This window comes from Lynx canadensis, chromosome B2 (genome assembly GCF_007474595.2).
Source record: "Lynx canadensis isolate LIC74 chromosome B2, mLynCan4.pri.v2, whole genome shotgun sequence".
NCBI lineage: Eukaryota > Metazoa > Chordata > Mammalia > Carnivora > Felidae > Lynx > Lynx canadensis.
Genome location: NC_044307.1, coordinates 110,288,703 through 110,360,791, shown reverse-complemented (window position 1 = coordinate 110,360,791; position 72,089 = coordinate 110,288,703). Strand labels below are relative to the sequence as shown.

Genomic DNA, 72,089 nt, shown 5'->3' with positions numbered 1-72,089 from the left:
GTGTGAGTTTCCAAACCCACATGCACCTGCTTGAACATGTTGAAACTGAACTTCAGATGTGATGCCTATACGCTTTGGACAGGCATTTATTAGCTAATAAACCAACAATACGTAGCCACTGTCCTTTTCTAATTGCTTGCATTAGAAAAAAATAACTAAACTAAACTAAACTAAATCACCTTGTGAAAACATTTGTCACGTATTCACACAATATACGGTACACTGTACAGATGCTGTGTCTGCTTTCCAGATGATTAAGATCAAAACATTAAAAAAAATCCCAAATCAGTCGACATGGTTAAAATTGAAAGAAATACTGGGGCGCCTGGGCAGCTCACTCAGTTAAACGTCTTGCTCTTGATTTCAGTTCAGGTCATGATCTTACAGTTCATGAGATTAAGCTCTGCATCAGGCTCTGTGCTGACAGCCTGCTTGAGATTCTCTCTCTCCCTCTCTTTCTGCCCCTTCCCTGCTCTCGCTCTCTCAAAATAAATGATTTTTTTTAAGTGGAAAGAAGTATAGAAAGAAAAAAAAGTAATATTAGGACCAACCTCCTCAGTTATAAAGCAGGTGTGAGTGAGACACCAGGAGTTAAATTTTTTTTCTTGACCTTAGAAAAGTCAGAATTTTCCAGAAAAGGGAAAAGACTAGAAATGGGAGAAGAAAGGCTTGCCTTTAGGCATTTCTTACTGCACAGGATGATGTTCTCTGCAGCTTCTCTCTGTGGTCTTGTTCATACTAAGCTCAGAATTTTGTTCTGCTAAACATTGTTCTCTGTGATGATTCATCATTTACCAAAAATGAAAGGTTTACTAGAAAAAAGTTCTGTACTGAGAAAGAAAGGACCTGAATTCTAATCTTAATTTCTCCATTAGTTGGGAATTCATTTTGGCTAAGTCCACAAAACTGCTCCATGACTCATTTTAACTCATTGATAAACTGAGTATAATAATGTCTGTGTTGTCCTACAAAAATGTTGAAAATGGAGAGAATTTTGAACATTCCATGTGTTCTGGATTATTATTGTTAGTAAATCTGCCAAAAATTATTTCTAAATTTAAAACCAAAAGTCACAAATTAATTTTTCATTTACTCAGTCATGTGGAACCTTGAAACACAATTAAAAGATCTCTAAGTGGCTCTAGGAAGTAAGTCATAAAACAACCCAGATTTGCTAAATACCGGGAATTATAAAAACTTTACTCTGCCCCCAGCCACACTAGTCTTCCTCCAGTTCCAACTTACAACTTTTAATCTAATCAATGAACTTGGTGATTTAAATATAGGTCTAGGACAACATAATGAGTAGTTATTTCATGGTTCTGTCCAACTGTATCTCTCAACATTTCCCCTCCCTCACTGTTCCAGCCATAATGGGCTCCTGTTTATACCAAGCCTTTGTCATGATGTCAGGACTTTTCCCTTTGGACTATTCACCCTTGCCCCATAACTTCACCTGGCCAACCCGTTCTCATGCCTCAGATCTCTGCTTAAACATTACCTTCACATTCCTTCACATGGAAGCACATGACCGTGCTATTCCCATAGAATGAAGTCTCTCCCGTTACTCCCTATCACATCATTCTCACAGCACTTACCACTTTTATTTATCTCATTCATTTTTTTGCCCAGTATTTGACTGGATGAAAATGGAATCATCCTTTAATTCTCTCTTTTCCTCACTCCAATGCCCAGCCTATCAGCCAGTCACCTCTATCCCCAAAATGTATTCAGTAAATGTCTATTGATCTCCATCTCTACTGTTATTTTGCTATCAAGTTACCAACATCACTACTTTAGATTACTGCAATATCTCTCTAATTGGAGAACCTGCTTATGCATCTATCCCACATATACAATTTTTTCATGATAGTCATAATGATCTTTTTTCAAAAACTTAAGTCACATTCCTCATGCACCTACTTAAAATCCTCCAGCAGTTTCCCAAATGTAGGAGATTCAAACTTTTTACCATGACCTGTAAGGCCTAACCACTTCTCTAATCTCACCATCTACCTTCTCTCCTCACTCTGATCAGCCATACTTCAGTTGGCCTTCTTCTTGTTCCCTCAGGGCATTCACTTATTACCTGTGCTTGAACACCTGTCATCCTGGCCTTCACACGATGGTTTCCTCTCACCATTCAACTCTTATCTCAAATGCCACCTGCTTAGACAGGTATCTGTCTTGACCTTTCTTCATTCTTTGTCAATTTCTGTCACTTCACTATGTGTTCTTTACTCCACAGCACCAAACACTATGTGAAATAATCTTATTCTTTTATTTTCTCACTTAAAAATTTTCCATCTCTCCCATTAATATGTTAGATCTATGAAAGCAGGGACATATTTTTTGTCTTATTCATTGTGTTTTCCTCAGTACTTACAGTAGGATCTATCAAAATAGTAGATGCTTAATTCAAATATTAGCTAAATTAATTAATAAGTGCCTTATTGCCTGTCTTCCTCACAAAAAACGTAACTTCCATGAGGGCAGGAACTTGCCTGTCATGTACACTGCTCTATTCCCATCATGCAGCCTACTGCTTGATGAGTACTCATTAGTTATCTTTTAGGTATTTGCTGAATGCGAGATAAATTAATGAATGAGTCTGGAAGAAGGTAATAGATGTAAGAATTTCTAGGCTACAAATCAAAATTTATTTGTAATGGATATTGTGGTAACAGAAGTTAGAAACTCTAATATCTTTTGGCAGTCTATGCAAAAGGCCTGTAGCCAAGAATTTTCTTTGTAAGATGTGATTCAGTCAGTAAGTATAGACTCTCATTCCAGGCCGAAGTACTCAATCCCTTAGCTTCCAGGATCATTGCATGCTGATGGCTCTCAGCTGAGTCCTCTCAGGGATCACTCTCTGCTGAATGGAACCACCTCTTCAATGTTATGCCTCTTCCAAGGAGAGCCTACATCCAGTGACAAATGGTGAAGAGGTAGAAAGTCTTAACCCTCCACCTCAATTTGGAACGTTTCCAAAGTGCAGTCCCACTTCTCAGAGCTCTCTGTGGGGTTGGCTGAGGCCTCTTTTGCAATTGTACTGCAGTTTTCCAGAGCTTCTCTCTGAACCCAATCCAACCTCTCTTACTTTCAAAGTGCTGCTACAATGAAGACTCACCAATAGACCACCTGCAGGCCAATTTGCATCCAAGAATCTGTTTCCAAGAGAACCTGGCCTGTGCAATTATTAAACTAAAGTTAACTTAGGACATATAGTTTAACTTTGAGTTACTAATGATTTTGACTCCAATTCCCACATGTAGTTTTGTCTCCACACCACTAAAAAGTTCTCTGACATCAGCTGAGTGTCCTATAATTCAACTCAATTCTGAAACTGTCTACCTGGAGATGGCATCAGATTCCACAGGTTAAGGACTCAGTCCCACAAGACTGTCCACTCCATCACCTGTGCTTCTGAGGAACCAGCTGTAGACTGAAGGTCCCAACAAGCTCTCCTTGGATTCAATTAACTAGATAGAGGGCTCATAGAATTTAGAGAAACATTTTACTTAGTAGACCACAAGTTTATTATAACTCAGTAACAGCTGGATGGAAGAGATGCCTAAGGCAATGTATGGGGAAAGAGCATGCTCTTCCCAGCTTTCCTTGCATCTACATATGTTCACCAACCTGGAAGCTCACTGAACCCAGTCCTTATGGGGTTTTTTGGAGGCTTCATTATACAGACATAATTGGTAAAATCATTAGCCATCAAAGATGAATTCAACCTCCAGCCCCTCTCTCCCCTCCGGAGGTCAGGGAGGTGGAACTCAAAGTTCCAACCGTCCAATCACATAGTTGGTTCCCCTGACAACCAGCCCCCATCCTTAGGCAGGTCCGAAAGAAAGAAAGAAAGAAAGAAAGAAAGAAAGAAAGAAAGAAAGAAAGATGTTGGCAGCCCCTTGTCAACTTCTTTTGTTTTCAATTTTACTGACCCATGAATCCCACAAGGATAGGAACTGCTGCTGTAGTACCGTTTCTCCATACTGCAGGGGAAGACATGGGGGCCCAGAGAGGTAAAGACACTCTTCGCAAGATATCCTAACCAGTTGGTGGCAGCGTCAAGCCTGGAACCCAGTCATTTTTAGTCTCATATCAATGGCTGTTAATATAATTTTTTGAAGAATAAAAATAGCCTCAATTTTATTCAAGATTTTGATTTTTTTTTCTAAACTAGAAAGAAGTTCCAGTGTTTGTTGGCTTATCCAAACTTAATTATGCATATCTAAATTTATTTATATCTCTGCAGAGTCTAATATAAAAATATTGCCTTTCCATTGGTGTTTGCTTTAGTGTTGATTCACATTTTTGGAAATACCTTAATCCATAGGGCACTTCTGTCCCAATAAATGGTAGAAGCTAAGTGACAGTGTAACAGCCCAGCAGGTGACAAACATTCACATCCCAGGAGGGCAAGTGCTTAGAGTTCTCAGCTGGATTTTAAGTGGTTTGGAAATGTTAGCAACAGTTAGAATCTCTAGTATCTTTTGGAAGGACAGGTAACCAAGAATTTTACTTCGAAAAATCTAATTGAGTCAGTAACTATGGGTGATTTTTATTACTAATGTTGCTAATGGTAAACATAAGCAGCTTTGTTTGGAGGTAAGGTAAACATCTCTGCCCTGAGATAACTTCCATATCTGGAGAGATGACAAAAGGGAGCCTCCCCAAGTGCATGACACTGGCTTTTCCAGGCCTTGAGAAGTGACAGACTTGTTTCCTTAGCTGCTAGTAAGCATTATGTTAGGTACATTCTTAAATAAAACACAAGGGCATAACTTGAATCATGCTACACTTAGATTGGTTTATTCCTGTTGTCTGAAAATGAAAGTTTTTATAATTGTGTGCATAATGTCTTTGAACTCTGAGCATCTGTCTGAAACAGCTGTTTCTGATTAAAATTAAACCAAAGCTTTTTGCCAGTGGAGAATCTGCAGCAGATATAAAGCAAAAATCGTGGGTGTTATTGGGACTGTGCAAGCCTCAACTTTCTTCTTTTCACTCCAGATTATATGCTGGATACCCTTGATCATTTTATTTTGGTAAATAGGAGTTTCATGTTAAAAGTTGAAAACCTTTGAAGACACATTACATTTTTTTCAGATACACTGCTAATATTTAAACTAATTTACTAATTAAAAATATTTCAATTCTTCAACAACAAAAAAGTATCAATGTCTAGTTGACTTCTTTCATTATTTGTAGGATCATTTACTATGATAATCCTATTTGGGAAATTTATAATTCCTACTCTATGGGAACTGTATGTCTAATTCTATTTTATCTTATTTTATTTTATTTTATTTTACTTTATTTTATTTTTTGTTTCATTTCATTTCATTTCATTTCATTTCATTTCATTTCATTTCATTTCATTTCATTTCATTTATTTTAAATAGGATTCATGCCCAGCACCAAACCCAACACAGGGCTTGAACTGAGATCAAGACCTGAGCTGAGATCACGAGTCAGAAGCTTAACTGACTGCGCTACCCAGGTGCCCCATGTAAGTCTAATTTCTATGATGGCTGGTTTTATGTGTCACCTTGGCTAGGCTGTAGTAACCAATTATTCAATGAAACACTAATTTAGGTATTGCTGTGAAGGTATTTTGTACACATGGTTAGCATTTACAGTCAGCTAACTTTAAGTAAAGATTATTCCCCATAAAGAAGGTGGCCAGCCCAATCAGTTGAAAGGCTTTAAAAGCAAGCACTGAGGCTTCTCTGAGAAGAAATTCTACCTAAAGACTGCACCATCATCTCTTGATGTTTCCAGATTATAGACCTGTCTTACAGAGGTTAAACTTGCTAACCCCCACCACAGCATGAACCAATTCCTTGAAATAAATCTCTTTATATATACATATATATGTGTTCTTCTTGTTTTTCCTTTGGAAAACACTGACTGATATACCTTCTAAACACAGTAGTATTTATCTATGAGGGATGTGTTCCAAGATCCCCCCGGTGGATATCTGAAGCCACAAATAGTACCAAACTCTCTATATACTATTTTTGTATATATGTATATCTAAGATAAAGCTTAATTTATAAATTAGACACAGTAAGAGATTAACAATAACTAATAAGTTAGAACAATTGTAACAATCTACTATAATAAAAGATACATGAATGTGATGTCTCTCTCTGACTCTCAAAATATCTTATAGTATTATACTAATCTTTTTTTTATGAAGTTTATTGTCAAATTGGTTTCCATACAACACCCAGTGCTCATCCCAAAAGGTGCCCTCCTCAATACCCATCACCCACCCTCCCCGCCCTCCCCCCCCCCATCAACCCTCTGTTTGTTCTCAGTTTTTAAGACTCTCTTATGCTTTGGCTCTCTCCCACTCTAACCTCCTTTTTGTTTTCCTTCCCCTCCCCCATGGGTTTCTGTTAAGTTTCTCAGGATCCACATAAGAGTGAAAACATATGGTATCTGTCTTTCTCTGGATGGCTTATTTCACTTAGCATCACACTCTCCAGTTCCATCCACGTTGCTACAAAGGGCCATATTTCATTCTTTCTCATTGCCACGTAGTACTCCATTGTGTATATAAACCACAATTTCTTTATCCATTCATCAGTTGATGGACATTTAGGCTCTTTCCATAATTTGGCTATTGTTGAGAGTGCTGCTATCAACATTGGGGTACAAGTGCTCCTATGCATCAGTACTCCTGTATCCCTTGGGTAAATTCCTAGTAGTGCTATTGCTGGGTCATAGGGTAGGTCTGTTTTTAATTTTCTGAGGAATCTTCACACTGTTTTCCAAAGTGGCTGCACCAATTTGCATTCGCACCAACAGTGCAAGAGGCTTCCCGTTTCTCCACATCCTCGCCAGCATCTATAGTCTCCTGATTTGTTCATTTTGACCACTCTGACTGGCGTGAGGTGATATCTGAGTGTGGTTTTGATTTGTATTTCCCTGATAAGGAGCGACGTTGAACATCTTTTCATGTGCCTGTTGGCCATCCGGATGTCTTCTTTAGAGAAGTGTCTATTCATGTTTTCTGCCCATTTCTTCACTGGGTTATTTGTTTTTTGGGTGTGGACTTTGGTGAGCTCTTTATAGATTTTGGATACTAGCCCTTTGTCCGATATGTCATTTGCAAATATCTTTTCCCATTCGGTTGGTTGCCTTTTAGTTTTGTTGGTTGTTTCCTTTGCTGTGCAGAAGCTTTTTATCTTCATAAGGTCCCAGTAGTTCATTTTTGCTTTTAATTCCCTTGCCTTTGGGGATGTGTCAAGTAAGAAATTGCTATGGCTGAGGTCAGAGAGGTTTTTTCCTGCTTTCTCCTCTAGGGTTTTGATGGTTTCCTGTCTCCCATTCAGGTCCTTTATCCATTTTGAGTTTATTTTTGTGAATGGTGTGAGAAAGTGGTCTAGTTTCAATCTTCTGCATGTTGCTGTCCAGTTCTCCCAGCACCATTTGTTAAAGAGACTGTCTTTTTTCCATTGGATGTTCTTTCCTGCTTTGTCAAAGATTAGTTGGCCATAGGTTTGTGGGTCTAGTTCTGGGGTTTCTATTCTATTCCATTGGTCTATGTGTCTGTTTTTGTGCCAATACCATGCTGTCTTGATGAGTACAGCTTTGTAGTAGAGGCTAAAGTCTGGGATTGTGATGCCTCCTGCTTTGGTCTTCTTCTTCAAAATTACTTTGGCTATTCGGGGCCTTTTGTGGTTCCATATGAATTTTAGGATTGCTTGTTCTAGTTTCGAGAAGAATGCTGGTGCAATGTTGATTGGGATTGCATTGAATGTGTAGCTAGCTTCGGGTAGTATTGACATTTTGACAATATTTATTCTTCCAATCCATGAGCACGGAATGTTTTTCCATTTCTTTATATCTTCTTCGATTTCCTTCATAAGCTTTCTATAGTTTTCAGCATACAGATCTTTTACATCTTTGTTTAGATTTATCCCTAGGTGTTTTATGCTTCTTGGTGCAATTGTGAATGGGATCAGTTTCTTTATTTGTCTTTCTGTTGCTTCATTGTTAGTGTATAAGAATGCAACTGATTTCTGTACATTGATTTTGTATCCTGCAACTTTGCTAAATTCATGTATCAGTTCTAGCAGACTTTTGGCGGAGTCTATCGGATTTTCCATGTATAATATCAAGTCATCTGCAAAAAGTGAAAGCTTGACTTCATCTTTGCCAATTTTGATGCCTTTGATTTCCTTTTGTTGTCTGATTGCTGATGCTAGAACTTCCAACACTATGTTAAACAACAGCGGTGAGAGTGGGCATCCCTGTCGTGTTCCTGATCTCAGGGAAAAAGCTCTCAGTTTTTCCCCATTGAGGATGATCTTAGCTGTGGGCTTTTCATAAATGGCTTTAATGATCTTTAAGTATGTTCCTTCTATCCCGACATTCTCGAGGGTTTTTATTAAGAAAGGTTGCTGAATTTTGTCAAAGGCTTTTTCTGCATCGATTGACTGGATCATATGGTTCTTATCTTTTCTTTTATTAATGTGATGTATCACGTTGATTGATTTGCGAATGTTGAACCAGCCCTGCATCCCAGGAATGAATCCCACTTGATCATGGTGAAGAATTCTTTTTATATGCTGTTGAATTCGATTTGCTAGTATCTTATTGAGAATTTTTGCATCCATATTCATCAGGGATATTGGCCTGTAGTGCTCTTTTTTTTTACTGGGTCTCTGTCTGGTTTAGGAATCAAAGTAATACTGGCTCCATAGAATGAGTCTGGAAGTTTTCCTTCCCTTTCTCTTTTTTGGAACAGCTTGAGAAGGATAGGTATTATCTCTGCTTTAAATGTCTGGTAGAACTCCCCTGGGGAAGCCATCTGGTCCTGGACTCTTATTTGTTGGGAGATTTTTGATGACTGATTCAATTTCTTCGCTGGTTATGGGTCTGTTCAAGCTTTCTATTTCCTCCTGATTGAGTTTTGGAAGGGTGTGGGTGTTCAGGAATTTGTCCATTTCTTCCAGGTTGTCCAATTTGTTGGCATATAATTTTTCATAGTATTCCCTGATAATTGCTTGTATCTCTGAGGGATTGGTTGCAATAATTCCATTTTCATTCATGATTTTATCTATTTGGGTCATCTCCCTTTTCTTTTTGAGAAGCCTGGCTAGAGGTTTGTCAATTTTGTTTATTTTTTCAAAAAACCAACTCTTGGTTTCGTTGATCTGCTCTACAGTGTTTTTAGATTCTATATTGTTTATTTCTGCTCTGATCTTTATTATTTCTCTTCTTCTGCTGGGTTTAGGCTGCCTTTGCTGTTCTGCTTCTATTTCCTTTAGGTGTGCTGTTAGATTTTGTATTTGGGATTTTTCTTGTTTCTTGAGATAGGCCTGGATTGCAATGTGTTTTCCTCTCAGGACTGCCTTCGCTGCGTCCCAAAGCGTTTGGATTGTTGTATTTTCATTTTCGTTTGTTTCCATATATTTTTTGATTTCTTCTCTAATTGCCTGGTTGACCCACTCATTCGTTAGTAGGGTGTTCTTTAACCTCCATGCTTTTGGAGGTTTTCCAGACTTTTTCCTGTGGTTGATTTCAAGCTTCATAGTATTGTGGTCTGAAAGTATGCATGGTATGATTTCAATTCTAGTATACTTATGAAGGGCTGTTTTGTGACCCAGTATGTGTTCTATCTTGGAGAATGTTCCATGTGCACTCGAGAAGAAAGTATATTCTGTTGCTTTGGGATGCAGAGTTCTAAATATATCTGTCAAGTCCATCTGATCCAATGTGTCATTCAGGACCCTTGTTTCTTTACTGACCGTGTGTCTAGATGATCTATCCATGCTGTTAGTGGGGTGTTAAAATCCCCTGCAATTACCACATTTTTATCAATAAGGTTGCTTATGTTTATGAGTAATTGTTTTATATATTTGGGAGCTCCGGTATTCGGCGCATAGACATTTATAATTGTTAGCTCTTCCTGATGGATAGACCCTGTGATTATTATATAATGCCCTTCTTCATCTCTTGTTACAGCCTTTAATTTAAAGTCTAGTTTGTCTGATATAAGTATGGCTACTCCAGCTTTCTTTTGACTTCTGGTGGCATGATAAATAGTTCTCCATCCCCTCACTTTCAATCTGAAGGTGTCCTCAGGTCTAAAATGGGTCTCTTGTAGACAGCAAATAGATGGGTCTTGTTTTTTTTATCCATTCTGATACCCTATGTCTTTTGGTTGGCGCTTTTAGTCCATTTACATTCAGTGTTATTATAGAAAGATATGGGTTTAGAGTCATTGTGATGTCCGTAGGTTTCATGCTTGTAGCGATGTCTCTGGTACTTTGTTTCACAGGATCCCCCTTAAGATCTCTTGTAGGGCTGGTTTAGTGGTGACGAATGCCTTCCGTTTTTGTTTGTTTGAGAAGACCTTTATCTCTCCTTCTCTTCTAAATGACAGACTTTCTGGATAAAGGATTCTCAGCTGCATATTTTTTTCTGTTCATCACATTGAAGATCTCCTGCCATTCCTCTCTGGCCTGCCAAGTTTCAGTAGAGAGATTGGTCACGAGTCTTATAGGTCTCCCTTTATATGTTAAAGCACGTTTACCTCTAGCTGCTTTCAGAATTTTCTCTTTATCTTTGTAATTTGCCAGTTTCACTATGTTATGTCGTGCAGAATATCGATTCAAGTTTCGTCTGAAGGGAGTTCTCTGTGCCTCTTGGATTTCAATGCCTTTTTCCTTCCCCAGATCCGGGTAGTTCTCAGCTATTATTTCTTCAAGTACACCTTCAGCACCTTTCCCTCTCCCTCTTCTGGAATACCAATTATGCATAGATTATTTCTCTTTAGTGCATCACTTAGTTCTCTAATTTTCCCCTCATACTCCTGGATTTTTTTATCTCTCTTTTTCTCAGCTTCTTCTTTTTCCATAATTTTATCTTCTAGTTCACCTATTCTCTCCTCTGCCTCTTCAATCCAAGCCGTGGGTGTCTCCATTTTATTTTGCAGCTCATTGATAAAATGTTTTAGCTCCTCCTGACTGTTCCTTAGTCCCTTGATCTCTGTAGCAATAGATTCTCTGCTGTCCTTTATACTGTTTTCAAGCCCAGCGATTAATTTTATGACTATTATTCTAAATTCCCTTTCTGTTATATTGTTTAAATAGTTTTTGATCAGTTCGTTAGCTGTTGTTATTTCCTGGACATTTTTTTGAGGGGAATTCTTCTGTTTCGTCATTTTGGATAGCCCCTGGAGTGGTGCAGGACTGCGGGGCACTTCCCCTGTGCTGTCTTGAATAACTTGCATTGGTGGGCGGGGCCACAGTTGGACCTGATGTCTGCCCCCAGCCCACCACTGGGGCCACAGTCAGACTGGTGTGTGCCTTCTCTTCCCCTCTCCTAGGGGCGGGATTCACTGTGGGGTGGCTTGGCCCGTCTGGGCTACTTGCACACTGCCAGGCTTGTGGTGCTGGGGATCTGGCATATTAGCTGGGGTGGATCGGCAAGGTGCACAGGGGTGGGAGGGGCAGGCTCAGCTCGCTTTTCCTTCGGAGATCCACTTCGGGAGGGGCCCTGCGGCACCTGGAGGGAGTCAGACCCGCTGGAGGGATGGATCCGCAGAAGCACAGCTTTGGGTGTTTGCTCGGTGCAAGCAAGTTCCCTGGCAGGAGCTGGTTCCCTTTGGGATTTTGGCTGGGGGATGGTCGGGGGAGATGGCACTGGCGAGAGCCTTTGTTCCCCACCAACCTGAGCTCTGTGGTCCAGGGCTCAACAACTCTCCCTCCCGTTGTCCTCCAGCTCTCCTGTTCTCCAAGCAGAGCTGTTAGCTTATAACCTTCCAGATGTTAAGTCCCTCTTGCTGTCGGAACACACTCCGTGGGGCCCCTCCACTTTTGCAAGCCAAACTCGGGGGCTCTGCTTGGCCAGCAGGCCCCCCCTCCGCCCAGGCTCCCTCCCGCCAGTCCGTGGAGCACGCACCGCCTCGCCGCCCTTCCTACCCTCTTCCGTGGGCCTCTCATCTGCGCTTGGCTCCGGAGACTCCGTTCTGCTAATCCTCTGGCGGTTTTCTGGGTTATTTAGGCAGGTGTAGGTGGAATCTAAGTGATCAGCAGGACGCACGGTGAGCCCAGCGTCCACCTACACCGCCATCTTCCCAGGATCCCCTCAGTATTATACTAATCTTTATTGGATGATAAAATGCCTACGTGATGAGATAAAATGAGGTGAATTGGAAAGAGAATCATCTACTTCCAGCCAGCAGTTGACCACTGGTAACCAGACCTCAGAAAGCAAAACTGCAGATAAGGTGGGATTGTTTTAATAAACCTTTTTTACATGCATGAAAACAACCATAATATTTGCAACATGGGTATCACTGTTTATCATAAACCAGCAATCACTGTAAATTAAAACCTTCTAATTCATCTATCATTCAGGCCACATGATATTTCTATACCTCAATTCTTCATTGATTACCTTCAGACAGATTTTTGACTGATTAATTATAATCTGAAGTCAAATATTAAAAATCAAGGCAATTCTCTTAAATTTTCTTTCAAAAGAAAAAATTATTCCTACTTTAAATATGGGAGGAAATGCATATAGTTATTAAACTCCTAAAGCTATTACTCATCAATAATAAAAATATTCATAAAACTCTCCTCCACTCCATCCTCAGCTAGTTATTTGAAAAAAGAAGGGGGGCAAGAGAGGAAAAGACAGAAACAGAGAGATTGAAAATAATTTTACAGAGTTTACTAAAACTGTAATAGACCATTACTTAATGTGGGAACTTGAGTCTTAGAAAAAGTGGGTATTACGCTAGCTATCAGGGAATTATTCCACCATTGAGAATTTATCATAGGAATGGAAAAAAAATTAGATTATAGCTTGCTCATCTGGTTCAGATTACCAAATACAAAGATAAGTAAACTCTGGTCCCTACCTTCAATGTGTACAGAGAAAAACACTATGACACCAGTTGAAGTGGCAAAGTCCTAATTTCTCTACATGTTTGTCTTTAACCTTGTATATCTATTCTGTTGCTTCTCCTATGCCTGAAGGATTTGTGCAAAAAAAAAAAAAAAAAAAAGGAAACAAATGGCAAATTTTATGACCACAAGTAGCTTAAATGTTAGAACATAATTAATTATTACAGTAGCTATTTATTGGGCAAACTCAATACCATAAAACTTAGTAGTTTAAAACAAAGTACATTTATTATCAGTTGCTGCAGGAAATTGAGAGCAGCTTAACTGGGTGGTTCTAGCTCTGGATGTCTCATGAGTTGTAGTCAAGATGTCATCCTGGGTTACAGTCATCTGAAGGCTTGCCTGGGACTGGAAGATCTTCTTCCAAGATGGCATTCTCACACAGATGCTGGCAGGAAGCCTTATTTCCTTACCACATAAGCCTCTTCATAAGGACTTCTTGAATGTCCTCACATATCAGAGTGTATGATTCACAAGAGCAAGGGTTAAGCTTCAATGTCTTCCATGACCTAGCCTCAGCAGTCACTGCCTGCCATTTCCACAATATCCAATTGGTTATCCAAGTTAGCCCTATTCACTATGGAAGGGTAGTAACAGTGTCATGAATATCAGGAGGGGGGATATTTGGGTCTACCATGGAGGCTGACTACCACAGTCATTAAATAACAAGGACAAAAAGCACATTTTAAATCAACAAATTCATATTAACAGCGTTAAAAATGAACATAGCCGTTCTCAATTGATAATCAAAGACAACTCATCATACAGGGTTTTCTGAAGGAGGTAAGGAAGTTTTAAGTGGATTTTTAAAGAGGTGAGGGACTGATTTTTAAGGTACAGAGAACATTTGAAGTGAGTGGGCATTCCAGGTAAATGTACATGACTATCTCAGTAGGCTGCTGCAGGGTAAGGATCATCCCGTAAGAGAGTCTGATCACCTAGCATTAAATCAGAGTTTGCAACATTTCAACAGTGGGTAGAATAGATCCCAAAGCAACCTTCTCCTATTAAGGTAGGAATCTGAAGCATTACCATCACAAATATCCAAATGTTTCTTTAAAGTAGATGTTTTCTGGGGCGCCTGGGAGACTCATTTGATTAAGCATCTGACTCTTGATTTTGGCTCAGGTTATAATGTCCACACTGAGTGTGGAGCTTGCTTCAAATTCTCTCTCTCCTTCTCTCTCTGCCCTTCCCCCACTCATCCTCCCTCTCTCTCTCTCTCTCTCTCCCTCTCTCTGTCTCAAAATAAATAAATGAACATTTTTAAAAGTAGATGTTTTCTTTACACAGATATAAAAAATCAAAATTACCAAAATAAACAACAGATTTAAGGAGTACGTTTGGTTAAATGTAGTCATTTTTCTTTTGTAGTTGTAAAAGTGTGGGTTGACTATTAATATCACACACATGCACAATACATCTTTTTCAAGTTTCTGTGTGCCTTTGCTTCTCATTATTTCATGTAAACTCAAATTTGCAAGTTTGAGTCAAAAAACAGGTTATCAGCAGACTGCTAATGCTAACAATTTAAGTTGTCTAATTTGTCTGATGCCGATTAAATCATTTGGAGCTACTTCTTGATTATAATTTGGCATCTCTTTTATTTACCTCTCAGTAAACATAAATACTCTTTCTGCATGGCAGTTTTAGTTTTTATTACAAGTTAGTCACTGGACTTTCTTTATAAATCAGTGTCTAGTAAGTCTACTGTGTATCAGTTCACAAGATTTAATTCATCATCTCAAAGAATACTGGCAAAAAATTCTAAGGATCTAGAAAACTGGAGAACCAATCTCTTGAATGCGATGCCCACTTTAAATCTTCTTCCTTCACCAAAGCTCTGTTTGATCAACTGGCCTCTCAGGACAAAATGTGACCTGAGTCCACACAAGTATTTTTTCTTTACACTTCGAATAAATCAATACGATTGGACCAAAACTAAGGATCAAAATTTCAGAAGAGAAATAATAAGAACATCTATTAGAAAGGTAAGAGAATTAAAACATCTTCTACTCTTCCACTGAAAAGACTTGATGTTATATTTTCTTTTAGCGATCACTAACATACCCGGATATTTACATTTTGTGTGGCATATCAGAAAGAGGAAGATGAAGAATTACCAGACATGGATTGCATTCAAGTCCTTGCTCTGACACTATTTATCATGCGGCCTTAGATAGAACATCACCTCAACTTTTTTCAGCCCAGTTTCTGTGACTCTAAGAAATGGTGTTTTGGTTAGATGATCTCTAAAATTCTATTCTTTGATAAACTCCTTTCATTTCTTTACAGGCTACTAACAGCAAATCCTTCAGGAAAATAGGATAGTGTAAATAAGTCTAGTAAAAGAAAAAGAGCCAAAACCAGATATTATTTGCAAGAACAAAAACAAAGCAAAACTTCAGCTATTATGGCAATTTAATCAGTATGCTTTAAAACATTCCATGGTTATCATTAACCCTTCTAATTTATGCCATCCACATGAGGATTACAAAAAAGAACAGAACAAAATTGAGGCCAAAATTCCGGTAGCTGAGATATGATAGGCTAAGGGTCTAAAATATTGTTAAACTGTGAGAACACATACACAGGGAAATCAGACAGCGATCCTTAGTTTTTAAAGTACACCTTGCCCATTTCTGTTTAACAGACTCAAATTCCGGAATGGGTCCTGGGCATTTGTACAGAAAAAAATCGTTTCTGTAAAATCAGGGTCACCCTAACCCTTCAAAAAAAAGGCACTATGTGCTTCTGATTTATCTGGAAAATCTTAGCTATGCTTCTGAGATCACTTTCTGTTAGGTTTTATATGAAAATGCCTCCCTTTATCCCACTGCCTACTGCATGAGCCTATGTATGCGATAAGCATCAAGCATTTTGAAATGCTCTGACGTCTTTATAAACAAACTTGTCTAGCCTCAAACTCAGCTAACAGTATGTGTTTTTCATTTGTGAATGATTACTAAATGACTTTTAGAAATTGGGAAATTCTCAGGGAAATCTGCAGGAGAAATGTCCTTATTTTAAAAATATTCCTCTTTTAGGAATAATCATCTTCCTACCGTGTAATTCCTTTAATTTTAGTAATTAAAATTACATTTTTCTTTCACAAATATTTCTATCCTCTTGGAATAGAGCTTAAATTGCTGTGTTTTATGGAAAACACATGATGGCTGATTTTCCCTTGAATCAGAAGTATTTCTCAAGTTATCCCAAATATATTCTATTTCCTTAAAAGGCAGCTTGGGGCACAGATGGGAAGGATAAAGCCCTTTATAATCACTGAAAGTATTAGCCTCCTGTACAAATTTTTCCTGTAAAGTTCCTATCAGCATTTCTATCAAAGAACAGAGCTTCCAGGCCTTTTATTTATTTATTTATTTATTTATTTATTTATTTGATGGAGACTTTTCCAAATCAATGTTTTGCATAGTATGGTAACAGAGATATGTACAATAATGTATAGAGTGAAAACCAAAATGAAAAATTTTCTACTAGAGATAATATAATGACATAATGCAAAGTTACTATTTCAATGGTAGCCAATAAAAGAAACAGGAAAAAAAATATTCTGTAAATTTAAGTGGAAAGAACATTGGGCTTAGGTTTGGGCCCTCATGGTCTCACTGCTATCTTGCCTTGGAGAAACTTTTGTTTTCTCATTTATAAAATGTAATCCTATTTCCCTTCAGGCTTAGAAAGCTAAAACTATATTTTTAATTCATCATGTATATTATGAGCTGAATTGTGTCCCTTCCAAATTAATATGTTAAAGCCCTTAACCCTTTGTACCTCAGAATGTGACTGTATTTGGTGATAGGGCCTTTAAAGACATGATTGGTTAAAATGAGGCCATTAGGATAAGCCTTAATCCAATCTGACTGGTATTCTTAATAAGCAAACGAAATGAGAACACATAGAGTCAGGGATATGTTTACACAGAGCAAAGACCATGTGAGGAGATAGAGAGAAGGCAGCCATCTGCAAGCCAAGGAGAAAGGCCTTGGAAGAAACCAAACCTGCTGAAATTTTTATCTGAGACTTCCAGCCTTCAGAACAGTAAGAAAGTTAGTTTCTGTTGTTTAAGCCATTATCTGTGATATTTTATGGCAGCCCTAGCACACTAATACAGTATACAATAGTAATAATCATTAATTTTATTCCTTCTTTATTTTTAAAACAAGTAAAAAAGAACTTTCAATTTTAAATATATTATTCAATGTCAAAAAATATCTCATGCATAAGCTGAAATTTAGACTTGCCAAATAAAAATATTATACCTTACAGTTCATATGTTGTTTTGGTATTTTAACTTTTAAACACAGTTAAAAATTCCCTGTCACATAGAAAAAGGGTTGGCTAATGTTTCTGTAAAGTGCCAGGCAGTAAATATTTTAGGCTTGGTGCTGGCCACATGATTTTTATTGCAACTACTCAATTTTGCTGTTGTAACAATATATAAACAAAAATGTGTGGCTATGTTCTAATAAAACATTATTTATAGGCACTGAAATTTGAATTTCATATAATTTTCACATATTATAAAACATTATTCTTTGTTTGAAATTTTTCACATATTAAAAAAAGTAAAAATCATTCTTAGCTTGCTGGCTACAGTCATAGTTTGCCAACCCTGAAATGATATAATAAAATTAAAGTGACCAACTTCTGTTTATTCCTCTTTACATCACTGTGGCCATTATTTATTTTGAATCTATGTGTAATTACAAGAACATGCAGGACCATGGTGGTTTGAGACCAGAACTAGGCAGATGCAAGCTCAAATGATTCCTTACCATTAAGAATTCACTCTAGAAATTAAACTATGCAGTTTAGTCTGCACGTGTCAGTGCATCTGTAAAACTAAGGGTCCTCTGAATTAACTTACATATAGAAAAAAAATGTTTACTATAAGATAAATAATAAAAATATGCTAATTTTAAGCTTACATTTATTGTTTAAACTCATCAGTAAGTATAATATTACTTAGAATTTAGAGCACATACTAGCCTGCAGGCCAAATTCTGCCTGCTGCTTATTTATCTAAATAAAATTTTATTGGAACACAGCCACTCCCATTCATTTATATACTGTCTATGGCTGCTTTGTCTCTACATTGGCAAGGCTGAGTAATTGTGACAGAGACCTTACATTCCCCCAAAGCCCACTTACTATCTGACCCTTTATAGAAAAAGTTTGCTGACTCTAAGACCAACAAAACATTTTTTTTCTGGTAAAAATATTTTAACACTGATATTGTTTAGAATGTCTGGTGTTTGGTGATAATAGAGAGCAAGACAACCATAGAAAACATATATACTGATTGCCTGCATTTAGGGTAGACCATTCCCACTGCCCTGTCATTGGTATACCACTAATGTATAAAAGACTTTAGACCGAATAGGGATCTAGGGCTCAGACTCTGCAGATATTTGGGGTTGTACAACTCCTTACACAACATATTAATTGGGCCTTAGTTTCTACCCGGCTGATCCTACAGAGATATTTGAATACATAAATATAGATGAGGTAGAAAAACCTTCTTGGAGAAAGGTGTTTGGAAGTTATCACCCATTCTTTTTGAAGTTCAAAATGATTAAACAAATGGTAGATTATTTCTTTTTTATCTACCATTGCTTGAACTGTGCCTTGGACATAGAAAGCACTCAGTACACACTTACAGTCAGACAAGGGACACTCCAACCAAGGAGAGGTGTCAGCAAAGAATGATGGAGATGAGAAAGTCGAATGGAATTATCCATTGTTAGTACTGACCAACTTAAGAATGGGTATTGATTCCCCACCCAACCCAGCCAGCCTGGAACCTTGGGGGCACTTGGGGGAAAATGGGTGTGTGAGTGAATCTAAGAGCTCATCTTACACCATTAAATCAGTAAACGTTGGGACCCAGGTTGTGCGTGCGTGCGTGTGTGTGTGTGTGTGTGTTGGACACACTTCACTGAAGGAAATAGCATCCTTCCTTTTGTCTGAGAACCACCCCTATTAGTGGAAGCTGGTGATTCCATTGTGGCCAAACCTTTGCTTTAGCAGACTCAAAACCCAAGATTTAATGGTAGTGAGCCTAAAGATGGACATGAAGCCAACAGAACTAAGTCTATGAGATTGTCAAGACTTGACCCTTAAGCTGTTACCCCAGGGAAGCAGTAGACATGGAAGTCTCAGAAGCCCTCAGTGGCTCCAGAAGAGAGTGGAGTAGGGACCTCCAGAATATAGCACTAAGCAGTCAGCTCTTTGGGGGAAAGTGGTAGATTCGGTTGGATGAATTCCTATTCAGTTGGGGAGAGAGAGAGAGAGAAATCAATTTCCTGAGCACTGAGAAATACCACAATAGTTAGAAAAATGAGCCCTGAGAAAGACTGGCAATCTTACAGAAAAAGTGGATAAAACACCAAAGAATAACAATTTGGATTCTAATGTAATGTGACATAATTTTTTAGTCAGTGACTTTTGAGATCAAAATATTTAGGTTACAGAGTTAAAGATATAATCAGCCAGAAATACCTAAATAATTATTAACTATTACTTAATAACCTCTATCTCTATCATGCCTCTCTTCAATACATTAAATATTCCTTCCTTCCTTCATTCCTTTCTTCCTTCCTTCCTTCCTTCCTTCCTTCCTTCCTTGATTTATTTATTAAACTTCCTTTAAAAGAGAAATCATAGTTTGGCATATTTTGCTCTTGAAGGTTAATCTAAATTTTTACTAGTGGTAGATGGTAAAGATGAGTGATGTAAGCTCAAGGCCATCACCATCAGTAAAGGGAATTTTTCTTACTGGCATGTTACCTATGTGTGTTCTTTTTTGACACTGTTAATAGGAAATATATATTACCCATCTCTTATTTCTTCACTTTTGGTTATATTCTTATCTGGTAATAGGTTTGTTTTACAAATTTGCTACAATGGGGCTAAAGAGTCAAAACTTTTAATTTTTGTTTTGCTTTGTTTACTTTGTAGTTTTTATTTCTGACTTTGTTTTAGCCTGATTGAAATGCCAAAGTCACTGAACTGTGTCCACATCCTTTGGTGGAGATGGTTATTTTTTTATTTCACATTCAGAATATTAGTTTCATTTATTTTCTTTTTGGATAGAATTTTCTGGTGATTACTGCACTCTACCAGGTAGTAGAGAGTGATTGGCTAATCATTCTTTTGCCTTTTTAGAAGTACAGGGTTAAAATGCGAATTCCCACATAGAAAAAATCTCAATTTTTAAAATACTACTGCTACTATGGACAATAGTTAATAACAAACAGGCAATGTGTTCATTGATTTTGTGTTTATTACTTAATTAAATTCTCACAACACAAGGAAGCATGTATAATTATAGCCATTTTACAAGTCAAGACCTTAAAGCTTAGAAAGCTTCAGTGACTTTGTATATACAAAGTGGCAAGAATGTATGGTCACATATAACTGACACAGGATTCCTTTAAATTTCAGTTTCCTCTAGTATCAATAAACTACTATTCTAACTCCATGAGTCAGAAGTGCATCTTGAAAAAAAAAAGTACACTTTAAAAATATATACAAAAATAAGTAAAGACAAAACTGGGAAAAAATTTCAGCTCTGGTGCAAATAAGATAGGTCCCAATATAATATTAAAATGTCATATGTATAATACGTCATATGTATGTAATATATCATATGTATATAATATAATTTGGATCATAATATGTTATATGTGTGTAACATGTCATATGTATGTAATACGATTTGGATCAAATTGAATTGAACACTGAGAGCCATGCATCATTCCTTTGTGAGCACAGGACAGTGATGCAGAGTGGATGGAAGAAATGTCCAGTGGTTCATACCAGGAAAGGCACAGCCTGGAAGTGTGGGTGGATTGCAAGAAGGACAAGAAAGAGCAGACATAAGGCCCATTTTCCCTCACAAACTGGAAAGGACAGTGGGGCTGCAGAACCACATTCAATAAAAATATAAATCTCTCCCCACCTAGTTTCTGATCAGAAAGAGTAAGATATAGAGCTTGATAACCTCATAACAGCACACTAGAATTAAGCACATGGGGAAAAATACATGTTGATTAATAATGCACATGAAATGAAAAACTATAAATTTAATTCTTAGAAAAAATTGCTAGCTTGCCCTAAAGGTGGGAAGTTTAATGATGTTGAAAATCCTCAACCCCATGGAATCAGTTGCAGATTTATGAAACATTTAAGGAGAAATTGCACAAAGTTCTCACACTACCCATAATTTGGCTTCCTATCACTCACATGCAACAAGAAAATTATTGAAGATAAAACATGTCTTCTATATTTAACTATCTCATTGTATGTGAGGAAGAGAAAAAAAGACTATCAAGGAGATTTCATTCATTCTATTTTAGACAACTAACAAACCCAGGTAAATTATGATCATCCAAAAAAGATGAAACTGGGAAGAAAATGAATACATATTAGAAAATATAGATATGAACAATATTTTAGGAGATATATTCCACATAGAAGAAAACTACAGAATATAACATCTTCATATTTTCAATAAAACTTACAAAAAAAACCGAACACTTTACCCAAAAATAGACTTTGTGAAATGAAATCATCAAAAAAGAAATACAGCATACAAGAAAAGAATAGGGGCAATGACACTGAAAGACTTCTAAAATCTAATTAGGAACTGATTTAAACAGATAGTATAGATATAAAAATCAATAATATGAAGATGTGCTTGAAAAAATTGTACAGAAAGCAAAAATTATGAAATTGGAGAAAATATGATAGCCATGATGGAAAAATAATAATGATAAAATATTTGGAGGACTGGTATGCATGAAAACACAATAGGATGGTTGAAGTTGCCAGAAATACTTAAAAATATAATAGACAAGTTCACAGTAAATTGAAGGAAATTCAAATAAACTAAAAAAAATTTAACTGAAGTACAGAAAAGTAAATTGATGAACTTATGCCACAGCATCTTTAAGGGGAGAGTGAAGATAGGTATATTGTCAATCATTGTAGCTGAAGAGTTTAGATGTAGAACCCACATGGAGGCGGGAAAAGTTAGTACAGATTCACACCTCATTCGTAAAACTGAAACAAACTCAATGAAAGACAGACTGCAGAGAATTCACCCTTTGGCAGAGAGCAGAAACAAAAAACTTACCTGCGTCTTTCTGGATTCATGGCAATTGGAAGTCCAAAGTTTGCCCTACCATACATAACTATTTCCAATTAGTCATGTAAGTTAAGGTTAAAAATCTGATACCATATTTATAATTGCTTTTTACATTTAATCTCCACATCACTAAAACATTTTGGAACCACACTCTCAAAGTCCTTGGGAAAACCTGAAAGTAAGACAACAGGTTGAGACTGAAGTAAAGCCAAAGTGAATTCTGAGTCCTGAATCTTAAATTAACAAGAGAGGTAAATCAAAACTTAGGTTTTGAGGTTTTCTGGTATGAGAGTCTTTGAATTAAGTAACATTTAACCACTGGACTACCTCCATAGTATTTCTGTCAATGTTCCTATCTGAAAACAAGTCAGTTGTGAGGTTGTTAGAAGGTTATTACTTACAATCAGCAGAGTTAAATTTTATTAACTGCTATTCTTGGTGACCCAGAGGATAGTGGCTTACAATGCAAGATTTATACCTAAGTGACCTTACTTTCTCCTTTGGAATAAAAGATAGGGTTGAAATTGATACCACTTAGTATGTATTTCTGAATGATATCTGGAACAGAAAATTTTTATTTGGGGCAAGAGATATTTTTTGATAAAGGAACATAGGACTATTTGATAAAACAAGTAGTTGATTTCTTTTTGTGTCTCTAAAAAATATAACACAGACCCCCAGATATAATAAAGATAATACAAACCTTCACTAATTGAGAGCCAACTATGTAAAGATTATCAGTAATTTATCACGAGTTATGAGACAGGTGCTATTATCGTGCCACTTTTACAGATAAGACACTTTGGCTCAAGAGGGAAGCAAAACAGGCTGAGGATCATACATTCATAACAATCCGTGCTTGATCTGTAGGAGCCCAAAGGCCTTTCACCACTTTGTTTCCACTTTGGAATTAATAGGAAAGCAGATTCTAGCTCTGGATCAGGAAACTCTTTAAATTAAATTAAACTCTTAAATTAAAACCAAAAATGAAAATGGACTACTCTGTCCTGGTGAGCAGGGAGTTTCCCTCATAGAGAAAAATCATACAAGGCCAAGAGTATACTAAAAGTCTAAGATCAGGGCATGAGCAGATGTGGTATCTGGTGAGAGCCCACTTTCTGGTTCACGGATGGCTTGCTTTTTGCTGCAACCTCACATAGTTGAAGGAGCAAGGGGCTTTCTTGGGTCTCTTTTATAAGGGTACTAATCCCTATCATAGAGGATCCACCCTCATGACCTAATTGTCTCCTGGAGCCCCATCTCCAAGTACCCTCAATTTGGGGATTAGGTTTCAACATATGAATTTGGGGGAACATAAACATTCAGTCAGTTTATAGCAGTTGTTGAAATAAACTTTCCAAAAACTAAAAATAAAAAAGAAGGAGAAGGAGGAAGAAAGAGACTTAGGGGATCTTTTAGAACAGAAAGAAAGTAAAGGCTACCTTGAAAAGGATTGAAATAGAAACAGACCAGCTGCTTTGAAACAGGGCAACCTGTCACTAATTTTTCTCTTTCTTCATGTCTGCTCAACTATCTGAGTCTAGTTCATCTTCCCCTTGGTCTGCATCCCGGCTACACTTGACTTCATGGCCTTCCATTTAAGGTGTCCATAGGGTGGTGGGCCCTGACATCAAATTGGAAGAAAACTGATGTAGGAGGAAGAGGAAGGCCAGGGGAAAAGATTATGGAAGGAAGAGTTATAGCAACTGGAAAAAAAAGAAGACTGGGTAATAAAATAGAAAGCAAGGAAAATATTCCCAACAGTGCGAAATAATGTTATGAGGACATTTCTAAATACAAATCAAGAAACAAATTGGGGAAACTGGGTGGCTCAGTTGGTTAAATATTCAACTCTGATCTCTCAGCTCAGGACTTGATCTTAGGGTCGTGAGTTCAAGCCCCATGTTGGACCCCATGTTGGGCCCCGTGTTGAGCCCTGCATTGGGGTCCATGCTGGGTGTGAAGCCTAGTTTAAAAAAAAATGAGAAAAAAGTATATAATGTTTTTTATTAAGGCATAACTGAACTTATAGCTCTATATTATTTGCTCTTTATTTCTATAAAAATACTTAAAATTCAGCTTAAATTTATTAAATACAGGAAGATATTTTCATGATCCCTCTCTTCCTCCCTTTCTCATTCTTATTAACAGATTTTTCCCAGTAGAATTGGGAAAATACAGTCAGGGATCTTCTCTATTAAGAATAAATGTTTCCAAGCCAACTTGTAAATTAGGTGTACAATCTATCCCGCACAGAGATTTATGCTCTATCATCTTTACTGACATTGCCTTTCCAATGCTGGGATAAAAAATACAAGCTGGATAACTCCTTAGTTTTGTAATACAAATGTGCTGCATCTAGGTCCACATAACAAAGTATTAAAGTTCACAATAATCCAAGGGAGATTTTTCTACCATATATTATATATAGTAACTTAAGATGTGCTTTTATGTTTTAGTTCTTCTCTGGATCAGGTAGGCAATCTCAAATTTGTTTTTGCTTTTGTTTTGGTGCTTTGTTTTGTTTTTCAGAACAAGGTTATGTCAAAGGAAAAAACAGAACTTTGTATGTGCGTGATACTTATAATTATTTTCTTTTTACCTAATGTTTCAGTGACTTAAGAAAATAAGTCTTCCATAAGCACAAGTGAAGTGGATCATACAATAAAAATAGGCCTTGGGTCATGTTGTAAGAAACTGGAATTTTAAAAAATGAGGATGAACTCAAGCCCTCAATAGCTCCGATTTAATTTCCTGCAGAGTAAATCCATTCTCAGGCACCCGTGGATAAGTTTGTTATTTAGCACTTCAGTGAGTCTCTTTTTGAACTTTACAAAGAAACAGACTCAGGGTCACAGGGTCCAAGAGCTTTGCCTTGTTCTCAGTGGGAATGTGGACCATCCTCTGACACATAGCACTGACCTTTTAATACATGGTCATTGCTTTTCGCCCTTGATCACTGGATAGGAATTATTCATGTGCGGAGAACTGCTTTGTTAACTTTGGTCATACCATACATTCCTGGTAAAAACTAAAGAAGGGTTACTGGAGACAAGAGTGGAAGAGAAATTGAATTACCTGGTTGTTAATGCATTTTTTATATATTTTTGTGGGGCGTATATTTTGTGTCACAAATATCACAGAATCATTTTGTTTTCTTTTCAGAATTTTGATTTTTTTAACCATTAATGATTTTTTTTTACTTTTATAAACATATACATTCATACTAGCAAAAAACATTTTTTCTTAAATAATTACAACATAGTAAGTTTGTCAGAAGAAATCTCCTGGGTAATCTGGTCCAATCTATTTATCTCCTGGATGATGCATGTGAAAAAACCCAGGAAGACAGGAATTTCTCCCAGAGTCATGCAGTGAGTTAATAGCCAGGCTGACACTTGAACTGAATTCCTTGGACTCATGGCAAACCTTCTTCTCCCAGGACAACCAGTTGCCTCTAGGTGAGTGGATAATTGGTCCTTTTCTGTCTGGGACTCCCTGATGTTTAACATAACACACCTCAAGTTTTTACATTAAGGATATGGTTGATGAAAACATGGAGATGATTTCACGGTCAGTGCTTCTTTTCTGGTATGGTTTGAACGGCTGAGGACTGATTCACTGAGGACTGAACTCTGGAAAGCTCCTCTCAGGTTGTGGCCTCCAAAAGCTGCAGGACAGAAGATTATCATGTTAGCTAAATGTCTTTCTGAAATCCAGAAGCTTTTGATTTACTCTCTCTTGAAGTAGATGCTCACTTAAGAACTATTTCTCTTTTCAGATAAAGTTGCTGTAGAATAGGAGTAAAGAATGTTACTATGAGAGTTTATTCTCTAAAGAATCTTCCATTTTACATACTTATATGGCAAAAAATATCTAAAATATTAATTCTAAATATTTTCTTTATAACTCACAAAAAAAAAAAAAAACACCGCATAATGGATATGACTTCCAATGGTAGGCTACTTTAATCTACTAGAAATTCTGGGAAATATAGTAAAACTTGAAATTTGCAAAATGTTGATTTTTTTTAAATTTTCTAATTTTTTCTAATTATGTAGGATGCTTTTAAACTCAGATTTTGTCTTCACATCTATTTCATAACGTTCAGAAAAGAAACTTCCTATAAATTTAGCTTTAACATGATTTCATTTCACTTTAGTGTTCAATCAAAATAAGCTTAGTTCTACCTAAGATAATAAACCAAATAATTTAAAATATCTTAATGTATTTAAATGCCTCTTGGGGATGCCAGGAGAATAATTAATTCCCCAAAGATAAAATTATTAAGTCCTTTAGCAGAACAATAGTATACAATTCTAAAGGTATTGTTAAAAAAATATTTTTTATTTTTAAACAATATTACAAAATGATAGTTACTATTTCAATGTAGGAAAACTTTGGCAAAGATTTACTTTAATTTTATATCTATCACTTTATAGCCCAATTCATGAGTTATTTGGTTTATTATATAAATCAATCAAAAATATTTCAGGGTTTAGAGATAAAGTTAAGTGCTGTGACTTTTAAAATATTCAGAAATAGTATTTTTCTTTTTGACTCTGAGTTCTTGATAACACACAGAAGTAATTGTAAATGAGTGGATGTGTAACAATACAGGATATAGTTAATAAAACTCTTCCTACTAGTCTTTAGACTGCATTACTGCCAAAGTGTCACAAGTACCCCTGCATCCAAAGTTTGTGTTTTTAGTGCTCTTTATTTGATGGGCATATCTCTTAACAGGAAGTGAGCATTACATGAGCAGGACATCCACCAGAGACCCTTTATCCACTGACATTTCCCTTTGTTTTATACTTATTGCTATGAAAACTGCATTGAACTGGTGATGAGAATTACAGATTCCGGTAATAGAGAATAGCATGATTTTCTTACTAAGTTCTAGCTGTTGGTTCCTTCTTGGCCAGGGTACCTCTGCAAGCACATAGCCTGAAGGGGGCTGTGTCCAACAGTAAGACAGGGACTAATAGGCCCTAAAACCCGCTTGATTCCTGGCCTCTATGGGAGCTTCCCAATTTCCTGGGTCAGTGAATGGAGTCAAAAGAACAACATATTGAAACCAAGAAGGATAGACCCCTCAACAGAATTTCAAAAAAAGAACAATTATACTACTTCAAGTGTTATTGATGCAGCCAGATTCCGTGTCCTTCCTTCCCTTTTCCCCTTACAACTCCCATTCTTTGACAACCATCTTAGCATCTTCCTTTTCTTCCTTTCCTAGCTGGCAACCAATTCCTGCTAAGGCTTTAGCTGATATCAGTGTGCAGTGTGAAATCAACATCTCATGTTCTCCGTTTTTTGATTCACAACTCACTTAAATGCCACTTTTTGGATTTCTTCCATCCAACGCCCACCCCACCCCCCACCACGTCCAAATATAAAGGAGAGGCATTTTAGGATCGGAGCACTGCTCTCTGCTCTACAAATTGCACTATATATGTAGTGACCTTTCATCCTATTGTGTGGCCTGCATAGGAAGCCCTTTCTCTTATATTGCCACATAATCCTTGCCTAATTCATCTTTCCTGCTCTTGAATGAAATCATAGAGAAAATTGTATGCACATATGGAAATGCAATTCATTTTAATGAGGTTGCAGTTTCCACAGATGAATTTTGCATTATAAACATTTTGTGTTTTTAGAAATAAATGTCAGCCCAGAGTTTCTTGTTTTTATAGGCTTCAACATGTTTGAAAGGTGGAAGATAGCAAAACTTGAAATTATTCTTAATGTCAAAGCAAAAGAATAATAACAACAAAAATCAATGAACAAGTGATGAAGAAGAATTTCATTTGAGTTAGCTATGACTATAATAGGGAGAACACTCTAGATCTGAAGATCAGAGGGTCTTGACAGGGTAGTTTTGCCCTAGACTTTTATAGGAAGGAGTAGACAAGTTTCCAGAACGGGTAACTTTATAGTGGGATTGGTTTTGTCATTAGAGGAATCTTAAGTCAGTCAGTTGAATAAGAAATGTTTATCTCTGTGTCTAAGATATTTTGTCAGGGAGAGGAAGCCTGGCTAATTTAAAAGACAAAGAATGGGAATTTAGAGGGTCCATGTCTAGTATGGTCAAAGGTAAACATGGGAGTCATTGAGAGTCTTATGGGAATCAGGACTGAGTTGACAGTGAGTCTTAACTAGTTGTATGGGAAGGATGGGTCTTTGCAGTAAAAACTGAGAAATTCTAAAAATATTTATTCATAAATACATTGAAAATAAAAATAAGTGCATCACAAGATCATATAGGTGATTTTTACCATTAATATACAGTTAATATAGATAACAATTTACAAAACATAATTATATTTACAAAGAAAAATATTAACAGAGTGTCATTCATGTTTTTTTTTTATTTTAAAACATTTTGTAATGTCTGGCTTAATATAAGAAAGCTGGAATCTCATATTGGTTTCTGCATTCATTTCGTTGCAATATTTTGGTTGAAGTAAACAAAGAATATTTGGCTTCACACAGATATGTAGTTGGAAAAGGGAAGAATAGACTTTTTAGATAATTATGAGTCTACCTCATACCTTCCTCATTCCTTTGATACCATACCAAAACTCAACAAACTGTAAATTTTTAAGATTATTACCAGGTGAGATCTGAAACTGTATCAATGAGCTATCCACACTCCATTACAATAGACTATAGTCTATTGGTCTATTTGCATTTTGAAAAAAAAATTTTAATGTTTATTTATTTTTGAGAGAGACAGAGACAGAATGCGAGTGGGTTAGGGCAGAGAGAGAGGGAGGCACAGAGTCTGAAGCAGGCTCCAGGCTCCGAGCTGTCAGCACAGAGCCCGACGCGGGGCTCGAACTCACGAGTTGTGAGATCATGACCTGAGCCGAAGTGTCCTACGCTCAACCGACTGAGCCACCCAGGCACCCTGGTCTATTTGCATTTTGAACAGATCTTTTACATACATGTGGTTTTGTAGCATTACACATTAGTCTTATGGAAAATCTTGAACCACTGAGCAATACAGATTTTTTTAATGTTGACACATTTCGTTACACATTATCAAAAAATAATATTCATTAATATCACCACTGATGACATCAAAAGTCTTTCAGTATGGGAAGCTTCTGGTGTTGGTTAGACACCAGAATTTTCCAAAATTCTGATTTTTATTTAAGAAGCCTGAATTTTATCATTGAGAACAAATACTGTCAGTTGTTTTCCTTGATGTAAAGGCTCACTTTGTTTATTTTTGAGAAAATTTCTGCCAAATACCTAAGTCCTCAAAGCCATAGTTTGTCTATTAGCCCTTATTTTAAGAAAAAGGGTGTTCCATGAAAAAAAGAGCTAGTTCATTCAGCTCAGAAATCAATTGCATAAGTGCTTTTCCTCAAGACAACTGGTGTCCCTTGGTAGGCAGCAGAGGTGCTGTGTGGATATTCCTAATTCTTCAAACAGATCTGAGTCGTAAAAGAGATGTACTCAAGGGTTGATATTTAATAAAGTTTAGAAATTGATTGCTTCATCAAGTGAATGAAGTTCTTGATTATAGTAGCTATTTTTTTTTCTTTTTCCCTTTCTTTCTTTTGTCGTTTCGTTTTCATTCTTTCATTCTTTCTTTTTTTCTATTGTGAGTTCATGGCAATGAAAATGCAATGGGCAGTTTGAAGCCAATGCCTTGGTTTGTACTAAAGAGTCAACAATGTTACCTATCAGTGCTTTTGTACCATTAATGTAAATGTCTGCACAAAAAAGCAAATACTGTCTTAATATTATTATGAAAATAGTTTTGACCTTGAGAGGGTTTTGGGAATTCCTAAGAGCCATTACACTATACTTAGAGACCTGATAATCTAGTGTGATATCTATGTAAATAAGGAGACAAAAAACAATTGCCATGGGTAGAAGATTCATTCAAAATGCAAATAGACCAATAGACTACAATGTAACAAAGTGTAGAGAGTTCATTGAAATGATTTCAGATCCCACATTATAATAATCTTAAACTATTAAAAATGTAGCCATAGCCTAGTTATCTATTATTAGGTCTGCTAAATATTAAGCCAAAAAATAATAAGAATTAAGAATTCCTACAATATCAGCAATATTTTCTTTAATAACTTACTTTGTGGTTTCTTTTTTCTTTCCTGCTACTGCTCTAGAGACTTTTCCAGGGTTGCCTTTCCACATGCTAAGTAATCTTAGCTTTCACAATCAGAGTTGTTCCCCTCTCCCCATGTTTGTTCCAACATTAGTAATTGTTTTAAACCAGACTGCTTTGTTTTGTATTGCATCTTGTGAAAGCTCAAAGGCCTAGGAGCTTTTATAAAAATGTCCAGTTTTTTCAAGTATGTGATGGTCTATTTTTTAAAATCAATAGAAATTAGAATACATTTCTCCTCAAAAACTAATGAAGTATAAACTTTTTTAACAAAGCATTAATATAAGGCCATACATAGAGTCAATATAGGAGGCACCCCATGCTTTACGGAAGGTTGTGTACCTTTTACATTCCTTGCATTCCCAACCATTTGTTCATCAATAATAATATTTATCCATTTTCCCTGGTAACACATTCTATGCTTGGTTTCACTCACTGTGTATTTTCTAAACCACTGGCATATTCAAAAAATGGATCACAAAAATATTCACTTTGACAATACAATCCTCTGGGCAAAAGAAAAGCAGGCCTCAGAGTTCTTATGGGAAGTTTGAATAGTGAATGCCTGGAACTCTGTGCCCCAGGCGCTACACTGGGCCACAGAGGAGCCAACCACAGGCACTGCCTGGAAAACTGGCACCAAGCTTTCTTTTTGAAGGGATGTGAAGCAAGCACCTTGCAGGTAGGGTAACTCCTTGTATTAGTTTACTTGGGCTGCCACTGAGTGGCTTACACAACAGAAATTTATTTTCTCACGGTTCTGGAGGCTAAAAGTCCAATATCAAAGTGTCAGTAGGCTTGGTTTTAAAGCCTGTCCCCTTAGCTTGTAGATGGCACTCTCTGTGTCCTCAAATGGTTTTTGTCCTATGGGCTTACACAGCTTCGGTGTCCTTTATGTGTCCAAATTTTCTCTTCTTATGAAGATGCCAGTCAGTTTAGATTAGGCCCACTCAGGATCTTACTTTAATTTAATCATCTCTTTAGAGACTTTATCCCTAAATCCAGTCACATTCTGAAGTTTTAGGGGTTAGGGCTTCACCTATAAATTTTGGGGGACACACAGAATTCAGCCCATAATATCCCTGCTCTTTTATTTTGGAAGGGTGAATGATTCACCCCATACATAATGAAAACCAAGTCAGTGTTAATTTCAATGATTTCCCTTTCTCCAGGAAGAAGTGGCTACATGTGTTCAAGTGTTACATCAAGCAGAAAGGAAGTGACTCAACATATGTCTGCCCCTGGGGAGGGCATGTTACATACTTTTTCTTACTTGTTCTTCACAATTACTAAGAATAAAGTATGATTATAAGTCCCATTTTACAGATAACAGTTCTGAGATTCAGAGACGTAAATTGTTACCCATGGGCGTATAGTACTGGCATTCTCAATGGCCACACCCTGCCCCTCCAAATCCGTCAAGGCTCACGTTCTTACCACTACACTCGACTGCACAGGGCATGCAGAGCCCCTAACATGGAGTCTGCCACTTGGAAAACGTGAAATAAATGTTAGATATCCTCACCACCATCAACAGTCAGCATTATCATGATCATCATTGCCCTCAATGGCAATTATCATCATGATCTGCTCCAAGAGGTCAGCATTATTATTCCCATCTTAGTGAGAAGCAAACTGAAATCTGAAGAAGAAAAACATGTGTGCTTGGGAGTTTGGACACTGTTTTTCTAACTGCAAACTCTTTCCACTATACCCTCTTGCCTCTCATGGCATTGCTTTCTGCAGTTTGAGGACTCCACTCTCCAGTTTTCAGTCATGTGTTATTCCCTCACGGCAGGAGTCAGGGAAATGGAAGACAGTGGTTAAAAGCAGGGAACTGTGAATCAGAGTTTCTGGCCTCTGTTCTGTCCACGTATGTGAGTTTCTACACCAAATATCTTTATACAGTGTCCATTAGTCAGAGAAACTTTGTTTGCTGTGAAACGCTAAATGGGGCATTCTCCATTTTAATATAACTTATTCCTTTTTGGAATTTGGCTATTTATCCTTTTTAAAAAATATATAAGCATATTTGTGAGCAAAATATGGCACCCTTTCTAAATTAGTTTCAAATCTTAAAATTTAACTTATCATGAAAATATACACATATTTTCTTAGCCTTAGAGGGATTACAATTCCCTAATTATCAGGTTTCCACTGGAAGGTGTGTATGCTTTTTGATTGTATTCAAGACCACTTGTATGTGATCATGAATAAATTAGATTGTGAATATTTACTATGGAGTTTCACAGTATACAAGTGTCATAAAGAAAATAATCAACTGAATATTCTAGCCTAGTTCAGTTCTGTTACAGCTGAATACACAGTCTAATTTTGAAAAGACATATAATATCCACATTGCTATGAATGTATCATGATTTGTCATTTCTGACCAGTAACAGACCACATATTTTATTACCCACAATTACAGCTCATTTTCAGTGTGTATAGTAGGGAGTTCACATGTCTTCAAATAATTTTTGGTTCTTTTTTAAATTTAGCACTAACAAATATCTGCAGGTAATGTATACTTTATAGAAAAAGTTTTAATGAAATTATCATTTTTTTAATAAATAGTGTAACAGGAAAAAGAATAAAATAGGATTGATCTTTTATGCTCATCTCATGGGCAAGCGTGTTTCACCTATTCATGAAAATAGAAGGTTAGTTCTATGAGAGCAAGGATTATGTCTGGCACCTAACATGGTCTCTAACTCACTAAGTAAATATTGAACGAATACAACTGACCTTGGTATATAAAAGTACCAGCCATTTCAGCAATTAATCAACTCACCTCATGTATAATTGCAAGCAATTACAACGGAGTAGGAAAATGCTAAGAATGTCCTTTGCATTGTGAGCAGTGAGAACTGAGAATTTTATTCTTGGTAAAATGTGGTGTCTGGGGGTTTTTATACAGCCTATGCAATGTAAAAACTTTTAAAGATTCTTTCTCTCTCCTACTGTTTTAGTATATCTTGATTGTTTTATTTATAGTTTTTCCTTTTTTAAGAAAAATAGAAATACCACAGGACACGTCAATATCTATAGACTTCCATCTGCCATGATTGAAGACAGTTATGATTTCTTTAAAGCAGTTACTGACCTCAGACTGACTATGGCAGTTGAGAACTGTGGCTGAGGGCTCACCACCTAGAATGCAGTGAGCCAGCACTGTGGGTTTTCATTCCGAGCAAAGTCATTGACTCATGCATGACCTTAAACAATCCTTCTGTGACTCAGTTTCTCCGAGGAAAATAGCTCTCATATAATAGACAAGGTTTGTAGTAAGAGCCTCAGTTGATGTTAATAGGCATTTTTAAATCTTAATAGTAAAAACATAATTGACTTCTAAATTTTGGTTTCTCTTTTCTTCACAAGTGAATCATTCAGGGTCATATCACACACACACACATATTCTGTTTTCAAAAAAAGAGGAATGGTTTATATGGGACATACCAAGAATACCTGAAAATATACCTACCTCACTTGAAAGCTATAATAATATAATAACAACAATATTAATATTTTTAATATAATGCAGATATTGAACAACACAGATATTTTAACAATTAAATTAATAATTAAGTTAAATGTGGTACTTTATGAAAATTGCTCCCTAAGCCTTATAGATAAAATCTTTTTTTTTACTATAGTAAAGTGGGAAGATGGCTTTGCAAAAACTCTCTTATATCTGCCTATCCCTTTAAAATATCTTCTCTTTTGTATTACTTTTTATTTAAAAAAAGTTTTTTGGGGGGGTGCCTGAGTGGCTCAGTCGGTTGAGCGTCCGACTTTAGCTCAGGTCATGATCTCACAGTTTGTGAGTTCGAGCTCTGCATCGGGCTCTGTGCTGACAGCTCGGAGCCTGGAGCCTGCTTCTGCTTCTGTGTCTCCCTGTCTCTCTGCCCCTAACCCACTTACATTCGGTCTCTGTCTCTCTCAAAACTGAATAAATGTAAAAATAAATAAATTAACATTAAGAAAAATTAAAAAAAAATTTTTTTACATTTATTCAGTTTTGAGAGAGACAGAGCCTGAATGCGAGCAGAGAAGGGACAGAGAGAGAGAGAGAGGGAGACACTGAATCCAAACAGGCTCCAGGCTCCGAGCTGTCAGCACAGAGCCCCACGTGGGGCTCAAAGTCAGGAACTCCAAAGTTCCTGAGCCAAAGTTGGACGCTCAACTGACTGAGCTACCCAGGTGCCACTATTTTTTTTTTTTTTATGTTAGAGAGACAGAGCTTGAGTGGGGAGAAGGGCAGAGGAGGAAAGGGAGAGAGAGAGAAAAAGAGAGAGTCTTAAGCAGACTCCACACTCAGCACAGAGCCAACACAGGGCTCAATCATATAACCCCAGGATCATGACCTGAGCAGAATTCAAGAGTCGGAGGCTCAACTGACTGAGGCACCCAGGTGCCCCTCTTCTATTTTTGATTTTGAAAGAAAAATATCTTAAAGTTCTGAAAACTTGTTAACTTCTGTGCCTAAAATTTGTTCATTCGTTCATTCCCTCATCCTACAATGTTATGCTCACTATGTGTTAGATGTTGCAGATGAAGCAATGAACAGGATGGACTTAGCACCTTTTCTAATGCGTTCACCTGCTAGCAGGGAATAAATGGTGTGTGGCAACAGTCAAGTAAAATACCCGCAAATTGTTGTCAGTTTAAACAAAGGATTACAGCAGGGGCTATGACAGAGAATGAGAGTGAAGACCTTTTTGAAAGTGTGAATAGAGATCACATTTTTCAGATGTAACAGTCAAGCAAGCCCCAAATGAAAAATGGTCTTCAATGACAAGAAAACTGAAGGAAAAATGAGGTTGAGGTATGAAAGTAGGTGGTATGACCCAGACTTGAGGTAGGACCGATATGGCTAAAATGTAACGAGAGATGCATGGACAGGCCCCAGGTCATGCAGGGGCAGACAAGCATTGGGAAACTATTGGGAAATTTATTTTAAATGTTTATTTATTTATTTTTGAGAGAGAGAGAGAGAGAGAGAGAGAGAGAGAGAAAGGCAGGGAGAGAGGGAGACAGAGAATCCCAAGCAGTCACCACACTGTCAGCACAGAGCCCGACATGGGGCTCAATCTCATGAACCATGAGATCATGACCTGAACCGAAATCAAGAGTCAGACACTTCACTGGTGCCCCCTGGGAAATTTATTTTAAATGCAATAAGAGGGGCGCCTGTATAGCTCAGTTAGTTAAGCATCTGACCCTTGGTTTCGGCTCAGGTCGTGATCTCACGGTTCATGAGTTTGAGCTTGGGCTTCATGCTAACAGTGCAGTCGGCTTGGGATTCTCTCTCTCCCTCTCTCTCTGCCTCTCCCCCACTCGCTCTCTGTCTATCAAAATACACAAAACTTTTTTAAATAAAAACTTTAAAAAATAAATGCAGTAAGAAATTTTCATAAAAGTTTACTATAAAATTTTTTTTTATTAATAACATTTTTAATTCAGAGCACCTGGGTGGCTCAGTCAGTTAAGCGTCTGGCTTCGGCTCAAGTCATGATCTCGCGGTCAATGAGTTTGAGCCTTGCATCAGGCTCTGTGCTGACAGCTCAGAGCCTGGAGCCTGCTTCGGATTCTGTGTCTCCCTCTCTCTCTGCACCCCCCCCCCCGCCCCCACTCACACTCTGTCTCGCTCTCAGAAATAAACATTAAAAAATTTTTTTAAATATCTTTGATTCTTCTTTAAATGACTTCAATGATCATTCTTTTCATTTCATAACAAATCAGTCCCTTTCCATTTTCTTTTTTTTTTCAATCTCTACTTCCACTCACCACTCATTCTTCCTTTTGCAAGCCTCCCTCATACTTGATTTACATACTTAAACATATAGTATTGTGTTATGTGTTTATGAGGTTCTGCATAAATTGAACTAAAATCTCATTTTGTTTTCTTCTCACTCAGCATTGTGTTTATCCATGTTGCTGTTTGGATACCTAGTCTGTTACCTCTAAACCTGCAAAGAATTCCATACAATGCACCCATATTCATGTATCTGTTCCCTGAGCTAGTAATGGACTCTAATTCCTCAATAATGCAAAGAATGCTGTGATGAAGCTTCTTCTGCACGGTCGCTTATGCAACTGAGTGGGAAATGATCTGGAAGTATACTCAGGGGTGGCATCACTCATAGACACATGCATACCTCATTTACTTGTGGGCTTTCAGGTTGCCTTTTAGACTGTACAAGTTGACATTTCCATCAAAAGCACACAAAAAGTTCTTGTCTCCCTATATCTTCACCAAGATTTTGTGTTGTGAACCTTACAATTTTGATATTCTGATGCCTACACTGTGCTATCTGACATCTTAAGTTTCCTTTTTTTTTCTTATTATCAGTGAGTTTGAGCATCTTTTCACATATTTTTTAGCCATTTGGGCTTTCTTTTGGGGAGTTGTTTGGTTATCGTCTTGTCCCCTTTATACCATCAGATTTTTCCCTTTCCCTGTTCATCTGTAGAAAACCATTGTGCATTCTAGATAGCAATCTGATTGCTATCTAGATAGCAATCTGATTGCTATCTAGATAGCAATCATATTGCTATTTAATAGTCCAACTATCTTTGTCTATTCTATCTGCTGGATTTGTTGTCATTTTTGTACAAAAATCTTTAATTTTAATATAGCAACCTGTCAATTTTTTACTTTGGGTTGGAGCTATTACAGACTTTGTGAAGAAATCTTTCTCACTCCTAGGTTGCAAAAAGATCCTCCCAATTTTTTTTTCTATTAACTCAGAGTTTTATCTTTCACGTTTAAGCATATAATCCATCTGGTCTCCTTTTGTATGTGGTATAAGTTGGGAAGACAACTTTATTTTTTTTCAAAGAATGAGGCGAACTTTCCAATGTCATCAAGTAGAAAAATGTGCCATTATCATGTCACTTTTTGTTGCAATTATATCATGAATTATGTCCGATATGTCTCTTCTGAGCTTTGTTGCGGTCCGTTGGTTTGTTTTTCTGTACCTGTGAAAACCATACTTTTTCTTTTTTACCTGGCAAATTTTCCCATCTGGGTCTTCGTTAAAAGCTTTAGGAGAGTATTTAAATGCATCAAACTTACTCATCTCACATAAGGAGAGAAAAAAATTTTAAAAATATCAGAAAAAGTCCAGTATAAAAAAGAGAGATTGTACATGGTTTAATCATTGATTTAGTTACTGGATAAATCTGGCACTCATTCAAGGTTCTTATGTGTAAAATGTGGATACATACATTCATATACATACATATGCATTCATTTCCAAATATATATGTGCATATATATTTTATATATATATATATATATATATATATAAAATCAAATGTGCAATATGTGAAGAGATTTGAGATAAAAACCAAAAAATGTCTTACCACCATTCTATTCATGATACCTAAAATCCAACTATTAAAGATTTATTTTTCAAGGCAAGTTGTTTAGACAAATGCCTAATGAGAGGAGTAGTATCGATTACAAAGGTGATAGCCGAATTAATTCATTATTTTCAATTGGTATGTTATACACATCTCAACCTGAATGCTGTCTAAGAGTATTTTTAGGAGTACAAAAAAGAGGGAAGTAAGAGTAGGGAAGACCCCTACTCTTCCAGACTACGTCTATAGATGGTACCCTCATGTTGATGTCAACTGTCCTAGTCTCTACCACAAGATTTGCATCCCCAAGCATAGCATTGTATTCCTTTACAAAAAAACAGCAGCTTTTGCTATTTGGGAAGCTGAAAGGATTGCTTTTTTTTGTGGTTAGAATTAAAATATTTAAAGTTGATTGCTATTTGATACTATATTTCTTATTACATTGTTTGCCCAATACCTTTGTTTAAAAAAAAACAAAAACAAAAAAACCTAACTCTTGGTTTTCCTGCTGTGATGATTGTCAAAGAATCCCCCACCTGGGATTCAATCTAGACATTCTTTGGACCCTGTGGAAAATGTCTGATTTAATTAAATGCTTAGATGTCAACCCTGTGGTTTATATGCAACTACTGCCATTCCTTCTGCACCACTGGTCTTCTCATCTTGCAGGGTCATGGGATTCCATGAAGCAATGATTATTTTCTTTATGTAAAAATAACAAATGGGAAAAATTGGCACATAAAGAAGAAGAATTAAGGAAAAAATATACAAAGAATATAGAAGAGAATTGAGACATTTGTCAACATTATTCTTTACTAGAAGACACATTCTATAAAGCAGTATGCCCTGCTTCTATATTATGTCCTTGCTGAAAGAAGGTTAGCTGACAATAACTTGACCTTTGTTACTTTTGTTATGTCTCCTAATTTCTTCTTTTATTAAATAAATAGAATCTGTTATCCACATACTCCTGAAGAGTAGGTGGAAAATAAACAAAATAAGTAACGAGGAGAATATCTTATTTTATGAGGAAAATATATTCTTTAATTCAGGCTTTCATTTTTATTACTCTAACTACTATCAAAAATTTCAATTTCTTTTGAAATAAAGCACAAATAAATCTAGTGTTAGTTTTTATTGACCTTATCAACCACATTTTTTTTTCCTACTCAATTCCGGATTACTGCATCTTGGAGATATCAGCTATTTGAAGTTAATGTTGTATGTTTGAGACGATTCAATTCTAAGCTATCTTGAATACTCACGTGGCAAATTTTCTTCTATTGACTTTTTTTGTCGTTTTTCTTATTTAGTATAATTTTTATAATCATGGAGAGAATAGAAAATAAACCAAATACCCAGAGTTGTTGGGCAAAATTTTACATACAGAAGAATGCCTGTCAATATCTAGCTGCTTCATTCTTTCTAGGGTCTTGGTCCACGCAAAGTCAATGAGTCAGCAGTGGCTTTGACTTCAAGGTTGCTGGATTTATCTCCATATAATCTATGACAGTAAGAGGTTTGTTCCTTCCATCCCTTTTAAAAGTTTAAAATATTGCTACACATATACAGATATCTGGGTATTTTCATTGAGCTTATAGTCCTTCAATGCCTCCATCTCATCATCTAACTAAAATACATTTGTTTTCACTTTGCACACTAAGAAATGCCCAATGCAAAAATAAAGAAAGCTACTGGTACTTTGTGAAGAATATGAACACCTCACAGCTACTCTTTTCTTCCCTGTGCTCCTCCTATTTAATTTCTAAGAGGACCTAGGTACCACTATCCTTAAGTGAGTTTAGTCCTGTTCTGGTTTCACTGTCCTTGAATAGTATCTCTATATATGCTGAGTGATGGTGGAGAATAATGTAGTAATCACAAAAAAACAATGTCTGATTGATGCTTTAAGCATTCCCAGGTGACACAATCTCCACAGGGTTAAGAACCACAGAATTTTACACTCAGATAAGACTTTTGGCCTTCTTAATATCCCACACACTACAGATACTCCCAAATAATTGTTGTTGATTGAATGACTTATTTAAAAGGTCCTAAAATAGTAATATCAATAAAAATGGTAATATTTGTCCCCATGACAGGATTTTAATAGATTTGATTTAATTTTCTTAAATGTCCTCTTCAAACTATGTTATGGAAGCAACTTCATATTCTGCCTAATTCTAAGTTAGGTATAAATTCTGTTTTGTGATATCTTTAACAGAAAGTAGTACCTTTCACAACACAATCTCACAGCAATTATTTATCAATGCATAAACATATTGATAGAAGATAGATATATTTGGTGAGATTTATTCTTGATGAACCCATTTTGAATTTTTTTTAACGTTTATTTATTTTTGAGACAGAGAGAGACAGAGCATGAACAGGGGAGGGGCAGAGACACAGGGAGACACAGCATCTGAAACAGGCTCCAGGCTCTGAGCTGTCAGCACAGAGCCCGACATGGGGCTCGAACCCACAGACCGTGATATCATGACCTGAGCCGAAGTCGGACGCTCAACCGACCACGCCACCCAGGCGCCCCATTGATGAACCCATTTTGGATTGATGTTAGTATTTTCATTTTTAGCATTTCTAATTTGTGTCTTATTCATTTATAGTTCACAGAACTCAAGAAATTGTTACAATATCTATCCATTCCTTACACCTATCTCCATGAGTTTTCACAATCTGAATCCAAGAATGTTTATAGAATGCAGTCTGTGATTTATTTCATTATCTTGGAATGAAATTCATCCAGGCCTGGTGACCTAACTCATGTAAAGCAGTCAAAAAAATATGAGGGTCAAAGAAGTGACCAAAGCAGGAAGCTTTTATGTATTTTAGACAAAGAAATAGTGAATTTGTGAAGAATTGACAAGACAAAGAAGTTTAGACTTGACATAGCAGATCAATGAAGTAACAAGGTTTATTTATTTAACCTTCTCATCCCTGAATTCCCTGTCTCTGTCAATAAGATGCCTTCTACCATCCAGATGCCGGGAGGGAGCCCTTCACATAGGGAATTGAAGAGGGTCAGAGTATTGTTCTGGCACAGGCTGGTTTTTTAGTAATTTGATTAAAAATAATTAATATCCCAAAGTGGGATATTTTGGGGTGGCTCACCCTGAACACCATCATTTTTTGTGCCTCAGATTCTTCATCTGGAAAATTTTAGGATAAAACAAATATAAGATAAAAACAATACTACCTTGTATTATTTGATAATAAATGTAAAACACTTACAGAAGTCCACATTTAGTGATTAAGCAAGTCAGGGCTGTCCTGAGACACTCAGGCTGACAATACCCATCCCAAAGACCCCACAGGCTGCCCGAGGTTTCAGTGGGCCTACATTACAGTTCAACTTCTTCCTCTGCCCAGTTCTCTTCCTCCCTCTTCCTTTCCCAAATGTCGATCCCTAATAAACAATTTGAAACCCAGACCCCATCTCAGCATCGAAAGACCATCAGATGTTCCCAGAGAACTCAGAATGCAACACCAGCTCATCAGAAAACTCCCAGAAGTTTCTTCCAGCCATTTTCCATTACATTCCTCATTGATGTAGTTCATGGTTGAAGAGTTTGATTTTCATACTCTCCCAGCATAATTTTAAGTCAAATTTATACTTTGGTCTAAGTTCATGAAGTTATCCAAGTTCTTATTTCAAAATTTTACTTATATGAATCCTTAGGTTTTTAAGAAACAGTATCTATTTTCCCATAAACTAATATATGTTGATAACTTAGAAAAATTTTTAAGTACAAGGAAATCATCATTGTCGCAACATTAGAGTCAAGCTACAGGATCTTATTTGTAAGTCATTGTTCTCATTTAACATAATGGAAACATAGTCCAGTGCCATACATTTATGTAAGTAGTGCATCAATATGCTTTTATGACTAATAATAATTGCTAACATATACCAAGAGCTTATGTACCAGGTACTCTTCTAGGCTATTTCGCCTCATTTATTTTGTCTCCCTTATGTCTCTTTTTGCATATCCAACAAGACTATAAGGTACTATTATTTCTTCATTTTAGGGATAAGGAGAGTGATACCCGGAGAACTAGGCGAATTTGCCAAAAATCACAAAGCATGCAAGTGGCAGAACTGGGATTCAAACCTAGCTACGTGACTCAGTCTGTGTTCTTTTAAACTTAAAAACCTACCACCTTTTTTTTTTTTTCTTGCACTGTTAGGTAAGGGAACTGTCTAAAATCTAGGACTTATTCAACATCTTTACTTTCATATTTTCTGTGATACCACCAGCTCTGCTTTATGTACCACAGGTTACATACAGAAAGGCTTAAGTCAGAGCCTCAATCTTAAAAGTGATCTATGTAGAAAGAAAGATTAGAATAGGTGGTGTGAATATATGAGAGCAAAATAAGTGCTATCAGGGGGTAGAGCAAATAGCAGTTCGAGAAAAAGGGGGGCGGATTCCAAATGGTTCTTGAGAAGGGAGAATTAAATTTCAAGAATGGTTATCTGTAAAAAGAGCTTTCCAGACTGAGGTAAGTATGACAAGCAAAGACATGTGAACACACTGGGCAAGCTTGAAGGATGATGGAGAAACCCACCAAGACACTAGATCTATTTCATCTTACTGAACTGATTCTTTCCTGACCAACTGCATGAAATCTGAGTATTTATAAATGAAGTCACCTTTCAAAGTGCTGGGGCACTAACTAAATGAAATCAGTTAACCTCAAGTAAAGCTAAGGATTCCTTTATAGAGTATAAAACCATACCTTTTCTTTTAAAAAAAAAATCTAACTTGTAATTCTATTTTTATATTTAGATATAAATCAATGGGATCTGCCCTCTTTTGTTTTATGTAGTATTCTTCATAATTCGTGGTTCTGTTTCTACTTTTTATTTTTGTAGCGCTTTCTTGTTATTTTTTCGTTGTATTTCTCATGTTTCCTTTTCTAAGCCTGAAAATACTGCATACCAACAAAATAGACACAAAAAATATTCTAAAAAATGATTTAAAATCAAATTTATTTTTCTGTAATTTGATTTATAGGTAATGCTAGAAAATGAATTGGGCAACATTTTAAAATAACTCCTAATTACTAACAGATGAAAATGTATTGGCTAAGTTTAGGCATGGAATTCAGGCAGCTGATTATGTTGGAAATGCCATTGCATGCTTACATAGGTGGATACACCCCCTCTCTCTAAACTGGCCCACCCAGTGCTTCAGTGTTCACATTTGTCAGTCTCCATAGGCCTATGTACTTATGTAGTGCTGGCTGAAAGTATTACAGGGTAAAATTATCTTAATACTTAAGAGTTTTAAACCTTCAAGTCTTCATGCTTTAAAAGATATTAACATTGTATCTTTGAAAGGTATTATTCTACTTTGTAAACTGTTGTTTTCGTGTTTTTCTTTTTTTTATATATATATGAAATTTATTGACAAATTGGTTTCCATCCCCAAAGGCAAGGGAATTAAAAGCAAAAGTGAATTACTGGGACCTTATGAAGATAAAAAGCTTCTGCACAGCAAAGGAAACAACCAACAAAACTAAAAGGCAACCAACGGAATGGGAAAAGATATTTGCAAATGACATATCGGACAAAGGGCTAGTATCTAAAATCTATAAAGAGCTCACCAAACTCCACACCCGAAAAACAAATAACCCAGTGAAGAAATGGGCAGAAAACATGAATAGACACTTCTCTAAAGAAGACATCCAGATGGCCAATAGGCACATGAAAAGATGTTCAGCGTCGCTCCTTATCAGGGAAATACAAATCAAAACCACACTCAGGTATCACCTCACGCCAGTCAGAGTGGCCAAAATGAACAAATCAGGAGACTATAGATGCTGGCGAGGATGTGGAGAAACGGGAACCCTCTTGCACTGTTGGTGGGAATGCAAATTGGTGCAGCCGCTCTGGAAAGCAGTGTGGAGGTTCCTCAGAAAATTAAAAATAGACCTACCCTATGACCCAGCAATAGCACTGCTAGGAATTTACCCAAGGGATACAGGAGTACTGATGCATAGGGGCACTTGTACCCCAATGTTCATAGCAGCACTGTCAACAATAGCCAAATTATGGAAAGAGCCTAAATGTCCATCAACTGATGAATGGATAAAGAAATTGTGATTTATATACACAATGGAATACTACGTGGCAATGAGAAAAAATGAAATATGGCCTTTTGTAGCAACGTGGATGGAACTGGAGAGTGTGATGCTAAGTGAAATAAGCCATACAGAGAAAGACAGATACCATATGGTTTCACTCTTATGTGGATCCTGAGAAACTTAACAGGAACCCATGGGGGAGGGGAAGGAAAAAAAAAAAAAAAAAAAAAGGACGTTAGAGTGGGAGAGAGCCAAAGCATAAGAGACTGTTAAAAACTGAGAACAAACTGAGGGTTGATGGGGGGTGGGAGGGAGGGGAGGGTGGGTGATGGGTATTGAGGAGGGCACCTTTTGGGATGAGCACTGGGTGTTGTATGGAAACCAATTTGTCAATAAATTTCATATATATAAAAAAAAAATAAAAAAATAAAAAGAAAGAACTCATGCAAATAAGAGGTCTTGACCCTAAAGTTTTAATAGCTTCACAGAAATTCTACTTTTTTTTTTAATGTTTATTTATTTTGAGAGAGAGAGAGACAGCATGAGCAAGAGAGGGGCAAAGAGAGAGGGAGATACAGAATCTGAAGCAGGCTCCAGGCTCCAAGCTGTCAGCTCAGAGCCCGACACAGGGCTCAAACCCACAAGCGATATCATTACTTGAACCGAAGTCGGATGCTCAACCGACTAAGCCATCCAGGTGCCCCTGAAATTCTACTTCTGATGCCAAAGGAACGTGAAGAGGCTTGAGGAAACTCTACTGTCATCTTCAGCTTATTAGCTAGAATGAATAACTCTCAGTCAAGATGGCAACGTTTTTGAAAGGAAGCTGGAGAATATAAGGGAGAGTGGATAGGCATGAGAGGGAGCTCTTATAAGGTTTATTCTCCATAGCGTACTGGAATCAGCTCATACAGGTTCACAAGAGCCAATTGGTAAATTTTTAGGAATATTGTGACAGGGTTGATGTCACATTGGTAGTTTGAAATCTACCATGATGGGAATATTTATAACTTGAAAATGGCAAATGCTATAATTCAGGGATTCTTCCTCCTAAAGAGTCAGCTATTAGTATTAGTACATCGCTAATTTTATAAGAACTCAAAATCTACAAAATTACTAAGTGGAAATTATGACAGAATTTAGGGAAATAAAACTGTAGTCTGTTATACCAATAGGAATCTCATTCCAGAGAAAGCTTTTCCAGAAACTTAAAAATGAAAGGCAAGATACAAGAAAGATAGTGGAATAGGAAAACCCTAAGCTCACGTTGTCCCATGGGTACAACTAGATAACACCTACATCAGTATAAAAAAAAAGCCAGAAAATAATCTTAAGTCTGGCAGAACAGACTCTCCATAGCTAAATGGAGAGGAAAAGCCATGTTGAAGAGGATAGGAAGAGCAGAGACTAAACAGACCTGTGGGACCGTCTGTGGGAGGGAGGAATGCTGCAGGCTCAGAGGCGGGAAACAAACAGATCCTCACTCCAGGCACCCCAGGCACAGGGAACTTGCACAGAGAAGACAAATTCCCATAACATTCGGCTTTGAAAATCAGAGGGGCATAATTTCACAAATTCTTAAAATCAACACTGCTTAACACCTGAAACTTTAAGGAGGGTGAAAGGAAACTGAGTCCCCACCCTTAAAAAGACAGCGCAATAAAGAGCCCTGTACAGATAGAGCATAGAAGCAGCCATTTTAAAAATGTATGGCGTAACTAGGAGGGAGATATGTTTACTAATCTCAGAGCATGTGCTGGAGGGGCAGAAATCCTTAGGAGACTTTTCCAAAAACAAAAGAGTTGGTAAATTCCATTTCCCTCCCCTGCTCCTCAGCCTAGACACACGGACACCTGTGAGAAGGGTTATAGCATCAGCACTCTACACCATGCTAACAGCATGCCCTGCCCACATATTCTCCTGACAACCCACCTCCTCCAGCATACCCTTGGCCAGAGCCCATTCAAACAAAGTAGTACCACACACAAGCTTGGCAAAGTGCAAGCAGCCCCAACTGGGACCAGCACCATGCCAAAGTGACTCCTGCCCCAGGAGAGGAGAAGACAACCACACACAACAATCTGACTGCAGCTTTAGCAGTGGGCTGGGGACTGACATCTGATTGCAAGCCCCACCCATCAATGAAATCTTCTCAGAGGACAACACAGGGAAAGCACCCTGCTGTTCATTGCTACATCTCTAGCAAATGCGTGGTCTGTCTCAACCCAAGCCCAAGGCACCCCCACACTGTCCCACTAACAACACGAGGACCAAACACTATTGACAAAAGGCAAAGTGAGCCATCGCAGGTGAATGGACTGAAGGCAAATGTGGCTCAACCATAAGAGTAGGGTGCATACAACACACATATGAGACACCCCTGAAGCCCAGGTTCTGGTGAACAGAGGATATTGTACTACAGGTCACTATAGGACCTCTTCCTCATAAGGCCACCACTTTCAAGAGCAGAAGATGTAGCTGACTATCCTAACACATAGGAACAGACACAGAGAGTTAGGCAAAATGAGCAGAAGGAGAAATATGTCCCAAATGAAAGAACAGGGCAATATCACAGCAAGAGAGCTAAACAAAATGAAGGTAAGCAGTATGCCTGATAGAGAATTTAAGGTAATGGTCATAATGATACTCACTGGTCTTGAGCAAAGAATGGAGGACTTTAGTAAGATCATTGCAGAGTTAAAAAAAAAAAAAAAAAAAGGAAAAATAATCAATCAGAGATGAAGAACACAACTACTGAAATTAAAAATACACCAGATTGAATAAATAGATGACTAGAGGAAGCAGAAAAATGGATCATCAGCCTGAAGGACACAGTAATGGAAAGCAATCAAGTTGAACAGGAGAAAGGATAAAGAATAATAAAAAATGAAAATAGAATAAGGGATCTCAGCAACAACATCAAGAGTTATAACATTTGCATTATAGGGTTCCTAGAAGAAAAAGAGAGAAAAGGGGGCAGAAAATGTATTTGAAGAAATACTTGCTGAATCTGAGGAAGGAAAGAGAAATCCAGATCCAGGAGAGACAGAAAGCTCCCAACAAAATCAATCAAAGGAGGTCACACCAAGATGCATAATAATTAAAATGAGAAGAAGTAGTGATAAAGAGAGAATTTTAAAAGCTACAAGAGGTGCACCTGGGTGGCTCAGTCAGTTAAGCATCAGATCATGATCTGGCAGTCCATGAGTTCAAGACCCATGTCAGGCTCTGTGCTGACATCTCAGAGCCTGAAGCCTGCTTCAGATTCTGTGTCTCCCTCTCTCTCTGCCCCTTCCCTGATCACACTGTGTCTCTGTCTCTGTCTGTCAAAAATAAATAAACATTAAAACATTAAAAAAAAAAAGCAACAAGAGACAAGAAAACAGTTACCTACAAGGGAAACCCCATATGGCTATCAGCTAGCTGATTTTTTAGCAGAAACTATTCAGACCAGAAGGGAGTGGCATGATATATTCAAAGAGCTGAAAGGAAAAAAACCTGCAGCCAGGAATACTCTACCTAGAAAGATTATCATTCAGAATGGAACGAGAGATAAGGAGTATCCAAGACAAACAAAACTAAAAAGTTCATGACTATTAAACCAGCCCTACAAGAAAGGTTAAAGCAGACTCTGTGAGTGGAAAATAAAGTCCATAAGCAGGAGGAAGAAAAGTAAGAAGCACAAAAGCAGTAAAATTAAGTATATCTATAAAAATGAGTCAAGATATTCCAAACTAGAAGATGTAGAGTATGACATCATATACCTAAAATGTGGGATGGAGGGGAGAATAGTAAAGAATGGGTTCAAATTTAAGCAACCGTCAACTTAGTGTAGACTGCTATGTGCAGAAGATGGTATATACAAACCTAATGGTGGTTGCAAATTTGTGGTTACAAATCAAAAACTGGTAATAGGTATGCAAAAATAAAGAGAAAGGAATCCAAGAATATCATTAAAGAAACAAAACTAGAAGAAGAGAGCAATAGAATAAATGAACAGAGAAGAAAATAACCATAAAAGAAGTAACAAATAGACAATAAGTGCATATCTATCAATAGTTACTGTGAATATAAATGGACCAAACACCCCCATCAAAAGACAGGATGACTGAATGGATAAAAAATCAAGACCCATCTATATGCTGCCCTCAAGAGACTAATTTCAGACCTAAAGACACATTCAGATTGAAAGTGAAGGAATGGGAAAGAATTTATCATGCAAATGGCAGTGAAAAAAAAAGCTGGATAACCAATATTTATATTGGACAAAACAGGCTTTAAAATAAAGACTATAACAAGAAACAAAGAAGGACACTATATAATCATAAAGGCAGGAATCCAACAAGGAGATATAACAATTGTACATATTTGTGTACCCAACATGTAAACCCCCAGATACATAAAGCAGCTAATAACAAACATAAAAGAAGTAATTGATAATAATACAATAATAATAGAGGAACTTAACACTCCATTTACATCAACGGACAGATCATCCAAACAGAAAATCAACAAGGAAACAATGGCTTCGAATGACACATTGGACCAGATGGATCAAAACAGATATATTCAGAGCATTCCATCCTAAAAAAGGAAAATACACATTCTTTACAAGTGAATATGAAACATTCTCCAGAATAAATTACATATGAGGCCACAAAACTAGTGTCAACAAATTCGAAAATATTGAAGTCATACCAGGCATCTTTCCTGACCACAATGCTATGACACTAGAAATCAATCAAAAGGAAAAAAAAAAAACTGGAAAGAACACAAAAACATAGAAGTTAACTAATATGCTTCTAACAATGTATGAGTCAATCAAGAAATCAAAATGGAAACTAAAATATACGTGGACACAAATGAAAATGAGAACACAATGGTCCAAAATCTTTGGGATACAGCAAAAGCTATTCTCAGAGGGAAGTTTGTTTATAGGAACGCAAACATACCTCAAAAAGCAAGAAAAATCTCAAACAACCGAACCTTACACCTAAAAGAGCTAGAAAAAGAACAAACAAAACCCAAATCAGTGGAAGGAAGGAAATAAAGAAGATTAGAGTAGAAACAAATGAAAAAGAAACTAAAAACAAACAAACAAAAACAAAAAAGACAAAATCCCACACTGGAACAGATTAATGAAACCAGGAACGGATACTTCAAAAAGATCAACAAAATTGTTAAAACTTTAGCCAACTTCATTAAAAAAAGAAGGAAAGAAAGAAAAAAAGCACAAACAACAAGAAAAAGGAAAAAAGAAAGAGGAATCAAATAAAAATCAGAGCTGGAACAAGAGAAATAACAACTGACACCACAGAAATACAAAGGATTATAAGAGAATATTATGAAAATTATATGCCAAAAAAATTGGACAACTAGAATAAATTGACAAATTACTAGAAACATATAACTTCCCAAAACTGAATCAGGAAGGAATAGAAAATTGGAACAGACTAACAATGACATTGAATCAGTAATCAAAAGACTCCCAACAAACAAAAGTCCAGGACAAAGTAGCTTCACAGGTGAAATCTACAAAACATTTAAAGAGTTAATACCTATTCTTCTCAAACTATTCCAAAAAAATAGAAGAGGAAAGAAAAGTTCCAAATTCATTCAATAAGGCTAGAATTACTCTGATACCAAAACCAGATAAAGACACTACAAAAAAAAAGAACTACAGGCCAGTATCTCTGATGAACATAGATGCAAAAATCCTCAACAAAACAGTAGCAAACCAAATCCAAATTCAAATCCAACAATAGATTAAATTTACCACAATCAAGTGGGACTTATCCCTGGGATACAAGGATGGTTCAATATTCACAAATTAATCAATGTGATATATCATATTAAGAGAAAGGATAAAAAACGTATGATCATTTCAATAGATACAGAAAAAGCATTTGACATAGTACAATACCCATTCATTATAAAAACTCTCAACAAAGTAGGTTTAGAGGGAACATACCTCAACATTATAAAGGCCACATATGAAAACCCCAGAGTTAATATCGTACTCAATTATGAAAAACTGAAATCTTTTCCCCTAAGATTATGAATAAGACAAGGAGGCCACTCTTGGGGTGCCTAAATGGCTCAGTCATTTAAGCATCCAACTCAATTTTGGCTCAGGTCATGATCTCATGATTTGTGGGATTGAGCCCAGGTCAGACTCTGTGCTAACGGCAGGAGTCTGCTTGGGATTCTCTCTCCCAGCTGTCTCTGCCTCTCCCCTGTTCTCCCACTCTCTCTCTCTCTCTCTCTCTCAAGATAAATAAATAAAAATTCTAAAAAAGGATGTCTATTCTCACCACTTTTATTCAACATAGTACTGGAAGTCTTAGTTAGAGCAAATGGACAAGAACAAGAAATAAAAGTCATCCAAACTGGTAAGGAAGAAGTGAAATTTGCAGATCACATGGGACCATATATAGAAAATCCTAAAGGCTCCACCAAAAACACCTAGAATGGTAAATGAATTCAAAGGTCACAGAATACAAAATCAGTGTACAGAAATCTGTTGCATTTTTATACACTAATAATGAAGTGGCAGAAAGAGAAATTAAGGAAACATTCCCATTTATAATTGTACCAAAAATAATAAATACCTTAACCAAGGAGGTGAAAGACCTGTACTCTGAAACATATAAAACATTGATGAAAAGAATTTGAGGATGACACAAATGGAAAGATATTCCATGTACATGGATTGGAAGAACAAATAATGTTAAAATGTCTATACTACCCAATGCAATCTACAGATTAATGCAATTCCTATAAAAATATCAGTAGCATTTTTCACAAGACTAGAATAAATAATCCTAAAAATTTTATGGAACCATTAAAGACCCCAAATAGCCAAAGTGATCTTGAAAAAGAAAAACAAAGCTAGAGGTATCACAATTCCAGATTTCAAGTTATACTACAGAGCTGCAGTGATCAAAACAGTATGGCACTGGCACAAAAATAGACACATAGATCAATAGAACTCAACAGAGTCCAGAAATAAACCAATGATTATATAGCAATTAATCTTCAATAAAGTAGGTGAGAAAATGAAATAGGAAAAAGGCAGTCTCTTCAACAAATGGTGTTGGGAAAACAAGACAGCTACATGCAAAAAGAATGATACTGGACCACTTTTTACACCATACACAAAAATAAACTCAACGTGGATTAAAACTTAAATAACATTTTTCTAGATGTGTTACCTGACACAAGGAAAACAAAAGCAAGATTAAACTATTGGAACTACATCAAGATAAAAACTTCTGCACAGGAAAGGAAACAATCAATACAACTAAACTATAACCTACTGGATGGGAGAAGATATTTGCAAATGACACTTCTGATAAAGGGTTAGTATCCAAACTATATAAAGAACTTATACAACTCGACATCAAAAAAAAATCAAATAGTCCAATTAAAAAATGGGCAGATGTGAACAGACATTTCCTCAAAGAAAACATACAGATGGCCAACAGATACATAAAAAGATGCTCAACATCACTCATCATCAGGGAAATGAAAAATCAAAACCACAATCAAGTACCATTTCACATCTGTCAGAATGGCTAAAATCAAAAACACAAGAAACAAGTATTGACAAGGGTACGGAGAAAAAGGAACCCTCTTGCACTGTTGGTGAGAATGTAAACTGGTGCAGCCACTGTGGGAGACAGTACAGAATTTTCCCCAAAAAGTTAAAAACAGAACTACCTCATGATTCAGCAAAGCACTAGTGGGTATTTATCCAAAGAATATGAAAATACTAAATTGAAAAGATATATGCAACCTTGTGTTTATTGCAGCATTATTTACAATAGCCAAATATGGAAGTAAACAAAGTGCCCATCTATCAATCAATGGATAAAGAGGATGTGGTATATATATACAATGGAATATCACTCAGTCATAAAAAATAATGAAATCTTAACCATTTGCAGCAACATGGATGGACCTAGAGGGTGTAATGCTAAGTTAAATACATTAGTCAGAGAAAGACAAATACCATATGATTTCATTCATATGTGGAATTTAAGAAACATAACAAATGAACAAACTAAAAAAAAAGAGACAAACCAAAAAAAACAGCCTCTTAACTATGGAGAACTTACTAATGTTTACCAGAGGGATGTAGGGGCAGGAATGGGTGAAATAGGTGAAAGGTTTAAGAGTACACTTATCATGAGGAGCACTGAGTAATGTATAGAATTGTTGAATCACTATATTGTACATCTGAAACTAATACAACACTATGCTGTATGTTAACTGTACTGGAATATAGTATGTTAACTATACTGGAATTAAAATTTTTAAAAAGGCAAGAATAGAAGCACACAAATTAAACACTTTCCTCCCACTCAAGATCCATCATCAGTCTGGGTGATTGTCCATATGGATGACCATCTACCTTCTTAGATCCTATATGCCTAACCTTTTCACATTAGGAATCTTTAATTCTTCTCCACTTTTATGACAACATTTTAGACCTTCTCATCATCTATAGATTTTCTATCTCTGAAGTCCATATTTCAAACATCCAAGACTCTAAACACCCATCACTTACTCACTCTTTGAACAATACTGATTTCATATCCATATGCCAGGCATTATTATAGATATTAGGGATAAAAGTGATGAACAAGAAAAATAAAAAATAAACCAACAGGTAAGAAGATAGTTTCTGATAATGATAAGTGCTAGAAAAAATGTAGAAGGGTGATGAGGGTACTAGTTTATCTTGGTTGTTTAGACAAAGCCTCTCTGGGAATTTGTATCAGTGGGGTTATAAGAAGTAGGAGAACATACAATGAGGAGAGAGGAAAGCTAGCTAGGTAGAGAAAATCACACGTTCAGAGGCCCTGTATTGGAAAAATCTTAACAGTTTCCAGAACAAAAATGGAAAAAGGATAGTATGGAGAAATAAAGAAAAAAAAGGAGGAAATCGTACAAGGTGATGGTAGGGAACTAAGCAGAGATTTGTAAGATATGGTAATTTTTTAGATTTTATTCTAAATACGACGAAAGCCCCTTGTTGTAGAATGTTAAACTGGAGAACAACGTAATCTGTTGGTTTTTTTACTTTAAAATGTTTACTGTGCTGTATGAAAGTTGTAAAGAGGAGTAAGACTAGAATTAGGAAAGCAATGAGAAAATCTTTATAAGTGTCCAGGCAGGTATAAAGATGTCTGAAACTGTGGCGCAGGTGGTGAAGATGGAAGAAGATAGGTAGACGGATTTGCGAGTTAATTTAGAAGTATAATGAAAAGTAGACCCAGATTTGCTCTTGGATTGCATACTATATAGAAAAGAGGGGATCCAGAAATGGCTCTTCAATTATTCTTAAATAGCTGGATGAATAGAGGTGCTTTGTTTTAAGATGAAAAGGATTAGGAGCTGGAGTGGAGGATTGGGGAGTAAATCAAGGGTACCATTTTGAGTATGCTAAATTTGAGCTAACTTTTTCAAATGGAGATAAATGTTAACTACACAGTTGGCTATGTAAGATTGAAGTTTAGTTAATCAAAACTGAGCAGTTACTGTGTCCAATGTTTGAGCCAGAAATGGCTGAAAAATGGATTTTTAGCTTGGGGGAATAGGGCATGGTACCTGAATGATTACCAACCAAGTAGGAGAAATGGTAGACTTGCTATGTCTCTCCAGAAGGCAGACTCCGGAACAGTGATGGAACTTTATAGATAGGCAGATTATGGTTTGGTGTGGAACTTTCCAATGATTAATTTTATCATCTTAAATTGGGGCGCCTGGGTGGCTCAGTCGGTTAAGCGCCCAAGTTCAGGCCGTGATCTCGTGGTTTGTGAATTCAGACCTTGTGTTGGGCTCTTTGCTGACACCTTAGAGCCTGGAGCCTGCTTCTGATTCTGTGTCTCCCTCTCTGTCTGCCCTTTCCTGGCTTGTGCTCTGTCTCTGTCTCTCAAGAATAAATAAACACTAAAAAAAATTAGTCTTAAATTTAGGATTAATTACAAAAGAATAAATTACCTTTCACTAGACTCCTTCAAACACAGAACTCTGGAACAGGATCATACATTAGTAGAGAGGCTGAAGAAGATCAAAATCTCTTTGGAAATCTCTGCTTCTAAAATTCTGAATGTTTTTTAGAGCTAGAACATGAAGGAGAGAGGAACTAACTTCTACTCTTCACCAAATACATGCCAAACATAGTTAGGCAGCATTAATGCTTTTTGCCAAGTAATCCTTATATTAAGTCTCTAAGGCAAGATTATCTCGGTCTTATAGATGATAAATATACATGAAACAATTGACAAATAAAAACAGAAAGGAGGTAGAAGTCAAAACATCTATAAGCTTTTACGTTGCTGGCTCTGGATCGAAATGTCAATTGATCGAAGGGCCAGATGCATTGCTCAGTATTTCCATCAGGGTCTCACCTCAGGATGAACCAACCACAAAAAGGAGATTCTAATTCTGCATGCTTGACTCTTACCCAGACATCATACAGGGAAATTTTATTCTTCATGTCCATTTGGGCTCCAGCAGTGGGAACAGAGAGTGATAAGTCTTTAAGTATACCTCTAGAACATGTGCTTGCTACTTGGAAGCAGAAACAGAGCTGAAAACATCAAAAATGTATATTCTACCAAAGACTCTGTCTGCTCATGATCAGATAAAACAATTCTGATTTTACAGGAAAGAGTGAGCAAGGGGAAAGAGGGGTTACAAGTGTTACTCTCATAGTGATCCCCTAACAGAAACATGGGAGTGGTTGTCTCTGAATATTGGGATCTCAGACTTCTTTACTTTCTTACTTACATACTGTTGACTATATTATAGTGAGCATTTATTTTTATTAAAACAGTAATGTACCTGTCTTCTGTTTTGTGTTTGAAAAGCTTTTTGTGTGTTTTCCCAACAGAATGCCTATTCTGTCCCTATCCCACCTAGATGCTATGAAACACCAATATTTATCATTCAAAACCTAACTGAATTACCACCTGCTTTTAAATTACCCTCTGCCTCCCAATAATAATAATATCTACCATACACTTTAAATTACCCGTTTGCTTGTTTCTCTTCATGTTAAAGAGACTGAAAACTTCTTAGGGGACTTTGTCTCCTTCATCTCATTATCCCCAGGACCACAAATTGTGCCAGTAAACAGTAGCTGCTCAATATATTTTTATTGAATTGAATTAAATATTATTTCCTAGCTGGATGACAAGGGGCTGATAGGTAAAGAAACCAGCTATACTCAGGTCATAGGGCTCTCATCCTCATCCCACAGGGTTCTGGCCCAGTGGCACAATCGATACTACTTGGTCAAGTGGCTTTCTTTTAACTCCAGTTTGGAGAAAGCCAGCATCCTAAACATTTCTGAGAACTGGTAGACAGCTGCCAGCCCAGAGAACAGGACTTGCCTCCTGATGAGACTACCAATACTTTTCCTTCCTCGTATTTGTCTTTCAAACAAAGCTGTTTTCAAGAAAGAACTCTCTGCTCCCTGAAAGTACAGAGGCAATTGGCATTCTCCCTGTGTTGGTGTATTTTTAATCAGAGCACTGCAGTATGGGGTTTTTTCTACACTCAAAAAAAAATCACCCATGGGGCTGAGAATTTCACATTCTCTTCTTCTCTGAGAGGTGCACTTTTTAAATACTTCAATAAAATTTTATTTGGTCACTTAAAAAATTAAAAAAAAAACTTGTTGAAAAGCAGTTGCAGTTTACTTGCCTTTTCTGGTAAGAGAGCATGTTTTTTGAGGGTGCAGTATGCCCAGTAATTAGGAGCCCAGACTCCAAGGCAAATTTCTCAGTAGCCTGGATCTACCACCTTTTTGTCTGACTCTAGGCAAGTCATTTGATCCCTCTGAGCCTCAGTTTCCTCATTTGTAGGATGAACCCATCTCATAACATTACATTGGGATTAAACATTACATATTTTAAAGAACGATTGGAAATAGTAAGGTAAGATTGGTGATCACTAAAAGTAGGTACTGAGTCTTATCTGTTATTAATTTTCTTACCTAGAAAATGTGATTGACTTAATTTAGTATAGTTTTAAAAGGACAGTTTGAAAAATTAGGGTTAAAAAGGTTCATAAGATCCATTTTAAAGCGCTTGTTTCTCTGCTTAAAATGAAAAATAAATTTAACCCAAATTAGCAACTGAAAATATGCTTACATGCAATAGGTTCTTGCCTCTGCTTTTCATTGAGAATGTGGCCTGTAGTTAATAAGCCCTTGCTTTGTTTTCAGACTTTCACTGAAAGTCTCCTGCCGTCAATGTCATGGCATAAGAAGTGTCTCCCACTGTCAGTGTCAGGATATAAGAACTACTTCAAAAGTCAGTCTTAAGAATCAATGTATAGTCCTACCTTCGGGTTAAAACTGGACACGGTTGGGCCACCAAAAATTCACAGAAGGAAAAAGTGCATCCAATATTCTGTGAAGGATTATTTTCCACCACGGTTAAAAATAAACACCTTGCTTAAATGACTTCCCATCTGCTTATGCTTTGCCTTAGCTCTTCCCCTCCCCTCTTATCTTCTATATTGTGACCCCATGGAGCCTTGTACAGCGGAGGACATACGAAAAAAAGACTGGAAAATGGTCTTTGCATTCTTATCTCCCAATCCTCTCTTTAAATCATTCTAACCAGGAGCGCCTGGGTGGCTCAGCCACTTAAGCGCTTGACTTCAACTCAGGTCACCATCTCCCGGTTTGTGGGTTCGCGCCCCACGTTGGGCTATGTGCTGACAGCTCAGAGCCTGGAGCCTCCTTCGGATTCTGTTTCCTTCTCTCTCTGACCCTCCCCTTCTCTCTCTGTCTCTCTGTCTCTCTCTCTCAAGAATCAATAAACATTTTTTTAAAAATGAAAAAAAATCATTCTAATCAGATTTGTGTTGTCACCATATAACTGAAACTGATCTTAACAACATCTAGTTTCCTGTCCTCATCTTACTAGACATATCTGAGCCATCAGCAGAATTTGACACAATGTTCTGTCTTTTGTGAAACATTTTTCATCTTTTGGCTTTCAGGACACAGTGTTCTCCTGGTGTTGCCCCTACGTCAATGGCTTCTCCTTCTCAGTTTCTTTCTTTGGCTCCTCTTTCTCCAAGAGAATCTAAATGTTGATGTCTTCCATGACTTTGTCTTTACCCTTCTTCCCCTTCTGACGTTACTCTCTCCCTAAGCAAGTCCATCCCTTCTAATAGGTATAAATCTCATCAATGTGCCAATGATTCCCAAATTTATTTCTTTAGCTGTGATGGTTTTAAAAACACTTCCACAAATATTTTGCTGCACCACTTGGGAGAGGTGAATAATTCCCCTTCCTTTGAATATGAGCCAACCTTAGGGACTTGCTCCTAATGAATAGAAAGAGGCAAAAGTGAAGCTGCAGGATTCCTGAGACTAGGTTAGAAAAGGTGATACAATTTTACCCTGGTTCCTTCTCTCTCTCAGTATGTACCCTTTGGAACTCAGCCAGCAGGCTGCATGGAAGTCAAGCAGCCACATGGTTAGGCCATGTGTAGGAGTTCTGGCCCAGCCTAGCAGATAGCTGATGACCATTATCATCAGCCACCAAATAGGCAATTGAGGCTTTAGATGATTTCAGCCTACAGCTTTCTCATTGCCCCAGCTGATGCCAAAAAAGCAGAAATGAAGTCCCCATCAAGACCTACTCAAGTTGCAGATTTGAAACAAAATTCACATTGCTGTTAAGCCATTAAGGTTTGGGGGTTTTGTTACACAGCACTAGACAACCCAAACCCTTCCTACCCTACATAGACCCTTTTTCTGTACTCTAGAACCTGCCCACTCAACCTCCCCACTTCAACATATTATAGAAAATTCAACTTCCTGTACCAGAAAAGAACTCATGATTTCTTCCACAAAAACTCCTCATGCTTCTTCCCTATCTTAATCAGAGGCATCACCACTCAGTCCATTGCCCAAGCAAAAACCTGGAAATCATCCTTTAGTAAGGCCTTTTCCTCACACCACATATCCAGTATATTAATAGTAGCTATGTTCAAAATATAACTCCAAGATGGCTTTTTACCTGACTCCCTCATCACCTCTTGTAATCATCACCACTATTTTCTCTTATAATATCTGGTGTGGTGCAATAGCATTCTTCCCGTGCTTACCCTGTGCAGTCTATACACTGGACAAGCATCCTCTGCTAAGTGTCCTTCTATCACACTTACTGTAAAGTCCAGGTCCTTACCAAGGCCTACAAGGTCACACATGAATGGGGCCCTGCCTTCAGCTCCAACTTTGTCTCCTACCATTTTCTCACTTGGTGCATTTGTTCCTGTCACACTGGCCTTTTTGCTTTTCCTGGAACAAGCTACATTCATTTCTGTTCCTGACTGGCTAATTTTCATGTGTTTGGAAGATTCTTCTCCCCAAATCGCATGACTTACTCTTTCAAGACATTCAGGTCTCTGCTCATACATCATCTTCTCAAAGACGCCTTCCTCTATATTACATGTCCACTATTGGCCCTTATTAGTCTCTATCCCCTTGTGACTTTTTTGCTCTTTAGTATACTTTCCCCTATCTGGTATCATATTTATTTATTAACTGTTGATTCTTTCCCAGACGAGAATTTGAGTTTCCTGAGCTCAGGGACTTCTACCATTTTTTATGTTACTATAGTCCTCAGTGCCAAGAGGAATTTCTGTTGCAGCTGTGAGCAGTCCATACATAGCAGATAAGTAAATTTTATTCAATAAAAGAATAACTTAATCAATTAATACATGATATATAATTAGATTGGTTTGGGTCAAAAATGTGTGAAGAGTTTTATTGATATGTAAGCTATTTCCATCAAGGAAATCTTATTCTCCCTATGATGAATACTTCTTTGCTGAACTAGTTTAACTCTGGATTATTTCGGGATAGTTTCTGACTATGATGTTACGTGAGGGCCTTGGTTGTAAAATAATAATTGGAACATTAAAATATGTAATGCAGCATCAGCACTGAACTTCACTTTGACCTAGAAGTTCTTTATATATTCATATGTGCATTTTTCTTTCCTTATCACAATAGGGTTTTCTTGTCTAGCTATTGTCAAGAACTTGACATTAGATTTGAGATTTTTACCCTACTTACAAGCTAAAAGTTAGCCTGCCCCAGATTTATGGATATGGGCAAAAGGCATAAGATCTGGGTGAGACAAAAGATAGTTGATTACTCACAACAATACCAGGAGCCAAGATATCATCAGCATTTGCTTGGACAGGTTCCCTGAGCCCTAATTTCCAGAAGCTAACATCACAAAATGGGTTTTGTTACAAGAAAGAAATCCCGAATTTAGGAAAACCCAATCTTTTTGATGGACTACAAAAAAATCTGTCCAATCTTGCCTCAGATTGCAAAATAAAAATTGTGGGGCTCCTGTGTGGCTCAGTCAGTTGAGCATCCGACTCTTGATTTCAGCTCAGGTCATAATCCCAGGGTCGTGAGATTGAGCCCCATGTAGGGTTCTGCAGTGAGCACCGAGTGTGGAGCCTGCTTAAGATCCTCTCTCTCTCTCTCTCTCTCTCTCTCTCCTTCTGCCCCCTCCCCTGCTCACACTCTCTCATAAAATAGAATAGAATAGAATAGAATAGAATAGAATAGAATAGAATAATAAATTTCCCTGTTGTCCAGAAGGAGACACTATCTCTGTATTCCAAAACTATTTGCTTTCAGAACACCTGTAAAAGGAGAGTCCAAGAAAATGCTGTCATGTCTCTACTCATAAAACATGCAGAATGCAAGTAACTTATGCAGAATCATCTCCTGTTATGGATTGAATTTGTGTGTGTGTGTGTGTGTGTGTGTGTGTGTGTCCCACCCACTTCCACTCATATGTTGAAGCCCGAAGTCCCAGTGTGTCGGAATTTGTGGGGCCTCTGAGAGGTACTTTGAGTTAAAAGAGATCATGAGAGTAGGACCCTCATGATGGGATTAGTGCCCTTATTAGAAGAGACATCAGAGAACTTGTTCTCTTTCTCTCTCTGAGTGAACACAGAGGTCATGGGAGCACCCAGGTAGGTGGCAGCCACCAACAAATCAAGAAAAGAGCCCTCACAACCAACAGAATGGGAAAAGATATTTGCAAATGACATATCGGACAAAGGGCTAGTATCCAAAACCTATAAAGAGCTCACCAAACTCCACACCCGAAAAACAAATAACCCAGTGAAGAAATGGGCAGAAAACATGAATAGACACTTCTCTAAAGAAGACATCCGGATGGCCAACAGGCACATGAAAAGATGTTCAACGTCGCTCCCTATCAGGGAAATACAAATCAAAACCACACTCAGATATCACCTCACGCCAGTCAGAGTGGCCAAAATGAACAAATCAGGAGACTATAGATGCTGGAGAGGATGTGGAGAAACGGGAACCCTCTTGCACTGTTGGTGGGAATGCAAATTGGTGCAGCCGCTCTGGAAAGCAGTGTGGAGGTTCCTCAGAAAATTAAAAATAGACCTACCCTATGACCCAGCAATAGCACTGCTAGGAATTTACCCAAGGGATACAGGAGTACTGATACATAGGGGCACTTGTACCCCAATGTTTATAACAGCACTCTCAACAATAGCCAAATTGTGGAAAGAGCCTAAATGTCCACCAACTGATGAATGGATAAAGAAATTGTGGTTTATATACACAATGGAGTACTACGTGTCAATGAGAAAGAATGAAATATGGCCTTTTGTAGCAATGTGGATGGAACTGGAGAGTGTGATGCTAAGTGAAATAAGCCATACAGAGAAAGACAGATACCATATGGTTTCACTCTTATGTGGATCTTGAGAAACTTAACAGAAACCCATGGGGGAGGGGAAGGAAAAAAAAACAGAGGTTAGAGTGGGAGAGAGCCAAAGCATAAGAGAGTCTTAAAAACTGAGAACAAACTGAGGGTTGATGGGGGGTGGGAGGGAGGGGAGGGTGGGTGATGGGTATTGAGGAGGGCACCTTTTGGGATGAGCACTGGGAGTTGTGTGGAAACCAATTTGACAATAAATTTCATATATTGAAAAAAAAAAAGAAAAGAAAAGAGCCCTCAGATTGAGACCTATCTTGCTGGCACCTTGATCTTGGACTTCCCAGCCTCCAGAACTGTGAGATATATATATACTCTGTGATATTCTATTATGGCATCCTGAGCTAAGACATCTCACAGCATATATTTCCTTTATACTGTCTTTTTTTTAAAAGCTTTTTCTTAACACAAGTAGCAAATAAAAATATTTTGGCAAAGAACTATCAGAAAAAATACTATTATGAAATAAATATAAAAATATTATTGTAGTAAATGAAGTACGATTTCAGCTTTAATTGACTACAGGCTACTTCATAGTTTGTTTAGTCATTTTTAAACAAATAGGTTTACATACACATAACAAGAAATCTAGAAATAGTATAGAACTGACACACTGACTCATTGATGCATCAGGAACCCACACTTCTACAATTTTTTGGCCTTGCCCACCTTAACATGTTAGTAAGATATGGTATGGAGCATTGGTCCAGCCATAGAATGTGGTACCAGGAAACAGAACTGGATCAAGAGTCAAAACGTTGGTGCTGCCATGTAGTGCTAATGTTCATTTCATCAAGCCATCTTATCTCCCTGAGCTTCTGTGAGCTAAACTGTAAAACAAAAGATGGTGACATTCATCCTCTATACTTCAGAGGATTATCATGTGGACAGCAAATGCAAATGCGAATGTTGACAAGGAGCTGATTTGATTCTTAAACAGAACTGATGTTTTCATATTTATCATCTAAATTATAAGAAAAACATAATTTTAAAACATATCAAGGTGATAATTACCTGGTGACCAAGGAGAGACCATAAATCTATTGGGTGTATGGCTATCATGTATTTATTCTTATCTTCCAGGTTTGAGTACTGAAACCACATCAAAAGATTTGCTACTCCAGAGAAGTGTCATGAAATTGTAAACTTTTGAGAGTTTAGGCAAACTTCTATTGAAAACGGTCTGTCCCTTCAATCTATACTTTCTATTCTTTAAGACAAGCTTAAGTATCATCTCTGGAATCTGTTTCCCAGACTTCTGGAGCCCACTGTGCTCTTTCATTGTGCCCATTTGGTGGTTATTAGAGTGCATGTGTATCTGCTTACTTGCATGTTTATCTGTTTATTGAACTAAATAGTGAACACTTTGATGATTAGGGATCCCATTTAATTTACTTTAGAATTCTCAGTACCTAAAAGTGTCTGACACTTAGTAGAGATTTAAATTATATTTGATGAAGGAAAGAGAGAGAAAGAGAGAGGGTAGGATGAAGGGAAAAAGATGGGAGGGAAGGGAGAAAGGGAGAAAGAGGAATTCCTTAAAATAGAATGTCATTTTTGATATGCTTTTATACTGGCATTATGAGTTGAATTTTATACTGGCATACTTGAGTTGAATTCTAGCTCAGTTCCCTATTAGTTGTAAGCTTTGAACATATTACTTATCTTTGCTGTGCCTCAAATTCATCATCTATAAAATAAATATAATATCAGCAGCTGATAGAGTTTTTGTGAGTCTTGATAGAGTTTTTGTGAGGATTAACTGAATCATCCCCTGCAAACAACTTAAAACTGTGCTTATCGACTCAATAAGCATTAGCCATTGATACTGACATTGATGCATCTCCTTCCAAAACCACTACCAAATAATATATGATGATTAATTACAACTTCAAAGATTAATCGTTTTTAAGAAGTCATCTTTGAGATATTTCTTGTTAATGGATATTTTCATTAGGCAGTAAGCCAATTTCATCAAGAGAAGATTATAGAGAATATGACTATATGTTTTGAAAAAGCTATGCTTTGTTTTAAATGTTAATTGTACTCATTATTACATAGAACTCTCCAAGTTTATTTTCACATGTGCTATATGTTATAATACTCTTCTTGGAAAATATACCTTGCTGGGGTTCAAGGAGAAACTAAAACTCTCCATCTCTTTGTCCATCTTTCCTGAGATCCCAGTAATTTTAAAACTAATGCAAAAGTCTTGGTTAGATACCTACTTTGATTCAATCTCCTTCGAAGGCAACAATTAAGACTTAATGAAATTTACAGGGCTTTACCAAATCCACAAGAATAGATTTTAGTATTGTCCAGTATAGGCTTTGCTTTACAGATGCAGAAGCCCCATGCAGAGGCACGAAGTCTAAGATCATCCAGTCACTCAGCAATGCCAATTCTGCAACACAGGTTTACAGATTCTCAGGAGCTTTCAGGTTCATGGTACCAAACAAAAGTGATCAGTTGCCAATGCTGCATTTTCTTTCCCTCCTTGTATCAAACTATTATTACTTTATTATTAAACATATTTCTCTTTCTGCTTCAAAAAACATATTTTAGACATTACATATAAAATAAAAACTGGTATTAGAAGAGATAAAAACATGGTGAGAAATTTAAAAATTAGACATTACAGCAGGCAGTGGGTTTTATTATTTTGATTTTTTTTCTAATTTTTTCTGGGCATAGATAATTGAAAAAGCACATAGATGTTTTGAACTGGAGTGCTTGCAGGCATAGACGAATGCTTGGGAATACTTAGGTTTATTTTAAACAATAACGCTACTCGCTACCGCCGCCTTGATTTCACGCCAGGAACCTGTATCATTTTATGCGAAACAGTCACTGATGTTCATCTTCCAATTGGTCTGGCATTGACTCCTGACGTTGCCATTAGTCTGTCATCCCTTAATGAATATCGCAGTTTGTGCACATTCCACACGGGGACCCTACGTGGAAGGTAAACGTGCTGCATGACACTGTGACACTGTCTGGAGAAGGATGTTAATTCTTTGCGAACATTCCCACGGAGAAACCTGACCTCTGTTCATCACAAACAGGAACTTTTCTCTCTTTTTTTTTAAACCGGAAGGTAGAGTGAGAGAGGAAACAATGTTGATTTCTGGGAGAAGTGGTGTTGGAAGTCCAGTTTGCTGGCTCTCGGAACAATTATGGGAAGCCCCACAGAGCATGTCCTTTTTACTCAGAATAATGGAAAGCACTTCCACTCCTCTGCGGAAACAACAGTTCAAAGACAGGACACAGAGTCCCTAAGCTCTGGCAGCTTTTGAATAGTCCCTCCCACCGGACTCCTGCCACTAGTAAACTGAAAAAGGACTCTCTTATGGAAGTAAATTGGTGTGATATGGGTATCATTTATATCTCAGAATGCTACTTGCCTTGGGGAATGAAATTGACTGGCCCATCTGATCCCACTTATTTATTCGGTAAGTATACACTAACCATTTTCTGTGCATTGAGTTAGGCAGTGTGGACACAAAAATGAGTAAGATAACTCTCCTTGCCCTCAAGAAATGAATAACCTAGACAGACACATGAATTGAAAAGCATACCATTCTTGAGAGCAACTACACAATATGTAATCAAATTGCTATGAGTAAGTGATCTTTCTCCTGTTAACTTTGCTGAAGAAAATCTCACCTAGGTTCTGAAGGGCTTAGCAACAAGTTGGAGGCAATACAGGTTCCATCATCATGGAAGCAAACTATGGAGTGCTTTGCCACAGTTAGAAACAAAGAATTAAATTTAACAGAATAGCGTCAATGAATCATGCTGAGTATGAGTAAATTAAAAAAAGAAAAAAAACCCAGAAAAACCTATAGCAATGCCATGCATGTAAAATAAAATGCTTGCACACAAAACAATAATGCCCACTTGCTGTACAAATAAAAAGATTATGGAAGCACATTTAAATGATGTCTTATTGTAGAGAGAACCATGGGTATGGAAACTCAATTAAAAGGGATTAGATAAATAAATAAGAGTCTTTGTAGATTGATGATTTTGTGACACAAACTGAGTAACAATAACTTAATTCTCAACCAAATTCCTAAAATGGATCAAAAAAAAAAAAAAAAAAAGAAAGAAAAGAAAAAAAGCCAGCTGAAGTATAAAGCAGTAAGTGCACTTCGAATGCACTGCTTTTGCAGAGAGATCCAGGAAAGTGTTTTGGAGGAGGTGACATCTAGAATGAGACTTAGACACCCAATATCACAGCTACTGCCATTTCTTCCATCATATACTGGCTTGTCCTTTATAATTTAATTTGAATCTTAATTTAACTTTATAATTTAAGAAGCCTGCCTCCCAATTATATTAAAGATATCTTCTCTTATTCATTCCAAAGTAAGTGGTCCTATGGCAGATTGGGAAGTAGAAATTCAAAGATTAGCTGGCTTTAGCTTCTCACCCAGCTTTACATTGCTGAGATAGAGCACACCATGCCCAGAGCCCATTCTGCTTGGTGTGACCAACAGCCTCGTCTCTTGCAGGGCCTCCGAGCTATAAATCCACACTGGTCATCCTGTTCCACTTTTGTGCCCTAGGATCTTGCATTGTGCCTTTCTTTATTTGTTTGTTTTTGGTTTTGTTTCATTGTAAGACACAGCCTTGCATTTCCCCTTCAACAGTTGGGTCCGTGGCTCACTCTACCCATAGTCTAGCCAGCTGAGACTTACTATCTGATTCCTTTGTCTCTCTGGATTGTGTGCTACCAATTCTGCCCCGAGCCCTCAGGAGCCAGAGCTGTGCCATATGCTAGCTACACAGCTAAGCCCACTGCCTGAGGTTAAACAGTCTATCATGGAAAGATCCACCTATTCTCCTTTTCTAGACCTCCCCCACGCCCTCTTACCTTTTGACATTGATCAATGTATACTTTTTTTTTCCACCTTAGTCTCCTCACAACTGCTCTGTCTGCCAGTCTGGCTTTTCTCTGGTATGTGATGCTGGGGATGACCAGAGTGTATCAGACACAGGCTGGTGGAAGAGGCATGGTACAAGTGGTTATGTCTGAAGCCAAGCTTTCTAGATGCAAAGTCAGATGTTTAGTTAACTCACGGCACAGGCATAAGCAGGTTATTTAACCTCTTGGTATATGTGGATGAGGAGAGGCATGTTATATTTCAGGACTGAGGGTTTCTATAAGCATTAAAGGAACTGATATGTGCAAAGTCCTTATAGCAACATCTGGCATGAAGCAAGTGCTGGAGCAATGCTGTCTATGCTGCTATCATCTCTAGGCTTTGTCCTCTCTGGGATGCTTGTCTCATTCCGAACAGCTTCAGTTCTGACTCTGGGAACTACCAGGAAAAAAAATAGATGACACTTCTTCTTTTTTTTTTTATCTAAAAAGTATTGTTTTGGGGGGAATGAAATGGAGTATAGTGGGAACAGCCCAGAATCTGATTTCAGATGACCCAGGTCAAAGTCACAGCTGTCCCTTCCTCACTGTGTGGTGCTGGGGAAGTTTATCTCTCTTGGTCCATTTCCCTATTTATGGAATAGAAATAGTCATGACCTCTACCTCCCAGGATAGTTGTGAGGATTCAGCAAGGTAAAGCTTGTGAAAGTTCTTTTATAAAGGGTGTCATGCTAATATTTGTTACTGTTGTCATTGTTATCTGTCTTTTGTTTCAGGCCACTAGTAACTATGTCATAATACTTCCTGTGGAGTCAATGAGTGATAATATTTGCTCAATAACCTAGGAACAAAGTTGATCTTTTATGATGGCTAAATCTCATTTTTTGAATTAACTGGCCAATTCACTGTGACTCTGGAGAAAAAAAAACAACAGTGTGTAAAGCTAAGACCCCTACTAATATATTATCTTTTAAATGTGAAAAACAAGCACCACCACCCCAACACACACTTTAGTTTTTTTCCTTCTATTTCTCACAACTTACTCTTCAATAGTTAGTAGAATCAAGAGGACAGAGCAACTCAGAAAAATGGAGAGTTTCCTAGAATATATATTGGCTATATCATTTAATGATGACAGCAATCCTAGAAAGTAGAAGACATTGTGCCATGCCTTTGTGTAGATGAGGGGAGGTGAGGATTTCCATCAATATCATCTAGCTAATTAGTGTTGAATTGAGGATCAGAAGCCAGGTGGCTAGACTTTTGCTCCATGCTGAGAAGAAACTCTAGAATTCTTTTTCCATATAAATCCAGAGGAATTCATTAGCCCCTGCTCTTTGCAAAGCAATAAACAAAATACAGTAAAAGGATGTGTTTGTATTATTTTGGAGGGAGATGGGGATATAAAGGAGGTGTCACTTCATATAAATACTGATCTGAAATAGTCTTCCTTCACTGGAATACATTGCAATGCATTTAAGCATTATCCCAGGTTAACTAAAATACATCCCCACATAGATGTATCCCTGGAACCAATCCCTATGTCTCCCAAACTATGCACTTTTAATACCTCCCTATTTTTCACTCATGTTGTTTCCTCTGTTTCTGATGTCCTCTTTCTTACACTTAATTTAGAAGAATGTTAGTGGAACTTTAAAACTCAGCTTAAAATGTGTTTCTCAGGGTGCCTGGATGGCTCAAAGGTTGAGCGTCCCAACTCTTGATTTCAGTTCAAGTGGTAGAATCAAGCCCGGGTGGGGCTCCACGCTCAGCATGGATCCTGCTTAGGATTTTCTCTCTCCCTCTCTCTCTCTCTCTCTCTCTCTCTCTCCCCTTCTGCCCCTCTCCCCTGTTCACACACACACACACACACACACACACTCCCTCTCTCTCTCTAAAAAAAATGTGTTTCTCTAAAAACTTCCCCTAAATCCCTTCTGAACTCCCATATCACTTTGCACATTTTTTCTTATAACAATTCATATTGCAGTTGATTGCTTTATCTATCTGTCTTCCTCCCTCTCTCTAGAGTCAAAGGGCCAGACATGCCATTAACATCTTGTAACCCAAATCCACACAGCCCTGGGTCATAGTAGAAGTTTAATCAGGGTGTATGTGTGTATGCCTGTGTGTCTCTATTTTTTAATAAAGTGTTAGTTTCAGCTCTGGAGCTAACTGGTTGCATCTCTTTAGATGAAGCTTAGTTTCTCTTAGTTTTTTAAATTAAGGAGAATGTGTAATAGGCCCTTTCTGACTAAAACTGTATGATTTATAAAGGAAAATAGAAAATAATTGTAAACATACAGAAAATAAAAATAGGCTATCAGGTTAACAAGTACAATGTTCTTATGTATAAATAAACTAAGATTAAGGTGTTTCAAGTAATTACTTAATCAAGTTAACACTAAGTGGAGATTTCTTCTTTATTATACTTTAAAAATTTTGAAGCCCTTCCTTGAACTTATTAATAAATGTGATCAAAGGAAAGAAATAAAAAAGGAGAAGGGGGACTATATAGGCGAGTGGAGAGACTGAGGGTACCCAGATCAACAGAGAGCTGTTTTAAATATTTCTTTGTAGGATGACTGGAGTTTGATTAGGATGAAAGTTGCATCTAGAAGAGGAGGTCTAGTGACTGGGCTTCTACATTCTACAGGATGCTTTCCTTAGTTAAATGAGATATTGGGGAAATGATCTTTAAAACCTATGACTGACAAGTGTCTCCTTTTTCCAAATATGAAAGAAAGAATGCATCATTTTTGTTTGGCTCAAATTTAAAGATATAAAATAAATTGTAAGGAGTTATAAATGTCTCCAGAGAAGTCTCAGTGAAGTTTCCATTAGCTTTTCCAATTAAGATAGTGCTTACAATAAAAAATAAGAAAACAAAAGACTTTTGCCAAACCACAATGAAATTTTAGATGTAGAAATTTTTTTAAATCTTATTTTGTGATCAGATCCAAAATATAACAATGATTGTTCAATTTGATACACTATCGTTAGCTATTATTGCTGTTCTCAAACCAAAGATAACCTAGTCCAGAGAAACAAAGCTGAGTTCAAGGGCGTTTCTTTGTATTCTCCTGTTTTCAAAGCGTTATACTAATTAAACTGAAGAATTCTAAAGAGCTGAAGACAAGGTCATTGACCTCAAGAAAGACAAAGGTAACACACAAACAACAAATAGACAACACAAGTAAAGCCAAAATCACATACTTACAAACACTCCACAAGTGCCAAGTAATACAAAGCCGGGAGCTAATCTCATAGGAGGGAAGTTAGTCTGGGAAGGCATCTAGGAGAACAGGAGCCTCTAGCCAGGTCTTTAAGAAAGCAAAACTCAGGTCATGCAGCTGAGGAATGAGGGCCTTCCAGGCAGAGCAGAGACCTTAGCAAAACATGTCCAGAGGTAATGCTGGACCAGATGTGTGCAGAAGTTGCAAGTAGCTTGATTAAAGTGAAGGGATGGAGCTGTGACTTGGAAAGAGACAGTAATGGCAGAGATTCATTTGGAAGATCCTTGGGTAAAGTTAGCATTTAATCCAAGCAGAAAAGAAGAGCCAGAGTTTACACAATAAACTTTTCATCCTTACACCATCCATAATCAAGAATGTACTATTCTAAGTTCCTTAATGGATATTATTCCAGATTTCATTCACTTCCTCAGTTTAGCCTTCAAAAATTCCCCCCCAAAATGCTGAATTTTTAAAAATCTTTTTAAACATTTTTTATTTATTTTTGAGAGACAGAGCACTAGTAGGGGAAGGACAGAGACAGTGGGAGGCACAGAATCCGAAGCAGGCTCCAGGCGCTGAGCTGTCAGCACAGAGATCAATGCGTGGCTCAAACCCAGGAACCATGAGATTATGACCAGAGCCGAAGTCGGTCACTTAACCAACTGAGTCACCCAGGCACCCAGAGAAGGCTGAATTCTTATCCAAGTATTCAAGACCCTTCACAACATGGTCCCAACTTAACTATTCCAGTGCGGTGTCCCAGTGAGGACATTTCTTTGTATTCTTTTGCATAACAGTATATTTTTTTTAGCATTTCTACCACTGCTCTCTATTCTCACTTTTGCCTCAAGTGCCTTCCTCTCTCTTATCATGCTAGGTCCTCTCCATCCTTGGCAGTCCAGCAGAGTTCATCTTCTGTGAAACCGTCTCATCCTTCCCAGCCCACAGTGATTTCTAGCCCTGTATACTTTTGTGCTTCTTTTTTATAACACCTTTTAGCACTGAAAAACTGACATTAAATAGTTATCTTTATGGATACGTTTTATGTATACTTACAAACAGTTAAGAGCAACTGGAGGATAGATATTTCTCCTATTTTTATTACCCAGAATGCCTTGTACATTTTTATTGTTGGGTGAAAATTAATATATTGTCTTCTTAGAACATATGAGAATGGGACAGTTCCTGTCTTTTAGTGTTTTATCTCAGAACCTTTTTCAACAGCTAATATATCTTATCTTTTTATTCCACATAAATAGATTGAACGAGCAAATGATAATACAGTGAAGTGGAAGAAGCATAGCCTCTGTAATCACACAGATCTAGGTTCAATTCCAGATCTTTCTACTACAAGCTTACAACAACTTTGGATAGATTCTCAACTCCCTTAAACTGTATTTTCCTCTATTACCATTGAGGGTAATAACTGTCTCACTTGCAACATCTTTGTCAGATAACATGCATAATTCTAGGCATTCAATAAATATTATCTATTATTAAAATTTTCCACCTGAATTTTCCCCATTAATCATTAAATGTTATACTTCAGCAGAGAAACCTTCCCATGCTCATTTCACCATTTAAAATTTTTCCACATATTTTAGAAATAAATATCTATCCTTTCAACTGTCCCCTCCTCCTTCCTTCAAAATACTCTTATTCTCTTAAGGTTCACACTATAAAATTTTACTACTCACTACTACCTAAATGCTATCACCTACTGATATCCCAGTCATTTTCCCTATTCACTGAAAATGTAAGCATCTGGTCACTATCTTCCTTCCCACTATCATTACTATCATCATTTTTAGCAAATCCAACAGAGGAACAGACCTGATATTCACTCCTCTCACTTCTTTGACCTCCCATCCAAAGCCTTTTTCCCTTCACTTCAACTTGGCCACTGACTCCCTTGCTTATACGTTAGACATTGGCACATACTTTCTGAAACACTGGTTCTAAACAACTCCTTCTGACTACTATTTCTTATTTTTCCAGTTGAATTATTATAAGTGTGTCACTCCAACAATTATTTAATTCCACTGGAACTCTTATCTGTTGACTCCACCAATAGCCCCTTCATGCCCTCGTTTTCCTCCTAACCCAACACAGATCTCATGCTTCCTCGGTGAGATCACTCTTTTGCACACATCCTCAATTCTCTTGCCCTTGTATCCTTCTATTGTAACTCTTTGCAATACCTCAAGTCAAGTTGAATCCTATTTATTACCTACCAGAGCAGTTGAACATGGCTAGAGAAAAACACAGAGCCAGGCTGAGATTTCACTTTAATTGTATGACCCCATATCTCTTGGGGACATGAAACATTTCCTGAAAATTCCAGTACACTTCTCTAGCAAAATTGCTCTTCAATTCTCCAAGATAAATTTACATTATCTCCTCTCTGGTCAATCACCTATTAGCACCTTCTTTACCTTGCTTCATACATGAGTGACAAAATAAAAGTAATAAAACAAAAATCCGTCTTCTGACAAATTTAACAATCCTACTGCATTCGTGTTTATAAACTTTGCCTTTTCTTCTATTAAACAAGTTGTTATCAGGGCAAGGAAACCCTCCTGAGCATCCCCAACCCCTCTTACCAAATCAAGAGCCTTATTTCTTCAATAATCCCCTTTATGCCCTGTATCATCAATTTTCCATTTTATGCCCCATAAAAAGGTAATATTCCTAAATATATTTGTACATCTAAATAAACATGAATATGCTCTAATTTCTCTCCAGCTTCTGTTCCATTCCTCTGCTATGCCATATAGAAAAGCTCCTCAAACAGTTGTCTGTGTATTCTCTCCAATTCTTCTCTTCCAAATTCTCTTTGTTTTCTCAATCAGCCTTCTGTCTTTAGCCTTCATGAAAGTCACCGATTACCTCCATCTTGCCAAATCTAATGATGAATACTCTGCTTTTATCATACCTGATCTCTCTGCAGCCCTCTCCCTCCTTAAAACTTTAATTTTACTCAGGTTTTCAGATACTAGTCTCTTTTAGCTTTGTTACTACCCATTTTTAGTTGCCTTGGCTGCTCTCTCTTTCTTATTCTAATTCCTTGATTGTTATAGTGACTCAGGGGTCAGTTTTCTAACTGTCTATATGATATTTACACAGATACCAATGAACTATCTCAAACTTCACATGAATCTTTGAACCCTCAAACCCACCTCTTGTCTTGCCCAATCAAGTTAATGCTGCTATTATTCAACCAATCAAACTGAGCAATCATTTTTGATTCCTCTTTCCCATCCACTGTGCATTCAATCCACCTGCAAGTTTTGGTGATTCTACCTTGAAAAATTGGGTTTCTTTATTTTTACTTTTGACCTACTACAGCTATGCTTTATACAACAGTCAGAATGATCTGCTTACAGTATAAACAG

At 37.1% G+C, this 72,089-nt stretch overlaps 1 long non-coding RNA gene across 1 annotated transcript; it reads left to right on the top strand.

Annotated features, from left to right (window-relative positions):
- The first annotated feature begins 39,106 nt into the window (after positions 1–39,106).
- LOC115513413 lies at positions 39,107–48,280 on the top strand. The gene is made up of 3 exons (XR_003968682.1): positions 39,107–39,118; positions 42,180–42,183; positions 48,036–48,280. It is a non-coding gene; the product is annotated as an uncharacterized LOC115513413 (long non-coding RNA).
- The last annotated feature ends 23,809 nt before the right edge of the window (positions 48,281–72,089 follow it).